Source organism: Helianthus annuus, chromosome 13, assembly GCF_002127325.2.
Source record: "Helianthus annuus cultivar XRQ/B chromosome 13, HanXRQr2.0-SUNRISE, whole genome shotgun sequence".
NCBI classification, from domain to species: domain Eukaryota; kingdom Viridiplantae; phylum Streptophyta; class Magnoliopsida; order Asterales; family Asteraceae; genus Helianthus; species Helianthus annuus.
In genome coordinates, this window is record NC_035445.2 from 172,784,452 (window position 1) to 172,856,136 (window position 71,685).

At 35.7% G+C, this 71,685-nt stretch overlaps 5 protein-coding genes, 1 long non-coding RNA gene and 1 other non-coding gene across 10 annotated transcripts; 2 read left to right on the plus strand and 5 right to left on the minus strand.

Annotated features, from left to right (window-relative positions):
* Positions 1-7,633: 7,633 nt before the first annotated feature.
* Positions 7,634-8,973, minus strand: LOC110863699. The gene is made up of 2 exons (XR_002549298.2): positions 8,830-8,973; positions 7,634-8,746 (listed from the first exon to the last, which is right to left on the minus strand). It is a non-coding gene; the product is annotated as an uncharacterized LOC110863699 (long non-coding RNA).
* Positions 8,974-9,606: 633 nt separating this feature from the next.
* Positions 9,607-12,360, minus strand: LOC110864513 (protein LTO1 homolog). The gene is made up of 2 exons (XM_022113598.2): positions 12,200-12,360; positions 9,607-10,204 (listed from the first exon to the last, which is right to left on the minus strand). Exon 2 carries the CDS (start codon positions 10,194-10,196, stop codon positions 9,774-9,776), a length of 423 nt encoding a protein of 140 aa, XP_021969290.1. The 5' UTR covers positions 10,197-10,204; positions 12,200-12,360; the 3' UTR covers positions 9,607-9,773.
* A 6,637-nt stretch (positions 12,361-18,997) lies between these two features.
* On the plus strand, positions 18,998-23,492 carry LOC110864512 (mitogen-activated protein kinase 4). Its single transcript, XM_022113597.2, has 6 exons — positions 18,998-19,274; positions 19,887-20,016; positions 20,473-20,610; positions 20,929-21,261; positions 22,151-22,334; positions 23,026-23,492. Exons 1-6 carry the CDS (start codon positions 19,111-19,113, stop codon positions 23,196-23,198), a joined length of 1,122 nt encoding a protein of 373 aa, XP_021969289.1. The 5' UTR covers positions 18,998-19,110; the 3' UTR covers positions 23,199-23,492.
* Positions 23,493-24,260: 768 nt separating this feature from the next.
* LOC110864511 (sphingoid long-chain bases kinase 2, mitochondrial) lies at positions 24,261-31,381 on the minus strand. The gene is made up of 12 exons (XM_022113596.2): positions 31,138-31,381; positions 30,993-31,069; positions 29,270-29,323; positions 29,130-29,189; positions 28,944-29,021; positions 28,802-28,848; positions 27,689-27,729; positions 27,500-27,584; positions 26,665-26,779; positions 26,465-26,587; positions 26,270-26,370; positions 24,261-24,873 (listed from the first exon to the last, which is right to left on the minus strand). Exons 1-12 carry the CDS (start codon positions 31,283-31,285, stop codon positions 24,744-24,746), a joined length of 1,059 nt encoding a protein of 352 aa, XP_021969288.1. The 5' UTR covers positions 31,286-31,381; the 3' UTR covers positions 24,261-24,743.
* A 5,377-nt stretch (positions 31,382-36,758) lies between these two features.
* On the minus strand, positions 36,759-36,905 carry LOC118486235. Its single transcript, XR_004878087.1, has one exon. It is a non-coding gene; the product is annotated as a small nucleolar RNA snoR145 (small nucleolar RNA).
* A 4,583-nt stretch (positions 36,906-41,488) lies between these two features.
* On the plus strand, positions 41,489-49,545 carry LOC110864509 (golgin candidate 4). 4 transcript variants are annotated; one of them, XM_022113592.2, is made up of 15 exons: positions 41,489-41,880; positions 42,658-42,756; positions 43,257-43,364; positions 43,585-43,710; positions 43,925-44,063; positions 44,137-44,201; positions 44,282-44,449; positions 44,540-44,617; positions 45,179-45,316; positions 45,396-45,692; positions 45,789-45,854; positions 46,420-46,622; positions 48,407-48,461; positions 48,564-48,752; positions 49,284-49,545. In XM_022113592.2, the coding sequence occupies exons 1-15, from the start codon at positions 41,680-41,682 to the stop codon at positions 49,371-49,373; spliced, it is 2,022 nt and encodes a 673-aa protein (XP_021969284.1). In that variant the 5' UTR covers positions 41,489-41,679; the 3' UTR covers positions 49,374-49,545. The 4 variants fall into 4 exon arrangements, with proteins under 4 accessions (XP_021969284.1, XP_021969283.1, XP_021969285.1 ...); XM_022113591.2 differs by having other exon boundaries at positions 41,491-41,880; positions 45,176-45,316; positions 49,284-49,537; XM_022113593.2 differs by having other exon boundaries at positions 41,491-41,880; positions 43,588-43,710; positions 45,176-45,316; positions 49,284-49,537.
* Positions 49,546-49,659: 114 nt separating this feature from the next.
* LOC110864510 (reticulon-like protein B5) lies at positions 49,660-51,416 on the minus strand. Its single transcript, XM_022113595.2, has 5 exons — positions 51,076-51,416; positions 50,463-50,643; positions 50,248-50,389; positions 50,070-50,139; positions 49,660-49,993 (listed from the first exon to the last, which is right to left on the minus strand). The coding sequence occupies exons 1-5, from the start codon at positions 51,317-51,319 to the stop codon at positions 49,830-49,832; spliced, it is 801 nt and encodes a 266-aa protein (XP_021969287.1). The 5' UTR covers positions 51,320-51,416; the 3' UTR covers positions 49,660-49,829.
* Positions 51,417-71,685: the final 20,269 nt, after the last annotated feature.

The window sequence follows — 71,685 nt, forward strand, 5'->3', positions numbered from 1 at the left end:
GACATAACAGAAAGTAAAGTGTTTTGAAAATACAATACAATCCGAGGGTGTTCGACATACTAAGCAAAAAGAACACCCGAAATGACAAGTACTAAAATAATAATAAAAACCACCAACGAACATCACCACCATCTCCTCGTCATCACCATTATCGTCTCTCGTGAAGGATGGGCCCGCACCACCATAACCAGGTGGGTTCCACGGTGGGAACTGTGGAGGGTGCTGAAAGTAGTCGGGATATGCATGGTGCATCTCCCCGAATAGGTATGAGAATCCGGCACTCACCCCCTGGTATAAGCAATGTTTTTAGAACCGGACCAGAGGTCGATCCGGTCGCCTTACGGGGTCAAAGGTTGGACCGGTCGGACCGGTTCGACCAGATTTAAGACCCCGATTACGTCATAAATTATATAAATTATATATATATAATATAGAAAAAAATAGATGGATGTAAAGAGTGGCGGACCCATAATTCTTTTTTCTAGCGGTGCATAAAATTTTTGAAGCTATTTAATGTATATAAATCATTTATAAGATACATTCAAATATCTCTTAACTGGTTATAAAAGAAGAAAAAAATTAAAAGGCTTTCACAAGATCCAAGGAAACTCATTTATAAGATGCATTTAATCTCCACCGTTCAAATAAATAAAATAACCAAAGTACAGCTATCAATGTGTCAATTGCTTTATGACTTTATGTATCCATCTTATCTTCTTTCTCTAAACCTGTTCATCTTTTTACAAGATTCAAAAGAAACTCACTTTGTTTATCATCTTTCTCGCAGACTATTCTCTCTAAACCTGTTCATCTTTCTACAAGATTCAAAGGAAACTCACTCTGTTCATCTTCTTTCTCGCAGACTAGAAGGTAGTTGCTGGAGCTCGCCCGGATCCCGGCCCAACCTCCAGATCCCGGCCAAACCGCCCGGATCCCGGCCAGACCTCCGGGTTGATGTTGAAACAGGTTAAATGCTAGAACCGGCCCGGTGATGCTTCCGGCTTCCGGCCGGACCGGTCCGACCAGCCGGCCCGGTCCGGGTTTAAAAACATTGGGTATAAGCTCTCCTGGCTATGCCTAAGCTGATCCTGCGTGGCCCTGAGCTGATCTTGACTAGCCCGGATCTGGTCCTGGCTAGTCCTAATCTGGTCGATGTACGTACCATGCTGCTCCTGCGTAACACGCATCTGCTGGAACTGCTGATAAAACTCAGGCCAATCCTGATGCTGGTGGTACTGCTGGTGCTGCGGCTCATGTGGCGGTGTCTGGTGTGGTGGTGGTGTGTGGCTGGTGCTGCTCCTGCATCTCTACATCCCCTTCCTCTTCCTCTGCTGGGAGTGGGGGCAACGGGTCCCAGACCTCGTTGTTGAGCCCCCTCAACCTATCCCCCCTATCAAGCTCCACAATCAACCCCATTGCCTTGAGTGACCTGATGTCAACATGAACCCCCTCGGTTATCAGAGTGAGACCCTGAAGCACCTCCTCAGTCATAAGGTGTTCGTTGTACGCAATTTCGGTCACATACTGACCGCCATGTATCTGACTGCTCGGAGTCCGCCCTGAGCACTTCACAAAGTATTCAGCCATTCGCGCCGCTAAGTTGATGGGTGCCTTCTCCACCAATGCATATAGAAAAATCAAATCTGGTGTTGGACAGTTACCAAGACTGTCCATGCGACCGAATATAGTGTGGCTAAACACATGGTGCATCACTCGCACCAGAGGGTCTCTAAGTCGTGAGGCCTTTGACATCCTCGGGTTGTATGGGTCCCTAACGGCATTTGCAGCCCAAAACGCATCCCGTGCTGTATCAGAAGGGAAGGTGAACTGCTCTGTGAAGACATTGGGATCATCCATGTCTTCTCTAGTGTAAATCCCGAGCCTCATACCCAAACGACCAACCGACCACCTATGCCACCGACCACATAATCTGAAAGCTATCCGCTCCTTGTGGCGGAATTTGGGTCGTCGAGCAGCAACCGACTTTTCGTAGGCATATGATGCAAAGAACTCTATGGTCAGCTCCAAGTAAACGGGTCGGTTGCAACCAACCAGATTTGTAAGTGGGCGACTCATCATGTTTTCTAAACGGTCATACTGATTGAGTTCTTGCATTACTTTCCAATCCAGCCATCTAGGGACTCCGAACTGCCCCCTCCGGGCCGAAAACGCATAAAATGGGGATAAAATAGGGGACTAAAATATGTGTAAATTAGCGAATATCAAATCTCCCCACACTTGAACCTTGCTTGTCCTCAAGCAAGCTAGACGCATTATGGGCCCGGAGGGGGCAGTTCGGAGTCCCTAGATGGCTGGATTGGGAAGTAATGCAAGAACTCAATCAGTATAACCGTTTAGAAAACATGATGAGTCGCCCACTTACAAATCTGGTCGGTTGCAAACGACCCGTTTACTTGGAGCTGACCATAGAGCTTTGCATCATATGCCTACGAAAAGCCGGTTGCTGCTCGACGACCCAAATTCCGCCACAAGGAGCGGATAGCTTTCAGATTATGTGGTCGATGGCACAGGTGGTCGGTTGGTCATTTGGGTAGGAGGCTCGGGATTTACACTAGAGAAGACATTGATGATCCCAATGTCTTCACAGAGCAGTTCACCTTCCCTTCTGATGCAGCACGGGATGCGTTTTGGGCTGCAAATGCCGTTGGGGACCCATACAACCCGAGGATGTCAAAGGCCTCACGACTTAGAGACCCTCTGGTGCGAGTGATGCACCATGTGTTTAGCCACACTATATTCGGTCGCATGGACAGTCTTGGTAACTGTCCAACACCAGATTTGATTTTTCTATATGCATTGGTGGAGAAGGCACCCATCAACTTAGCGGCGCGAATGGCTGAATACTTTGTGAAGTGCTCAGGGCGGACTCCGAGCAGTCAGATACATGGCGGTCAGTATGTGACCGAAATTACGTACAACGAACACCTTATGACTGAGGAGGTGCTTCAGGGTCTCACTCTGATAACCGAGGGGGTTCATGTTGACATCAGGTCACTCAAGGCAATGGGGTTGATTGTGGAGCTTGATAGGGGGGATAGGTTGAGGGGGCTCAACAACGAGGTCTGGGACCCGTTGCCCCCACTCCCAGCAGAGGAAGAGGAAGGGGATGTAGAGATGCAGGAGCAGCACCAGCCACACACACCACCACACCAGACACCGCCACATGAGCCGCAGCACCAGCAGTACCACCAGCATCAGGATTGGCCTGAGTTTTATCAGCAGTTCCAGCAGATGCGTGTTACGCAGGAGCAGCATGGTACGTACATCGACCAGATTAGGACTAGCCAGGACCAGATCCGGGCTAGTCAAGATCAGCTCAGGGCCACGTAGGATCAGCTTAGGCATAGCCAGGAGAGCCTTATACCAGGGGGTGAGTGCCGGATTCTCATACCTATTCGGGGAGATGCACCATGCATATCCCGACTATTTCAGCACCCTCCACAGTTCCCACCGTGGAACCCACCTGGTTATGGTGGTGCGGGCCCATCCTTCACGAGAGACGATGATGGTGATGACGAGTAGGAGATGGTGGTGATGTTCGTTGGTGGTTTTTATTATTATTTTAGTACTTGTTATTTCGGGTGTTCTTTTTGCTTAGTATGTCGAACACCCTCGGATTGTATTGTATTTTCAAAACACTTTACTTTCTTTTATGTCGTTATTTGGATTGGTAGTATTTATGTACATTATGGGTTATTTGTGTTTATTCTGTTACTGTTCTGTTTTGCTGTACCATATGACATACTTGCAGATTTTGGCTATCAAGTCTTTGACCGGAGCATATGACAGACACAGCTTTGGAAGTCTCGTTTCATCAGATATCATCTTTAGGGGAGTACTATTATCCTTTTTCTCTATATTTCGGGTTTCGCATTGGGGACAATGCGAAGTTCAAGTGTGGGGAGGGGGTTAACTTTGTTAACTTTGTTTGTCCTCATATATATATATATATATATATATATATAATCAGAAAATCAGAAAAATCATTCAAAAATACCTGTATTTTGTATATGTTTTAGTAAATAAACCGGTTGATTGTGTTTTAGAAAGCATCGGACTTGATAAAAACTCGACAAGCAAAATATTTTTGAAAAAGGAAACCGGAAAGCGTGACAAACAAAGAAAGACTTACATGATAGTTTTCACACTTTTACCCATTCCATCCGTTACGTGATCATATTTGAGCCTATTGTTATATATTTGTTCATTTCGGATATAGGAGTGAGCCATGTGTAATATAGAACTTGTCACTAGTATGCTTGTTAAAACCATGAACTTGTGGATTTGTGTAAAAGTGATAGAGGCACTTAGATTACCCCTTTGTTGCAAACCTTGTTCTTTGTGTTGTGCTCCCCGTTCACCTTATATTACCCTTTAGGATTAACCATGTCGAGCCTTCCCGTTTACCTTTGTTTACCCACATTATCGCCCACTTAGCCAAATTTAGCCTTTGTATATTTTAAACCCTTTTTAGTGTTGAAACTCGGACAAAATAATCGTTTAACTAGCGTTTGTTTCAGTTTGTATAGTTTGCTTAAAGAAAACAACAGAAAATAAAACACCCTAAAATAGGGTGAAGTTGATAAAATCGAGCAATTTTGAACATTTAAATGTTAAAATTTTGTTGATAAGCTCGATTGCGCAATAGTCGCCTTTTTAAGGCATTTGTATGTCTAGTTGTATACGTTGTTACTAGTTAAACGCTACTACCGAGTTTTAACCATTTTCGCCACTTTATATGTCTACTTCCATACCCTTCGCCCAAGCCTAACGTTACAACCCGTAAAGACCTCTTGATTTACACGTATTTGCATGTTCGTTGGTGGAGACGAGATCTTATGACAAGCTTATGATATTGCATGTTTCATTGACGAGGCATTGAGTGTTTGCACATACACATTATATGTATGTTTCATAAATAAAACCGAGTGTGTGTGAATATTGTGAGTCGCATGAAGATTAACATGTTGAGTCGATTACATGTGAAGTCACGGCTTTTTGGTTGTCGCTTTATAATTGCATATGCTTGTTGGGTTTGAGTCTTTTGATGTTGTCTTTCGACAAACCGGCTAACCGTTTATAGTAGTTTTCAATAAAATAGTGTGTAAATTATCGTTCTTGTTTGTTTCCGTCTTTTATTGCTTTTTAGTTCAGCTTGCTTGAGGACAAGCAAGGTTCAAGTGTGGGGAGATTTGATATTCGCTAATTTACACATATTTTAGTCCCCCATTTTATCCCCATTTTATGCGTTTTCGGCCGTAAAACCGTCATTCGGATACTTAATTATTTACATTTTTGTTTACAGGCCTAAAACAGCATACCAGACAAGATGATAGCGAAAACGAGGACTTTCCGGATAAAACGACGAAGCTGCGAACCTTCTGTTAGAAAAACTGACCTGGGCGTGTGGCATGGTCGTGCGACCTTATGCACGACCGTGCATATCCGATGATCCATGAAGACCGGCAGTGAACGAGGGTGCAACTCCGCATTGAAGGCCAACCCGAAAAGGCATGGTCGTGCCGTATGCGGAACGGGCGTGCGGATCCGACGATCAAACAAGACCTCGGAACTGAACGACCAAAGGACCAGGCGTGCAACCAGACCTCGGAAAGGAACGGCCGTGCCAATTGAAGAACGGCCGTGCGTGTCCGAAGACCAGTCAACGATCTGTGACGTCACGCAGTATGGTGGACCACCACCAATAATTGCTTAAAGTGCACGGTCGTGCGATTGGAAGAACGACCGTGCGACATCGAAAAAGCATAAAAACAGAACAGAACCATTCTATTAGTAACTCTGGAATTTTGGAGAGCTTTGCAGGCGATTTTGAGGCTCCGAAGGCTTCTGCTTTCACTTGGATTCAAGCCACATTGCCCGGTTTTGCTCATTTACTATCCGGATTCTTAATCTTGTGCTTGTTTATGGTTGGGTTTTCTAATCTTTCCATGTTTTTGTTAATCTTTCAAGCATTTAGATTAATATTTATGTATTATTGTAGCCTTTGGGCAAAAACACAACAATCCCTTGCTTGATTATAACCATTAGTATGTTAATCTATGTTTGTAATGAAATTTGGAAGTGTTTTCTATGATTATCTTTGATGATTAGTTTGCAACCTTGTTATTGATATTGATTTCTTGATTATAAGTAATTGTGTTGGATGATTGGTGCTTGGTTAGGTAAGATAGTTGAAAAATGAAGCTTATTTAATCATGTATTAGTAAACTTTTAATTTGGTTAACTAGCTTAACTTGGTTAAAATGTGGGCACCATGATACTCTAACGGGTTAGTGGTTTAATAAAATGTAATTATTGTTAATCAAGAAAGCTTGCCTTCACGGAAGGACTCTAACGGGTTAGATGGTGTTGTTATAAATTCTTGCCATGATTTGTTAGCTTAGTTAGTAGTTTCGGCCAAAATTGCTATCTTGGTGAATTCATGTGCAAGATTTGTAAAATGAACTCGGTTGTGATTTAATCTAGTTTATGCTTGTCTCGGTGGTTGCATTGTGTTTATCGGTGTTGCTTTCCTTGATTAAGTGAGGTTAGAAAACTCCTAACGGATGACTAACTTATTTTTAGGAGATTTTTGTAGACATTAATCAATTGCACGTTAAAGAACAATTTTAGGTGGTTAAAGTGTGTTTATCGTTTTAACTTTCCGAATGATTGTCATGTTAGGATTCCCGAAAGGGATACTAATTGTCTCAAAATGGAAAATTGACCGAATGCTTCTAATGCCAAAACTGACTTAGTTGACATGCTTTGGTTGTGTATTAAGCAAGGCTATTTATATACAATCTACTATGTTTTATAAGTATTTATTTAAAACCAAAACAACTTATGTTTTTACCGGTAATTTGGTGATAAAGGTCTAGTATTATTTCTCCGCCCATTTCCGTGGATCGATACTTGGTTCTTACCGATACTTTACTACATATATGACGGGGTACACTTACCCTTTCGTGTGTGTTTTGATGTAAGAGTAATAATCACTTTTATAAATTTAAAACCAATTCGTGTGTAATTTCATTGTAAAAATATGTACAGTCGCTCACGTACCATGTATATTAGGGTTTTTAAAGTTGGGAATCAGGATCTATCATTGAAGGATCGATCAAAGACACTCAAGGGCACTCGAAGTTCAAGCTTTTCACTTCTAATTCATCAAGATTCTCCATCCAATCATCGAATCAACCATGAATTCTGCATCTTTTCAAGTTTTTGCTGATTTTATGACCAAGATGAGCGGCTAAACTTTTGTGGGATATATTTGACATGGGTTAGGGTTTGTAAATTGTAATTGATAATCATTCGATAACCTCCGGAGTACTTAGTCGTTGGTTATCACAATTAGTTAATCAAAATTAACACCCATGTCTATGTAGGTAACGATTAAACACATAGTTGAAGTTAACTGTAAAACATGAAATCTGGAGGAACCATCTTTTCTCCTATTGATTTAAACCACAATTTTTATTTTTTAATTTAGATAATTCTGATAATCAAACAAACTGATTTTCCAATTATGTAATAGTTAATTAAACCTTAGCATCATAACACTTTCCACAATCCTCCTCTGGTTTGAAATCCGACTTACTCTAGCTACTAGTTTATTTCGGTTTTTGAGTATCACTAACGACAGACATCAGGAAACAGCCCGGATCACCAGCTAAGGCCCCTAAATGACCGTTCAGGGAAGCAGAGACAACCAGGAGGTTTGCCTAGAAGCAGCCACCCCTGAAAGAGTGCGTAATAGCTCACTGATCGAGCACTCTTGCGCCGAAGATGAACGGGGCTAAGCGATCTACCGAAGTTGTGGGATGTAAAAATACATCGGTAGGGGAGCGTTCCGCCTTAGAGTGAAGCAGCTGCAGGAAATAAGGGATTTATGGTCCTTTATAGATATAGAGAAGATATAGCATAGATATTTTGAATTCATCATTTATCACTTGGGGTAGGAACTATAGTATTTTATTGCTACAAGTGTGAATGATTGAAAATAATAAGACATGTATTTGGATATCCCTTGAACTCTGCAATATTTTGATTTGGCATCAATGATTGAAGGGAAGTTCCCGACACCCTTAGGGTAGTGGTTTTGGATGGTGGATTAGAGGTGGGTGACGTGACGCTAATGTGGAGGGTCATGGTGATTATAAGGTTCAGTGGCGTTGACCTATGAGTAGTGGCGGCTATGATGGTGTGCGGGGAGGACCTCCGCACAGGGCCCGGGATTTTGAGGGCACGTGTTGTTTTTAAAATCCGATATAGGCCCATTTACAAATATTTTTTATGGTTTAGAATTTAGCCCACTTGACATTAGGTTTATTGAGCCTATTACTAATTTGATTTAAGAAAAACAATAACAAAAGCACATTTTCTAAAGTTGGAAAAGGGTACATAAGTTCCAAATTTAATGATCTATCATACTAAACTACCTCCAAATCTAGTGCCTATTGAGTAAGTTTTGGTTAGACGTTCAAGTAGCCAAAAAAGATGTATATTAATTAGTACCTGAGAATGTAACACTAATCAGAGACTCAGACATCCTATAATAGCCAAACTTGATGATTTGTTTCATAATATTACACTTATGGAAAGGGGAAAAGCTTAACCTAGATGATTTGGAAAAAGAAAGAAGAAAACTTAACTCACAGCAGAATCCATTGATGAAGTCTAGCTTCTTCAAAATCGAACTGGCATACGCAGAGTGGATCATCTTCAAAACATCAAAATGCGGTTGGTTGGTTATTACTTACAGTGAGTGTTAAATTTTTTGAAACTATAACAAGATGTGGTTACCTCTTTCTTTTTCTTAATCGAGATGTTATAAAACAGCTTCTGTTCTGTTGGTTGGTGAATGAAATTGGGGAGTTTCTTTGAATGAAGAATATATCCGTTACAAAGGAAAGGTGCTTTTTTATTTTCAAATAAATATGACCGTTACAGAAGAAACGTTATTTGAAATTTCTTTTCAATAAAATAATTTATTTCTTAAAACTATGTATTTTTCTTATTAAGCAATTAATTACCGGGAATAATTTTTAAATAACCCTCCCTACTTCGTGCAATTTGCCATTAGAACTGAAGTCTTAAAAAAAATACAAATAACATAGAAAACTTTGTTTACATATAAATAGATATCAGTTTTTTTTATACATATATTTAAAAATATTGATAAATTAAAAAAAAAAAAAAAAAAAAAAAAAAAAAAAAAAACCCACATTTCTGAATACAATTTGAGAGGTTCTTACAATCATTCGATCCCCGGTTAAGAATTCATAAAACATAAATAATAAATAAAGTTTCATATCTTACCGACAACTACCACATTATGGGTTTCGGACAAGGGAGGATTTTGGTCGGGGCTTCAAACGTAATTTTTTATATGTATTGAGTCCGTTCCCCAATTTTTTTAACTTTCTACCCCTTATTTAAAAGTTCAAGATACGCTAATGGTTTTTGGGTATAGAAAAAGTCACGCATCTGTAATAAGATAAGGTAATGATTATATATGGAAGTTAAAAGATGTAATTTGAATAATGTTCACAAAGTTAAATAATATTTATTAGGCACAAATTTATGCGGTTCTCCACTTTTTCTACTAAAATTGGTTTTGTAACAACTAACAAAAATATAAAATAAAATTTTTTGTAACAAAAATTTATGCGGTTTCTACAAACAGCTCAACTCCTAATGCTATGCTATAACATAAAATAAAAATATAACAGTTGGTTTCGATGACCTCAAAACTGAATCTCATTAGGGTCCGAGGATTTTGGGTACCCGTTATACTCCAACTTCACATTCAGTGTTGCGCAAATAGCCCGAAACTTCAACCTTAATGACCCCATGATATCCGTTACAGACTCGATTTCCGGCTCCAAAATCGGATACTTAGACAACAACTCATCCATCTCTTTGATTTTCTTTTCAACTCTAGCTGAGTAGCAACTTGGCTCGACTCGAATCACAGCGTTCCAGACATCAATGCAGCCTCTGTAAAAGCCTAACTCTTCGCCGGTTGTGAACCCAGTTTTTAATCCAACTTCCCGTCCATCATCTTTTCCAGAAGCGAAGCCAGTTTCATAGCCTTCTTGAAAGCCTTCGTTTAAGTGGGTGTCTTCTAGATTTAGTGACTCGCCAAATATGTCGTCGGGAATATCCATATAGCCAACTATGAAGGGAATTAAGAAAAGAGAACCAAATGAGCAAAAACAGATTTGACACTAATCCAACTTTATTAATGATAATTGTAGAGGTGTCAAGACAAAACATGCAACTTTTTAAGTGTGGGTCAAAATGGGTTGGGCTAACCCACAAACACATTTTTGTCCATCTTACCAAACTGTATGCCCGGATATGATGGGTTAGCTCGAACGTGGTCAAACGCATATAGTTTTGAAAACAAAGCTAGAGTCAAATGGTACGAGTTGACCCGTTAACCGCCTTTTTGTACAATAATCAAACTACAACAAGAAAACACACAAAAACACTCTCCATAATTCTTAGTGTGGCTGTTACTTTAATTTGATTATCGGATTGTGATTCTGACTTTCAAGGCACAATAATCAATTTAAAAACACACATCCAAAGGCGGATCCAGGAACTTTTTCCAAAGGGTTCACTTTTTTAAATGTTCCAATTTCATATGTCCGAACATAAAAAAATTCGGGTCCGTTCGACAGTTCAGGTTGGGTGAGTTCCATCACATAATAAAGATACGATACAATAATGAAAAAAACATGGTCTTTACAAATAAAAAAACATATGGGACATCTAATATTTTTTATTTATTTATCATTTAATTTTTCGAGTATACAGTTATATATGTCGCTATGTATAATTATTATATTCATTAATTTTTTTTTTTTAAAAGGAAAAAGAACCGGTTTAAACTACGGGTGAATTCAATGGAGAGTTGCCGCGACAATGGCATATTTGGGAACAGAAGGTGATTAAAAGGGTGAAAGGATTGTGGTTTTTGTGCACCTTTCGAAGACAAGGGGTATCACTATTTATACACACATTCGAGTTTTGGTAAGTTCTTTGATTTGGGCGATTGTCTAAACTCGAATAGGCATGATTTACTACTTTGTTGTACTAAAGAAATTGGTATTGACTAATTTTCAGCATTTGAATCATATTTGTTGAAACATGAGCAACAGTCGTAACCAGGTTTCTGTCTTTCTCATTTAAGTATGCAGAAAACAATAGTGTGTAATGAACAGGCCTCCTCAAGTTTCAAAAGATCACAAAGTTACCAATCAACGATCATGAACCGAAACACACACAAACAAGCATCATTTTGTTGAAACTTCAAGGCTCAAAAACAAAGTTACTGAATTGAACATAATATTTATCTCACAATAGCAGATTCACACACATTAAACAGTAACATTATGAATCAAAGTATCAAAACTCATAGATTCAGCAATTAATTGAACAAAAAAAGCACAAGTTTTTAATAAAAACAAACATGAAAGAAATCAGCAATCAGTTCTTTCAATCTAAACCCTAGGTTTCCCAACCAGTTTGACACAGAATCAGATATTCATCAACGCAGAATCGGAGTATGTAATTACCAAACATCCCCTTGTTTATATTAAGGATTTGTGCCTTAAACTAGGGGTGGCAAATCACCCGAAACCCAACCTGAACCCAACATGAAAAAAAACAGGTCCAGGTTGACCTGTTTTAGAAAAAAATGATCGGGTTCAGGTTGACCCACATAAAAACGAGTTGACCCGTTAACCCGTTTAAGTATCTAAAAAATACTTTTATAAACTTTTTTTCCTGTTTTCCATTTTTCTGAAGGTACACTTGCAATTTCCAATCCATTTTCAAAAGTTTCCGAAAAAAAAAAAAAATCATATTACTCATTTTACAACCCAACAACCCGCTTATAACTTATAACTCGTCAACATGTAATTTATGACTCATTTAAAAAATGGGTTAAACAGGTTGTGACCCGAATTCATGTGTGTGCGGGTTAAGATTGAGATCTTTGACATGAATAATATTATGAGTTGGGTTCGGGTTGCACATTTCAACCCAACACGATTGACACCCCTCCCTTAAATACACAAGTCAAAACAAAATCACAATCCATACATGTATAGATATTAACAGGAATAAAACATACAGAGCATAAAACAAAATCAATCGATACCTGTTGTTGACTCTGAACGGATACTTGTTTATCGAATACTCTCAAGTCAAGTCTGAATAACAAGTATACTCTCAACTCAACACAGATATTTTGATTGTGGACCCAGTATTATTAGGTTTAATTTAGCTTGGGCTTGGGCTATCTAATTGGACTTGGGCTTTAATCAATGGTTTATTCGAGCACCCATAAAGAACACAAGATCGAAATCGGTTCAAATCCGAAATTGTAGAAACCGGTTTGGAAACCGATAAGAAAACCTGTCCATTTGTTTAATAAAATGTTGTTTTATTAGATTTTTAAAAAATTATAAAAAACAATTATTTTTATCCTAAAATCGTTCAGAAACTATAAAAAAAATACAAAATTCAAATTTTATTTTTTAATTTTTTTTGTCGTAAAAGCAATTAAAAAATGCACTCAAGAACCGGTTTGGAACCGAAACAAAACCAACCCAAAACGGGTCTTAAAAATCGGCCCAAAAAAATGGCCAAACCGGGGCAAAACCGAACTGAAACTGGTTTGGCCAAGAACCGGCCAATAAAACCAATTTGGGGCCGGTTTCGGTTCCTAAAAAACGATATGTTCATCTCTACTCTCTTAGTTTGTGAATAAAAGCCTTATATTTGCAATAATAAGCATGTGGGGTTAGCCTTAATGGGCCAACTTTAAATTGGGCATGCTAATATTGGGGTCATTTGGATCATGCATGGCACATTTGGTTTTGGTCCAATGAGGAAGGTATCTCTACAAGTCCCTCGGATAGCATATGATTAAATGTTAGCCACATTATGTTAGATTGATATAGTTTAGTGTTGACGATGAGTAACCCTACACAGGTTGTTAGTACTTTAACAAAACTGAGGTACAACATTATTACCTAAAATGCTAATAAATTATGCAAGACTGCTCATTGATTATAACATGATGTATTAGTCTAACATGAGCTAGCTAACACTACTCATGCTAGAATGAGGTGACTAGTAGAGATGTCCTTCTAGTTGGACCAAAACCCTTTTGGTCGTTGAAAAAACTATGCTCAATCTGGCGTGACCCCAACTAGGTGTGCTGCCCCTTGGACGCCACATGGGTCATCCCTTGGGCGCCGTCAAGGGGCCGGTTCACCCTTTGAACCCAGATGGATTAGGGGCTTCGCACCTTATAACCTTTTACCAGTAGTTTTTTTAAAATCAATTTGATGCCACTAAAATAACCAATAGTTAATTAATATGAAATAAGATAAGTAAATTTTTATTATCCTATAGTAATTTGACCTTGTAAAGAACTTTTCGGAATCCTTACTTGAGAGGTCGTAACAAATTTCTTTCTAATCGGAAGTAATAAAAGGAATATGTGATGTCCCGGTTAATAAAATTTTATTATTAGTTTTTTCTCCTAATGACTTACTTTTCATTGCTAGCAGGATTTGGGCCTTTATAAGTTGGTGGTGTAAGATCCCTCCCCTTATGGTGCTTTCGTTTTGGGACTTGCTTGAGATTCATGAGTTTGCTGGTATAAAGGGGCTGAAAAAAGACATCGTGAAATGTATTATAAGGGTGGGATGTTGGTGTATTTGGAGGGCTAGGAACGGACTGGTTTTCAACAACAATACGGCCAAGTTGGAAGATATCAAGTGCGAGATAAAGTCGATGGGGTTTTTATGGTTAAAAAGTAGAATGAAATCCTTCGTTGTTTCTTGGGATGAGTGGTGTAAATTTGTATTTATGTTTTTTTTTTTTTTTTGAACAACAACAAACAATCTTTATTCAATCAAACCGAAAAGAAAACAACACATAGCAAGATGCTATATGACGCAACTTTTCAAAGTCAAGTGTACAATCCAGAATTTTTAGACTACATCAAGGACAAAAAAAGAACACAATCTAGTGGGACTAATTATTCCATAAAAGTGAAATTCTTCCACTCGTTCCATGTTAACTCCGTGTTTTTTGCTCTAGTTCTTATCCAATCGAATGACTATTCTTTGATCTCATCCACAATCTTGTATTTATGTAATTGTTGTTTTCGGTTGGATGCCACCTTGTTTTGAGGTTCGTCTTGTGCTAATAAAGTTTTCCTTTTAAAAAATAAAAATGAGCCTGACTTTTATTAATGTAAAAACATCCCAGTTTAGTTTCATTAAATAAGGACCATGCTATTCACACACGGCCAAAATTATTTTCACACCTCAAAGCGCCCCGCTATGGCCAAAGAGGGGCGCTTTGGTGTAAAGTCAACAGACAAGGTCTGAACCGGTCAGACCTTGTCTGTTGCTTTACATCAAAGCGCCCCGCTTTGGCCTAAGCTGGGCGCTTTGGTTTTTTTTTTTTTTTTTTTTTTTTTTACATTTTGGGGCAAAGCGCCCCTCTTAGGTCAAAGCGCAGCGCTTAGGGTCTTTTTTTAATTTTTTAAAATTGTTTTTAATTCACAAACGCGTCGATAATAGCCTAAATTTTACGCTTTTTCCATTATACATCATTTTTTAATATATATGGACTATACTGCAAGTTTCGAATCAAATCGGTTACGTGTGATGTCGTATTCCATTATATCGTATCATTTTGATTTGAAAGCACAAGTACTCCTATGAGTAGTTTTATGTGTATCAGCCGCCTACCGTACATGTATATGACGTATTTTTTCATTAATTGTAGTATTATGATGTATATTGTCATTTTGGGTCGTACAAGTGCGTATTGAATCTGATTGGGTCGTGTCGGTGACATTCGGTTTTTAACGTGATGTAACGCATATATTGAACAAACACAGACGTACTTTTGGATTGTAAAAGAATTAACGTCAATATTATTAAACACATTTAACTTTTCGTTCAGTAGTGGAGAGTATGTATTTCGTATAGGAATTTTTGGGTATATACGTTTCCGACCCCCTAGTTTTATAGAAATTTTAGGTACGGTGACTTCCGCCCCCCAGTTAGAAATCTCAAGCTTCGCCACTAAAAGCACTTAACCATTATATAAACTTGAAGATTTCACTAAATAATGTTGGGATCTAATGCATTAAAAAGGTAGAGTAGCTTCAGCATCGACAAAATATTTTCCTGACAATGTCGTCGGGATAGGCCGTCGAAAAAAGTCGACTTGTCAGACAAAATTTCTTGTAGTGTCATTCATGGACCTCACCTCTACTATCTAGCTATCATCTTACTATATTAGTCAAATACTGCAAGTTTCGAATCAAATCGGTTACGTGTGATGTCGTATTCCATTATATCGTATCATTTTGATTTGAAAGCACAAGTACTCCTATGAGTAGTTTTATGTGTATCAGCCGCCTACCGGACATGTATATGACGTATTTTTTCATTAATTGTAGTATTATGATGTATATTGTCATTTTGGGTCGTACAAGTGCGTATTGAATCTGATTGGGTCGTGTCGGTGACATTCGGTTTTTAACGTGATGTAACGCATATATTGAACAAACACAGACGTACTTTTGGATTGTAAAAGAATTAACGTCAATATTATTAAACACATTTAACTTTTCGTTCAGTAGTGGAGAGTATGTATTTCGTATAGGAATTTTTGGGTATATACGTTTCCGACCCCCTAGTTTTATAGAAATTTTAGGTACGGTGACTTCCGCCCCCCAGTTAGAAATCTCAAGCTTCGCCACTAAAAGCACTTAACCATTATATAAACTTGAAGATTTCACTAAATAATGTTGGGATCTAATGCATTAAAAAGGTAGAGTAGCTTCAGCATCGACAAAATATTTTCCTGACAATGTCGTCGGGATAGGCCGTCGAAAAAAGTCGACTTGTCAGACAAAATTTCTTGTAGTGTCATTCATGGACCTCACCTCTACTATCTAGCTATCATCTTACTATATTAGTCAAATACTGCAAGTTTCGAATCAAATCGGTTACGTGTGATGTCGTATTCCATTATATCGTATCATTTTGATTTGAAAGCACAAGTACTCCTATGAGTAGTTTTATGTGTATCAGCCGCCTACCGGACATGTATATGACGTATTTTTTCATTAATTGTAGTATTATGATGTATATTGTCATTTTGGGTCGTACAAGTGCGTATTGAATCTGATTGGGTCGTGTCGGTGACATTCGGTTTTTAACGTGATGTAACGCATATATTGAACAAACACAGACGTACTTTTGGATTGTAAAAGAATTAACGTCAATATTATTAAACACATTTAACTTTTCGTTCAGTAGTGGAGAGTATGTATTTCGTATAGGAATTTTTGGGTATATACGTTTACCACTTCACCAAGTGTCTAACCATTGCCAACCCTTTTCAACATAGTTTAAACACTTATGACTGAATAACGTGGCACACTCTCATTGGTTAATTTTGAAGTTTACCACTTTCAAATGTCTAACCACTCCCTACACCCTAATGTATACTATATTTCATTGTGGCAAGTGGTATTGTGGAGCCCACAAGAACTGCTAAATTTATACTATAGCACGGATGGGACTAGTCAAAGAGTTGGAAAGGGTTGTACATGACAGTGAGATGCCTCAACAAATTAAATATTGAGATGAGACTTCACCTTTAGATATATGTGCACAAACAAATTAAATATTGTAAAATTTGGACCAAAAATGTAAAATTTGAACTTAAACGTAGACCAGTCACCAGTCAAAAATACGCCCAAAATGTAAAAAAAAAAAAAAAAAAAAAAAAAAAAAAAAAAAAAACCAAAGCGCCCAGCTTAGGCCAAAGCGGGGCGTTTTGAAAAAAAAAAATAAAACCAAAGCGCCCAGCTTAGGCCAAAGCGGGGCGCTTTGATGTAAAGTCAACAGACAAGGACTGAACCTGTCAGACCTTGTCTGTTGACTTTACACCAAAGCGCCCCTCTTTGGCCATAGCGGGGCGCTTTGAGGTGTTTAAATAGACCAAGAGTGTGTGCGAATAGATCAGACCTTAAATAATACAAGGTAGGTGTGGATAGAGGACATCGATAAATTATCAAAGAAGTCAACAAACAAAATCATTTTTATATACACCAACCATGACGGTTTAACTACGCACACGTACGATATTTTATATAAAAAACACGGTTGTATAATTGAAATAGTTTGCTTATAAAGTTTGAGAAATCTAACAACTCCTCTTATATTAATCCAAAGACTTGTTCTTAGTTTGGAAACGACATCGTCTAAGAAAAGTTGGCTCCTTTTCCCACAAACATAAGCTAAGCCTTTTGAAACTTTTGACTTCAATATTGAAGATGGAAGTTCTCACCTCACATTCAAAAGCTATAATAATTGCCCCTAGAAAAAATGTCATGTTCTTCAAACAAAACTATGGTCTAGACTTACCACCACCTAGCCGCCAAAATTTACTTTGTAAAAAATGAGTTTTTGAAAAAGGATAGAGAGTTGAAATTCTTAATATCTCATGATTTCTTTTTACAAAAATAATAAAAATTACATCGGTGATTCTTGTGGTATATCACTTTTACGTTTTTGGTCTTTAACTATGAGAAGTTACGGATTTAATCCTTATTGTTTGTCAACTCGTAACACATACGGTTCTTGACATTAACAGACGTCAAACATTTAGGTCAATTTTTTATGAAATACTAAAATACCTTTTCGACTAAAAAGGAAAAAATAAAATAAAAACATAATGGTTGGACCCACTAAGCATAAAAACAAAGAAAAAAAACCAACCCCTCCCCTCCTCTTCTTTGCCATGAACTTGCCACCCTTCTTCTCTTCAACGTATCCCTTTCTTCAATGGATTCCAAACAAAAACATAAATTATTGAAGGCTTAATTGTCTTCTCCGCTAGGTAAAACCAGTTCCTCTCATTCCTCTAGCTAATTTCTTACCTAGAAGGGTAAAATCAGGATGAAAAGGAATGGGAGAAGCAAGGTTAATAAAAAATTAACGGTGATCAGTGTATTTATAGAAATGACTCCGCCAAAAAATTTTAATGGTTTAGTTGGAACCAAGCTACCAATTATCGTCATCTTCACATAGTCCAATCAAAACAATACCGGTTAAGTTAATTGTGATTTTTCATACTTAGTAACCAAAATAATAAAACCAACACACCATATTGACCATCGGCATCATATAACTATTGTAAAAAAAAAAAAAAATTAATATGTTAAAAGAATTATGACAACGCGATTAGGTGTCTCTTGTGTTTTTTTAATATATGTAAAAAAAAGTTTTTTTTTAATATATGTTATAAGAAATTTTATATTGGTTTAATCTTGCTAATCTCTTTGCATTTTCCTTTTTCCTCTTTCGTTTTGCATATTTATCGCATCTTCAATCCAACCTAAAAACCCCTTAGAATTCATTATTAAATTCGGTATTAATACTGTTATTTACCGAAAAATACCGGTACCGATACCGTTTTTTACTGATACCGAAATTCACAAAATCTATTACCGGTACCGTTTATGATCGATACGGTAACGGTATTTTGGTAAAAAAAAATCTCATCCCTTATGGCAAGGGTCGGACTAGATTTGTTAAACTCGATAGGTAAACCTTTTTCTTCTTATACCGGATTTTCAAACAAAAAATCACAGATTATACTCCACACAAACACCATAACAATAAGTGTTGAGAAGGTGAATTTAGGAAACAAATAATAATATAATTCTTGAATGAATCTAAGAAAGTAGGAAAAAGACATATCCATGTAATGTAATCCATAAAGTTACTATTTTTAACAGTTGAAGAAAATCAATCATCCACATTTTAACAACAGGTGTGAAGTCTGAGACCACACACATTCAAGAAAAACATATATAAATAAAAAGGTAAAATCTTTCACGGGTTTTACACGTTGTTCCAGTTCGAAAGTCTCTCTCTACATAAACCCTCTAGTCAAACAAAAACATATCCACACCTCAAATCTAGGTTTTATCCAGAGAGAGAAAGTAGAGAGAGAGAAGCTATGGAGACGAATAATACAGGGGGGGATCAGGGTAATATTAAAGGAGTGGCTACACATGGTGGTCGTTATGTTCAGTATAATGTGTACGGTAATCTTTTTGAGGTTTCTAGGAAGTATGTTCCTCCGATCCGGCCGGTTGGTCGAGGAGCTTACGGTATTGTATGGTAAGAAACAACAACCCCAACCCAACCCAACCCAATCTTTTTATTATCTTGTGATTGGTGTTTTGATCTGTTTTTTCTTTGGGGTAACAAGTGATTTCTGGAATTAGTGTAAAAGATCACAAGGGTGGGTCTTATTGTGATCTAATGATTGATCTAGTTAGTTCGGTCTTGATTGAGCTACCTCATAATTGTTTTGTGATTGCTGACTGACTGGTTTGTTGAGATTCATAGGATAATTTTGTTTCGTGTGTTTGGGCCGGAAATGCTGAATTTGGTATTGTAAATTGTGATGAATTTGTTAATTTAGATGTGGTCTAGTCTAGGGATGGAATGGCATTGAAAATTTTTTACTTTCAATTATATTGATGATTCTATGGTTCTCAGGTGTAGTAGTGATTATTCTTCTCATTGAATCGTCGAGATGTTTGGATCATAGTTCTTTGTGTTTTGTCCCATGAGTGTGCCTTTGAAACTTTGAGGTAGAATTTGTTGGATTTAGGGTTTGGTTGGATGTGCGTTTTGTATGCGAGTCAAGTGACTACTTACATGCTTCTCTCATTATGATAAATTGATAATATTTTGACCTAAATAATTTTTTTTGGCTTGCTCTAGTGCGGCGACGAATGCAGAGACACGTGAAGAAGTTGCCATCAAGAAAATTGGGAATGCATTTGATAACAGGATAGATGCCAAAAGGACTCTAAGAGAGATTAAGCTTCTTAGACACATGGATCATGAAAATGTGAGTTTCGTTTAATCAATTTTCTCTAGTTGGTTGACTTTGTATAAAATGTTGATTCAACTCTCGTGTCGTGTGTGCATAATAGCATCTAAAAACATATGCCAATTTTAGAAAATAAACTAAATGATATATTGGTGTGGAATTGTTTATCTGTCATACTATACATGTTTTATGTTTATGTGCGCATGAGAATTATCAGTCATTTTCCGCATGTCTCTGAAAAGCGCAACAAATACGTTTTTGATAAGTTTTAAGTTAAAGTTTGTTTAAGATTTTGAATAGTCAAACAATACAACTTTCATGTAACATAGAGATCGGTCAACTATAAAAGTTGATTGATATTTCAAAGATAACTTTAATTTATTATGTTGTTATCGTGCCTTTGATCCTCTGAATTATTATGATTTTGATGCATGGTGTTGTGGTCGGTTTTGCGATGAACCTCAACTTTCACAGGTGATTGCAATCAAAGATATAATACGGCCTCCACAAAAGGAAAACTTCAATGATGTTTACATTGTTTATGAGTTAATGGACACCGATCTTCATCAGATTATACGTTCTAACCAACCTCTGGCTGATGATCACTGTCGGGTTTGACTTCATTCTCTTAACCTAAATTTCTCATATCTTTCGAGTTCGTCTCAACGATTTAATTTCTTCAAAACTCAAAATTCTTCTTAATCATCATTCTTGAGAAATAGAAGAAAAAAACACACGTGCATACCACAGTTTGCAAAATTTGAGTCGTATTGGACAATCGAGTATGTTTGTTTAAAACCGCTCATTGTTGCATAGTGTAGTGTCTCTTTTGATTCTATGTAGTATTTTCTTTACTAAATTGGCCCGTAAATGGGCGAAAATTACCATCTATTACTTAGTTTCTATGATGGGACCTTTGATTCTATGCAGTATTTTCTTTACCAAATACTACGAGGACTCAAATATGTTCATTCGGCACACGTCTTGCATCGTGATCTAAAACCAAGCAACTTGCTTCTCAACGCAAACTGCGACCTAAAAATCGGGGATTTTGGGCTCGCAAGAACAACTTCTGAAACAGACTTCATGACTGAATATGTTGTTACTCGCTGGTACCGAGCCCCTGAGTTGCTCTTAAATTGTTCAGAGTACACCGCAGCTATCGACATCTGGTCTGTTGGTTGCATTCTTGGTGAAATCATGACTCGACAACCACTTTTTCCAGGCAAAGATTATGTTCATCAGCTCAGACTTATCACGGAGGTAACTGTTTCTTGTTGCGTTTAGCATTTCAACATGATTTATTTAGGGGTGTGTACAAATTGATCCAAACTGACGAAAATAACACATCTAATTGTGTTGGAACTAGGGACGGGATTGGTACAGTACCCGTACTCGTACCGAAAAGACAGGTATTGAATTTGAACAAAACTTGGTACCAAAACCGTACCGAATATATTGGAACGGTACAGGTATTTCGGTACAGTACCAACTTTGGTACCACTTTGTTTTTATTTTAGTTTTTGAGCACTCGTACAGGTACTAAATAGGTAAAATCGGCACGAATACCGATATAGTACGAGTACTAATACGATACGGGTTCCAAATAGGTAAAATCAATACGAGTACCATAATACGAAATAAAACATACTATAAAAAAGCTTTTAAGGTTCTATATAAAAGTCGGTACTAGTACCTCTTCTTACCTGTACCGATATCGAAAGTACCGCATACGGAAATCAATAAAACTGGGTACAACACATGTACCGGATATGGAAAATTGATACAGGTACGGGTACGAGTACGGGTACGGGTATTTGGGATAAAATGCCCATCACTAGTTGGAACCGACAAAACACGGTTTTGTTTTTGGTTCCATTGGTTTAGAAGATCGGGTTCTGGCTTTGATCCAGAAACAGTTAAATTTAAAAAAAATGGGAAAAATAATAATCAAGACTAAAAGTTTGCAGCCTTGAAGACTTTATATGAGAAACGATGATTTTGTAGGAAAATATAAATGCTCTTACAGTAACACTTTACATGCTTCTAAAAAATTTGGTTATTTTGACCCTAAATAGTCAGAATCAGATTTTTGCCGATGGATTATTAAAATGCGGTTTGACCTTCTGTTTGTTACTGTTAATTTGTTTAGCTCATAGGCTCACCAGACGATGCAAGTCTTGGATTTCTTAGAAGTGATAACGCAAGAAGATACGTTAGACAACTTCCTCAGTATCCAAGGCAACAATTCGCTGCTAGATTTCCTAATACATCTCCTGGAGCTGTAGATTTACTGGAAAAAATGCTCGTATTTGACCCAAATAGGCGTATTACAGGTATCGTGTTTTAAGTGTTATTTTTTAACCGCAAATTTGTTCTTTTTATGACTTGTGAGGTCTAAAGAAGCTATTTTTAAACTTCAAAATTGATGTCAGTAAACTTTAGTATTTACCGTAAGTCAGGTGCGACTCGGTATATACATGTGCGTTGAAAAAAATAAAAATTATATGTATATTATATCAAATGACAAAAACCTAAAATCCAGCTATTTAAAAAAAATAAAAATTGCAGCTATTTAATGGCGCATAGCGACAGACCTAAAATGCAGCTATTTAAAAAAAATAAAAATTATATGTATATTATATCAAAATACCCTGGTATATACGGTATTTTACATGTATATTTAACAAAAACCTAAAATCCAGCTATTTTAAAGCTATATTTAATCGCTATTTATATTTGAAAAAATAAATTGAAATCCTGCTATATATGGCTACATACCCTGTAGCGACCTTTGACCTCTATGCTACGCTATTCGCTATGGCGACCGCTATTGACAACTGTTGATCTGTTGAATATGTCGTTCGTTGCTAGATGTGGTACTTGTTTTGCACCTTGCTTGAAACCGGTTACTAAAATCTGAGTTTGTCCTATATTTTTACTCTCAGTGAATTTGATCTCTCTGCATAATATACGTATAAATATAATTAAGATAATCATGAATTTACTTTTTTTGTTGAACTGCAGTTGAGGAGGCGCTGAGTCACCCATACTTAGCACCCCTACACGAGATCAACGAGGAGCCAGTGTGCCCTCAGCCTTTTAATTTCGACTTCGAGCAGCCATCATGCACCGAAGAACATATCAAAGAGTTGATATGGAGGGAGTCTGTTAAATTCAATCCAGACCCCGCTCATTGAGGAGGTATGTATGTGTGTGTAGTTGATGTATACGATTTAGAGATTGTGACATGATCCTAGAATTTCCTCCTATTATGTTCTTTCAATACAAAATAAAGGCAAAGGGCATATTGGGTTTTTTACTTGCATCTTTTGTGACATTTCTTTTCTTGTAATATTCAAATGGTCTTTCAAGAGAATTTACCATCGCTGCTTCTGTTCTCGAGTTTAACTGCCAGTTACTTGTTGGTTTACTTCTCATATTTGTAAACGCTACTTGGTTGATTTATTCGTTTGTTACTACTTTTTGTTGCCTATAAATGAACATGCTGGATCAGCAAATTCACAGTCATCTTCAAGTGTAAGAGTATGTGAAATGTATACTTGTAATGAAGTAAGACCATGATAATCCCCTTTGGTAGTTTCAACAACAATTGAGTGGTCGATTACGCAAACTTCAACATAAAACCAAGAGCCACACCGAGCGGTGGGTCTCAAGGCTAGCTTTGACGGATGAATCTATACTCGCTGAGTTATCCGTTCTCAAAGCACCTTGTGTACTTCATATTGCAAATTGACCAGAAAAGCTTGAAGGGGTTGTGGTTAGAATGGTGATTGGTTTACAACTTAATGAGATATTAAAAGATGTCAACTCTATGGCCATGATTATTTTGCTAATGATATCATGTTGTGGAAGAAAAATTCAAACTAATCTATTGGTAGATTTGACAAACTTGATATAAAATTAAGAGTAAACTTCCGTTTTGCTCCCTGTGGTTTGGTCACTTTAACGGTTTTGCTCCAAACCTTTAAAAATAGCCATTTTACTCCCTGATGTTCCGGTTTTTTTGCCAGTTTGCTCCCAGCCTCTAACTCCATTCAAATTGTTTGTTTTTCCATTTTGCTCCCCGCAGGGAGCAAACTGGCAACAAAACCAAAATATCAGGGAGTAAAATGGCTATTTTTAAAGGTTTGGGGCAAAACCGTTAAAGTGACCAAACCACAGGGAGCAAAACGGAAGTTTACTCTAAAATTAAACATCCAAGCGATTGTAACGAAAAGATACATTTATAAAAAGAAAACTATCAGAAAGGATGAGTTGAACTGTGATAAAACATAGTAAACTAAAACCATACAGAAACAAGATTGAATGTTCGATATTACACTCTGAATTTCCACATATATAAACATAGTTTGACGATATATAAAGAGACCCGCCCACTCAACATAATACAAAAGCGGATCCACCGTAATGAAAATTTTGGATGACCAGATCTGTATGTAGAGTAGAGCGCAAAATGGGTTGCAGCCGCCCATGTTATTGCTAAGTCTTCCTTCATCAGCTGGAGCATTTATTATTGTTGCATTTTTACAGATATCAAAATACAAATCAAACATACATACATAGTTTATTAAACTCCACGAAAAAAATAAATACTTCTAGCCTAGGAAACAATTTTACCAGTTCCGGTTGAGATTGCTAGCTAATCAACAAAGTCCTCTTTCATCTGACCAAAAATGATGAAAAAAATTAAGGGATATCGTCATATCGAAATACTTTCGGTTTCAGCAAATCATGCTGATGACAGAGGGTAGAATAGAGAATTTTCTTGGAAGAAATCCCAGATGCTCTCCGTCAGATTGAACAAAAATGCTGTTGCTGCCCACAACCTCCTCCACTTCGATCGAGAATGCACTGCGATTTATGCAAACACCAATTATAACGATAATTCACCCTCCAACCGCGTATCATGTACTACATACGCATCATGAAAATCACAACAATTCACTCTCTAATGTCCAATGAATATTTCAATATTTTCATACCATGGGCAAAAAGAATGACTAAAAAGAAAGCGAGGTCGTAAGTGTGTTATTAATGCATAAAGCTTCCTAATTGTTTTATCACATGAAATTTAATTAACAGTGTGATAACTGATAACATTGTTTTTATAATCATAACAAACACAAATAGTTATTTTTACAGAAAGTGTGTGTGGATCAAACATGTTGAACCCAATAAAACATAAACAGTTTTGACTCGCTGATAAACTGCCCACCCATCTTGATACCTCTAGTAGTAACCGGCTGTAAACAAACCAAATGTTCAGCAAATAGTCCGTGAACCGTTCGGCGGGAAGTTCGTTTATGTTCATTTGTTTAAGAGTTAATTGCTCGGATGGTCCCTGTGGTTTCACATTTTTTCACGTTTAGTCCCCACATTTTGAAAATAGCATGTATGCTCCCTATGGTTTGTCATTTTGTTACTCGGATAGTCCCCCAACATTTACTCTGGGGACTATCCGAGTAACAAAATGACAAACCATAGGGAGCATACCTGCTATTTTCAAACTATCTGACATCTTCTCAGGGACTATCCGAGTAACAAAATGACAAACCATAGGGAGCATACCTGCTATTTTCAAAAGGTGGGGACTAAACATGAAAAAAGTTGAAACCACAGAGACCATCCGAGCAATTAACTCTTTGTTTAATTAATGAACAAACACAAACAAGAAATTTCGTTCGATTAACAGGACCTTGATAGAGGCTGCCAGAACCATGCTAAATTAACGAACATGAACAAAGGTCTCGTTCGTTCGACTGCGTTCGTGAACGTTTGGTAATATGTTTGTTTATGTTCGTTTTGTGGTTGTACTAGACTACTTGTGTCTTGATTGTATTATTTCGTGGTTGTATTGACTACTTGTGCCTAACGTTTAATATTAACAATCTTTTTTTAATTTTCATGATAAATGTTCGTTTGTGTTCGTGAACAGTGTTCACGAACTGTTCGAGAACAACTGAATTTTCTTAACAAACGAACACGAACATAAACTTCGGTTTGTCATGTGTTCACAAACTGTTCGTGAACAACTTTTTTCCTTAATAAACGAACACGAACATGGCCTTGTTCGTGTTCGTCCGATTCCTTTACAACCCTAAGTAGCCCTATCGCCATTACAGTTACAGGTATATTAATGCCATTACATGAGTCCGTGACATTTCTTCTATTTTATCTCTATGGATGGGTATTTTAAACTAACAATAATGCGCAATCAATGATGCTTTGATTTTGAAAGAGAAGATACCTCCTTGACAATACATTATTAACTGACAGATGTGTTCCGTTGTACAGCCTATGTAGTTTCAGAATAAAGTCGTACCATTTGAAATCCTGAAGTGTCACCACCTGAAAGGAGAAAGATAAGCAAAATTTACTGCATAGTTAAGGTTATTCCAGATTTGACGAGCAACTTTTTTCAAAAGTATTAAGGTTATTGCACCTCAAAGTTTCCATTTGAAGGGTGGGCATTGGGAGTGATCCTCATTCCACCGCCAAAGAATTGTGCATTTCCGATGCACAGAGCAGTTACTTTGGGATATAGCTCCCACTCGCCGTCATTGACCTAAAACAAACCATAGCATGGTTGTTTATAAGACCAAGAACAAGAATACATATTAATTAAGTATAGAAAGTGCTCACTCTAATCTTTAAATCATGGTTTTGATGCCCAAAAAATGCTTGCAATGCACCGATAACATAACACAGGTTCCCAAATCTTTTGTATTTAGATGCATGATAGCCTGCTTTTGCACTCCTGAAATGTTACATAACAACATTTTTTTTAAAAAAGCCTTCCCTCAGTTCTTTGACTTCTGATATTATTAATGTGGCATTTTTTATGATTAGAGTAAATTTCTGTTTTCGTCCCTGAAGTTTGTCAATTTTAACTAATTTAGTCCAAAAATCTAATTTATAACATATCCAGCCCTGAAGTTTGCATTTCTTAACGCTTTTCATCCCTAAGGGTGCTTTTTCATTTAATTCTTAGGGATAAAAAACGTTAAGAAATGCAAACCTTAAGGATGAAAAGCGTTAAGAAATGCAAACCTTAGAGATGAAAAACGTTAAGAAATGCAAACCTTAGGGATGGTTTTGTTATAAATTAGATTTTTGGACTAAACTAGTTAAAATGGACAAACCTTAGGGACGAAAACAGAAATTTACTCTTATGATTATAAAAACGATATTATTACAAAGATAATATATTTTCTCTTAAATAATGATTTAGAATGCTTTTACGCATTTGAATACACTTTGAATGACTTCTGAAACTACTAATATGGCAATTTATGATTATGAAAACTATATTATTACAAATACAAACATGATTAAGTTTCTCTTAATAAAGTTACTTAGGAGCTTCTTACGCATTTGAATACACTTCAGATTACTTTCAACCAAAGTTGACTTTTTTATGTTAATCCTTTAAATTAACTCATTTGACAAGCTAGTGACAAAGCATAACCCCACTTACAGATGAATATCGGCGACATTTATGAAGTAATGCAAATCTCCACCTTCTTTAGTGATTACTCCTACATCAATTCGCGACCTAGACCCTGCAAGGGGCTTCCATTTGAACAATCAGGAAAAAATGTATATGGTGGCAACAATTTACACCCTCCAAAAAGCAATTAGTAGTTCCAGAAAAGGAAATCACAACCTTTGACTAAGCGTTCAATGGCGTCAACAGGATCGTTCGACCTAGAAAAGCAGGATTAAAAGTTGTTCAAGAATATATAATAATTTGTGTTATATACACTCACTATGAAATAATTGGTGAATAACACAGATAACTCTTTTATCTTATTATTGAGATGGTGTTGTATAAAAGTAGGGCTGACAATTTTACACGAATACACGACACGAAACTACACGAAGTTAACAGGTATCGTGTATGGCCTTAACAGGTATCGTGTACCAAACAGGTAGACACGAGATTACCTGTTAATTTTCGTGTATAAACAGGTTAAATACCTGTTTACCTGTTAATACCCGTTAGTACACGATAACAAAATTAAATTAAATAAAACTCATCAGCCATGTGCGTGTGGGTTCCTTAATTCCTTTCTATTTTCATTCCTCATTCAATTCAAAAAAAAAAACCCTAAACTCCCTCTGTAACTCTCAAATAGCATGTCGTGTTCGTGTTTTTGTCCGTGTTAACAGGTAATTTTCGTGAATAACAGTCGTGTTAACAGGTATTAACAGGTAATTTTCGTGTATATCGTGTCGTGTTCGTGTTCGTGTTTGAAAAAAAGGACACGATAAGTTGTCGTGTTCGTGTATGGGATTTCGTGTATCGTGTCTTATCGTGTCGTGTCTTATCGTGTACGGGTGTACGGGTATACACGATATGCCAGCCCTATATAAAAGTATGTTTATCTTTTGTTGTGTTGAGTAAATCATATATTCATTGTGAAAAATGTATAGATCCAACATAAATTACACTAAAATGCTAAATACTGTAGAGAATGTTTGTGGCATGCCCTTTAGTTAAACTCTTATTTATGTGAAGTTTGAACAGATGTAAAGGTTTACTTATAATAATGTTTAGTCTTTTGTTGTCTTTAGTAAATCATATACATAATGTGAAATAATGAGTAGATCCAACGTAAATTACGCCTTAGGATACTTGGGTGTCACAGCCATGCCAACCATACTAAATACAGTAAAATAACCCTAACTACACAAGGTACATCTTTTATCTTATATGTGAGATGGTGATTGAGGTAAAAATCAACTAACTGAAGAAACAAGTGGAAGAATTACTAACCAGCCAAAAGTTCTTGCGAAATCAGACCCGGTTCCCAAGGGTATTAACTACAAATTCATAGGAGATTAGGTGCCTCCCGTTGATTAATAATATTCGGAAAATTAGAACGTGCGGATAAAATGAGTTCTGTGCGATCACTTACACCAAGGGATGTTGTACGGGGAACCTTTGAATCATGTTTAGAAACTGGTTTTCCACCCCAGAAGAATCCATTAACAACCTGACATTCAAGGGCCTCAGTGTGTAAGTATACTTCAGAGTAAAACCACTAAACTGTTAACTGTCAACAAAGATATATATATATATACCATGCTGAAAAGAGTTTTACCTCGTGAAGAGTCCCATCGCCCCCAACTGCCACAACTGCATCAGCACCCTCACGTATGGCCTACCAACATGTGGTCCTTTGTAATTCTGAATAATTTGAAATGGATGAATTTAGTGCATATAAAGGCGCAACAGGCCTACCTCTCTTGTTATGTCTATCGCATGAGATGGGCCTTCGGTCAAAGATTCGCTTATCTGTTGAAAAATGAATAGAATTCAACACATTTTACAAAGAAAGGATTATTGAAGAATAATAATTTATTGCATGCTCTAACTCTTGTAAATTCTTTTTTTTTTTTTCTATCCCGTCATTCGCTCAGGTTTCAACTTTCAGATATCATTTTTCATAATGTGGGAAGCATGCAAATGTTAGTTTTGAAATAATTACAAGTTTACAACTTACAAGTAAAGCTTATTTGCTAACATTAAATCCCGGAGCATTTTTGGCTAAAGTACACTCCATGAAAACTGGATATGTGCATTTGTTGCTAATTCTATATTCCATATATGACTCGTCTTCAGATCCTAGATAACTCTCTAAGGCTGTTAATAATTAATCAGTTAGGCGTCACCCTCCATAAGTCGAGTAAAATCACCTAAACATCTATTCTTAAAAAACAAGAACATGTTTGTCCATATGAAAGTGAAACTAACTTTTTTCCAAGAAAACACAGCCACTAAAATACAGTTTTTATGTCGAGAAACATTCTGGCGGTCTATAACTACAAACTGGGTGGGTTGGTGGAAGTTCAGAGCAGACCAAAGAAATGATTTCCATTTGCATAACTGATCATACATTGATCCAGTCACCTAGTTTAGCAGATCATAGTCAAAAAGACCCACAAAACCAGATTATCACATTGTAAATTAAGCTTCTTCCCCCTGATACCATTTCTCATGATTACCTCAGAGCAAAGTTTCGCAAAACCATACAACTGAACCTTTCATAAATAATAAACTTTGAATGTATCACAATGCAGTAAACATCATCTCCCATTGTATTTATTACCATGTAACATGTGTCATTTTCAGCAACGTAGATAGCCAAACAATAACAATGTTCCAACTTTCATAATCACTTGTTGCACATACTTGATACATTTTAGTGATTTCACCGGGTGATAGACATTTAAACATGCCCTTACATATAACTATATGCATCCCAATTCCCAATAACACACTCCTATAGTGCTTGTTAATAAGTACTCACTCTATAGCCTGAATTCTCCGAGAAAAGTTCTATTATTCATCCACTTACTTTGGCGAAACCGAGTCTGAAACCTACTACTTCCTACCTGGAGACAACAATATAACTCCTGAAAACAACTAAACCTTTGTTTCTTTCTGCTTCCTTTATCGTCAAGTCTAACAATTCAGCATCCCTCAAGTAAAATGGCTTCTTAACATCTAAGTTTAAGTAGTTAATGCGGTAAAATATCGGATATCGGTAATTTTAATATCATGCTCAATTTATATATATAGCAATTTAAGACTAACAATTCAGTATACTCTCCTACCATTAACAAATTAACCTTTTGCAGCTTGCAAAACACTGACAATTGTAGCAAGTAAGAAGTCACTAAGACTTAAAACACTAACAGCTAACAATTAAGACTTAAAACATTATAGCAGCAATAAGAAGAACGAGGAATGGTAGAACTAAGAAGAAAGGTACGGCATCGAATAAACCGGTGCTATATTGGTCCAATATCGCCGGTAAATCTCACCAGGGGACTGATAACCGATATATCGGGATATTATAGTCTACATATTTAGATAAATGAGCTGCTGTTCCTAATAATGCAATGAGTTACTAAAAAGAAACCTAATAATAATATGTGAAAAATAAAAGTGTGAGTCTCACATTACAATCAGTGCCGAGGCGAAACCTAAGATAGGGGAGCAGCTTCTTCCATTCTCTTCCGGTGCGACCATTAGCACCTTCACAGACAGATCATTGATTAATGATAATATAGATTGATTAAGATGTAGAAAAGAATTAGAAAAACCTCGAGGATTGACGATGAAGACGAGGTCACGGCGGCGAGAGTTGGAGGAGGAGGAAGAGGAAGAGGTGAGATCGTGAGCTAAGGGTTGTTCCGCTCGTAGAAACGAGGGTTTCGCCATTGATACCATCGCCATCGTCAGATAAACCATCACCCACTTTTACAGTTGTTCTTTCTTGATGTGTGTGCCAGTTATGATTTATCAACACTAGTATTAGTGTGGGTTAATTTTGGTTTTGTTGGATCCAAATTTGGTGTCTAGGAAAAACCATCCCCAGACGATGCCCTTTTTTAACAGCTGATGATTTTTCACTTTACATTTCCACGTGTATTTTTTCTACTTGTTTTGGTGTTTGCTGTGGACCTCCCCGCATATGACCCTCATCTCTCTCTCCTCTCAAGTAATATAAAAGGGTGAATGGTGAGTGATAGATATTTGAGTGGTGGAGGACTAGAACTAACGTTCTGTTCTCGAGTTAACTTAACGAGGGATAAGATAAGAAAAGAAAGCAAACGTGAGAAAGGAAAGGACGAGAAAGGGAAAAAAAAAGATGATTTTCCCACCGTTTCCTCCCAAATCGAAAGGAAAGAAAAATTAAAGAATTTAGCCTAGTTTTCCTGTAATTTCCTTTCTTTTCCTTCCTTAAATGAAACTCGGGAACACGACATGTTTTATTTTCCTTCCTTAAATGAAACTCCGGAACACAAAATATTTTTACTTTCTTTCTGTTTTCTTTCCTTTCCTTCCGTTAGTAAACTCTGGAACACAGTGTAAAAGACGGAATACATTTGTGATGAGAAGTTGGGTGGGCAATGATGAGTATAACACAGTCTTACTATTACTACAAGTTTTTGTTAACATGATTACATGAATTTTTCAAGTGATGACAATACGCTTGTGAGGAATTTCATAACTAAAGTGGCAATTATATGAAACCTTCAAAAAAAGGTCCTCATAATATTATATTGTTGTTGGAAGGTTCTAATATTTGAACATTGATAGTAAATTTTTCAAAGATGCCTTGAAGAGAAACGTGAGTAACGATCTTCTTCTTTCAAGTTTACCATTGGACATGACCATTCAATGTAGTGTGATTGTGTTTTGCATGTAAATAATCGTTCATCATTGACACGGGCCAACTAAAGAAGACCTCCCTTACATACCTTGTGTTAGATACTATAAAATTTTTTGGGTACATTAGCTGTGTGACAAGGGATAACCCCCGTTGACACTTAACGCTCGAACGGTAGTGTAAATTTTGGAAAAAAAATTGACGTTTTCGATTTCGTTACTCTTTTTTTGAAACGTTGCCCCTATAAGGATTTTCTGGATCCCCGCCTGCAGGTAAGTGTGCTCGGTTTCGATAATCCAATGATGGGTGACCTCTAAGGAAGTCTCCACCTAGGTAACTGATAACAAAGTTGTGAGCTTCTGGTAAACAAAGTGGATAACATTTGTTGGTACAAGGGATAGTTATCGTAGTAATTGGTAACAGAGCCACTCTATGGTGAGGCTAACCTCATCGGAGATAACGAGTCATCAGGGTGTTTGAGACAACTTGGGTGAATCTCATGTCTCTAATTAAGATGGTGGGCAAACATCATCGATGTTGATGAGTGTATAAGGGGTTGAATGTTTCACCCGGTGCAACTTTAACTATAAGGGATAGTTATAGCCGATACAAACATATTACTCCATAAGCACAAGTTGTAAGCCTGCAATTGAATCCTCTTGCGCGATACGTTAGTGATTACTCTGGTCTTTTATGAGATAATTTTAGTCTTAACTTTTAATTCTCGCTTTAAGCCGACTAATCTAGCATCTTGCATTCTTTGGTTCCGTAATCAACACTTGTTACTTTGAATTTGTTAGTTATACAATGTTAGTTTGTTGAATGTCAAGAAAACTTGATTGATTATTTTAATTAGTTATTAACTTTGTTAGTGTCAGTGATGAGAGTTTATATTAAAAAGTTCATAACAAGGGATTCAATTTTTTAATTCACTTTGAGCTCTAAAAAACATTGAGCCGCCCTTGCATGCTTAAACAAGACTTATAGTCAAACCAAATGCCAAAAATTTCACCAAAACTATTTCTCCAACCGCGAGTCAACATTCAATCATGTGTCACTTAGAGTGCCATAGACCCATCCTTTAGGCTAAAGTTATCAACTTCTTAAATCATCTTCATAACCGTCAATCCTAACATTGATGTGATCTTTAACTTGGCAAGCAACAGTCTTAATTTCAAGACTCAATAAACACCCCCTAGACCAATGATTTCCAAATATTCATTACTGAAGATATTTTCTGTCACCTTTCCTTTTTGGATATATTTTTCTAACGATATCCCCCATTTGTTGTCAGAGTGTCGCATATACACTTAGAGTATCGCAATCGCATATACGGCGCCCTATATAGAGAGTGTCACAGTGCTGCATGGCTACACATCTTCAATATTCGATCTTCATGTCACTGCGACATTGTGAGTGTTGCAGTGAGTGTCGCCACAATGAAGACATCAACTCTTCAAGTCATGTATCCCAAAATCTTCACATCGATATACAACAATCTATAAAACCCATCAGAAGATATGATTGTGACTTTAGTAAAATAGTAGACACCAACGTATTTGGTGGGTGTAATGATGATTAGGAGTGTGCAATAACCGAACCGTTAATTGAAACCGAACCGAAAACCAATAAAACCGAACCGAAATTAACCAAAACCAAACTCACGAAAGTCGGTTAACGGATATTTTTTTACCATCGGTTAACCGAAATTAACCGAACCGAATCATTTATTTTTTAGTAAACTGCTATTTTAGTCCCTATGGTTTGGGCAGTTTTGTCATTTTAGTCCAAATCTCAAACTTTTTAAATCTGGGTCCATGTGGTTTGCATTTTGTTGCTATTTTAGTCCAAATTTCAAAAACTCTCATTTTTTACTGTTACAACATGACTATTTTGTCTTTTTGTGCAGGGGCAGTTTTTGTCCAAACCACAAAAAGACAAAAATGAGAGTTTTTGAATAAGAACTTGAACAAAACTACCCATGCACAAAAAGATAAAATAGGCATGTTGGAACAGTAAAAAATGTGAGTTTTTTAAATTTGGACTAAAATGGCAACAAAATGCAAACCACAAGGACCCAGATTTAAAATGGTAATCCACCCGCCCGTAGGCACGACGGTGAAATTACCGGTAAATTCGGTTTGGCTCAAGCATCCAACCCAGGTTTCCATGGGTCTCCTATCACTGCCCACCAGTGCCTCACTCTGCACCAAGTGGGAGTCGAACTTGCATCTCTCAAGAGAAATGTAAGCCCTCCACCACTTGATCTAGAGATCATTGGCAAATGTTACTTTGTAGTTTCATAAATATAAGTTACTCACTTCAAAAAAACACATTTTTCAACGTCAGTAAAGTATCATTCTAATAATCATTAACATAAGTTACTCACTTCAAAAACACATTTGTTCAACGTCAGTAAATTATCCTCTAAATAATTTCACCATTTTCATTCTAATAATCATTAATATAAGTTACTTCAAAAACACATTTTTCAACGTCAGTAAAGTATCAAGCAAGGTTGTATAAACCAACCCTATTTTAAGTAGATTGTTCTACAAGAAATTTATGTGCATTCATTTACTAGATGAATTAAGAATCTAATTTGTTCAAAGTACATGAACGTTTGGTCTTTTGCTTGTTTTTTATTCATTCATTTATGTTCCATTCATGTAGGTGTATGGTACATGGATGATGGAACAACTATAGGAGACATTGTTTAAGTAGCTAAGTCTTTGTATATCATCAGGTCTCAGGGACCATGTAAAAGGTTTAAACTTAATATTAAGAAAACTGAGGTAGTTTGGTCGTCATGCAATGGGCTAAAGGTGAAGGAAGGTTTGTTTCCTAGCGGGATTAGGAGGCCGGTGTTAGGTCTGAAACTCTTTAGGAGGGGGGTGTTAGGCGGGTTCGCCAATAAGAACACCACCCCTAGTCCCCTCCAAAACACAAATATACTTTGGTGAGTGCTCCATATACTAAAGTTGTCTAGGGGTTGGGAGAAAAGCTTAAAAGCTATCTTGTGTCACAAAGTGGTGTTATATCGTCTACGCAACCCTCATGTTAAAGATTTTCCAACAGTTATCCCTGTTGAATAGCTATGCCAGCACATGTCATCAATGAAGAACCGGGTAATCCTTAAATACTGTTTGATGATCCATTTTGTTTTCTATTGATAAGCTTTACCTAGTTTGCTAAAAGGTTTGTTAGAAAACTTTGGGAAGCATGTAGTGATGATCCATTTTGTTCTGTTGGTAAGCTTTACCTAGTTTGCTATAAGGGGACTGGGGGCGGTGCCCTTTTGTCCGTGATAGAGCTTCTTCCACACGTGGTGGGAACAAACAACCCACTGCCGCTCATGTTTTCAACGAGTGATAGAAAATGTCTGTGATGTTTTCCACGCGTTACGGCTTGTGAGTGATGGAACATGTGAGGGGGTGTGAGGGTTCATTGTGGTGTTGTGAGTGATGATCATTGCCACTAAAAAACATTGTGAGTGCTGGAAAATGATTGATGATATGACAGAACTTAATTGGGTGTTGTGAGTCATGACCACCCCCACCCCCCTAAGGTTTGTTAGGTAACACTTTGGGAAGCATGTAGTCCAAAGCAAAGAGTTACTGATTTTTAAATACAAACATGACTTAGTTAAGGATGTCCTATGAAATATGCTTAAGCGGGTAGAAATCTCCACCAAATGTGGTCTTCGGCTAACAAATGTTCTTATGTTGGATTAGGGTGTGGACCTTACTAGAGTATTAAGGGTCAAAAAATAAATTGTTCCATGACTAGTTGTGCTAAATAATTGCAATAGGAAAGAAAAAAGGAAGGCTTGCATGGTCAGACTCTATTATGGATTTCTAATCACATTCTCCATGACCCTCCTATCTCTTCCTTCTCTAAGCTCTAGTTAGGGAAGATGGAGAAGAGACGAGAAGAAAATATTACCAACTATTACAAAACAGCTCATGATTTTCATATTGATCTATTAGCAACCATTACAACTCGCCCTTTTATGCTTTTGATTCACAAGTTATTGGTTTCTAACCACCTTTTTACTTGCAATTCTCATGTAACCTTTGTACCTTAATTAAAAAAGTTATGTTTGTTCATAAACTATCTTAAAACATGAATTCTAGCGACCACGACGTTATGCATTTGCTTCTGTGTTTATTTTCGAACATGCCGTACATTCCACAATTTATTTTTATATGTATTTCTAGTATGAACTTTCAGACAGTTTCCTGTGAAATCATAATGAACCAGGCCATCAACATTATCTATGGTCGCAAGTTGGGTGGACGTTTGTCATTGCATTACTTAACATAGTTTAACGAAATTAACAAAATAACATTTCGAAATCAAATCCTAAATGAAAGCTTAATGAACAACACCTCATTTCATTTAGTCCGAGGCCGTTTACAACTCTAACAACTTGAATCAACAAAGAGTGGTTCATTCATTTGTAGATTATTAAATCACCGTAACCAAATTTTAGAATCAATACGATAATCTGTAAAACAAAAACACCTACAGCGTTTGTAAACAAGTTATTAAAATATTGCCGAGATTTCAAGACAAGACAAAACAAAACAATCTGCACATCCTACGATTCGGCAAAATAAATATCCGAAGGTAAAAATAAAGTGTTAGAGAGGACTCGTTTAGAGTTAATCAACCTCCCTGCTGGGACCTTCGTTATAATAAATAAAAACAACAATACAAAATGTGTGAACGACCAGATCTGGAAAAAATAAAACCGAACCGGACATGAAATGAATCCGGCTCGACGATCTGTATTCAACTAATTCAATATTCGAAGGCAAACTTGGCCGAAAGCGCATTCAAAGGCACTCCCTCCATAGGTCCTTCGTTTATTAATAAAATAGACATGAATTTGCTCAGTGAATACGAACCAGATTGAGAAAAAAGTGAATCATCTTGCGAAAAGGATCCGCAGTCATCGACAACTTTCCTCGTTTCTCTTCATCGCAAAAATTATTTAGAAACTTACCACAGTACGAGTAAAGAACCCTGAAGGAGGAGATCTGATTGATTCGATGTGTGTAGTGTGAGATATATAGGGTTTAAGAATGCCCTAAAACCTAAAGTATCTAGTTGGGCTAAGCCCAATACGTTTCATGTTTTCTATGGCCAACCCAGATTAACGTCACCGTTTGTATAATCTACTTAGTTCAGTCTCAAAATCATTTAACTATGATTAGAAATAAAAATCTCAAAATGTACCAAATTTGTATATAGGGGTAGCCCAAAGGCTTAAAACTACTCATGTTTGACTTGGTTAAAAGCTCGAACAGGCAGAGCCTTGAAAAGCCCGAGCTTAATATACAACTCGTTTAGTTATCGAGCCCAAGCTCGAGCCTGAAATATAAAGTTTGCTTGTTTAGGCTCGCGAGCCTAAACGAGACCAAACAAAATTTTAGTTTTGAGTAAACTTCCGTTTTGCTCTCTGTGGTTTGGTCATTTTAACGGTTTTGCTCCAATAGTTTAAAAATAGCCATTTTACTCCCTGATCTTTCGAGTTTGTCGCCATTTTGCTCCCTAATCTTTCGAGTTTGTCGCCAGTTTCCTCCCTGATGGAGTTAGAGGCTGGGAGCAAAATGAAGATAAGTTAGAAAAGGCAGGGAGGAAAATGGTTGTTTTTAAACTATTAGAGCAAAACAGTTAAAATGACCAAACCACAAGGAGCAAAACGGAAGTTTACTCTTTAGTTTTTTATATATCTACATTATAGTGATAATGATGATTATAGCCCAATCGTATAAAACCCAACTCGTTTGCAACTTAAGCCGATATGATTTAAACTAATAATATTGACGAGTCAAGCTTTGGCTCATCTAAGCGATATCAAATCCGAGCTCGAGCTATGAGTTTTTCTCGCGAGCCGAGCTCGAGGTCGAATGAGTAGACTTGAACTGAGCAAAGCTCGAACTTGATAAAAAAAACATGACAGGCCAAGCTTGAGCCTAGTCGGGCCCGGCCCGGATCATTTAAACCCCTGTTTATATATATAAAAAAGGGGTTAACTTATTCTACAAAGACTCCTAATTATAAGAAGTGTAAGAAGGATTTATAGAGTGACAAGTGTCCAATAACCTAAAACCTAAACCCACTACACCACCACCCAAAACCTAAACACCCACCCCCACCCTCTCACCCAACCCCCCCCCCCCCTACCGCTCAAACGTTTGAAAAGTTAATACTCTAGAAGGTGATTTTAAACTATTAGTACCTAAGTACGCAACCCATGGGACTAACTATGTAATAAACTCTTTTTATTTATGATGACAAAGATAAGAAGTTAATAACATGTGATTTACAATGCTTGTGATCATATGTTCCCATAATGGTAATATGCAATAAGATGCACAAATGGTGTTAAGACAATCAAATATCAAACCAATGAATCACGGATTGTTACACATGTCAACATTACCAAGATATGCATCAAACACAAAGATACAACAGTGGAAGCGTCATAGTTGAGGGCATAGGCAAACCATACTTAGCACATATCACCCATAGGAGACTGATGTCTTTTGTAGATTGATAAAAGGCAAGTTCAAGTCAACTTTTAAGTACGATGAAGTATTAAGTAATTAAATTTAAGATTGAAGAATGAGATATGGTGATTGATACAAATATTGCTTGTAAGCCTTATAAAAAAATAAAACTTTTTTATAAAAGTTAAAAAGATCATAAAACAAAGTCTTGCAAACTTAAATGAAAATTATTATGACATAAATACTCACATAAATATCTGAGACTTTAAACAATTTTGCAAAACCAAAATTTGTTATAGGTAATTAAAGTTATTATAAAGAGTGTAATCTATTAGTCAATGATAGTGGAAGGATATTTTCGCATTAAGTAATTTAAATAAAAACAAGTTAAAGATAAATGATTTAAGCATATAAGAAAGTGGTTAACAATGGGAGAAAATGAGACAAAAGAAGTGTCTATTTTGCAAGTAAAACAATGTTTTAGATGGACTGAATGACGACGACAAATGTCTGGCTACCGAACAACTCTCTCACTAGCATTGTTGTAGAAATCGAGCCTAGGCGGAAATTAATCGTTCATCGGAGACCTACCGCCAAGATTTGACAAAATCGGTCAAACTAGGCGGTCAAAGTCAAACTTGGTCAAACTCGCCTAAAATCGGTCAACAATCGTCAAAATTTGCCGAAAAACGGTCAAAATTGACCAATTAGATCAAGTAAAACGACTTCTTACCTCAAAAATCGGATGATACTCATGATTTCGAACCAAATCGGGACCAATTAGGTCAGTTAAAATGACTTCTTACCTTGAAAATCGGATGATACTCATGATTGCGAACCAAATCGGATGAAACTCCATGAAGGAGTTTATACGTCTTATGAAAGAAAAGATGAGGGGAGAAAAAAGCGCTGCATATGAACGAATGGGATGATTAGGTTTATTTAAGTTTGGGTACCACCTTTCATCTTCTCACTAGTTTATATTTGGTCCCTAAACTTGTGAATTTCTACATAAAAAAAGTATTAAAGTAACATTATATATGTATAAATTTGGAAAACTATACATACAAATCCCAATCCGATTAATCCTTATTAATCCCGATTAATCTATAGGCGGTACCTCACCGCCAGACTAGCGCCTTCTACAACATTGCTCATTAGCCATGTAATCAATTGAATGGACCTTCACTAAACACATAAACTAGTAATCATGAAAACACAAATTCACAAACTGTTTTTTATTGATTATCGAACACATGGTTTACAAACAATTCAAGATCTCCAAACACACTATTTCTCTCTCTCTCTAACTATATGTTCTCCAGGCGTCTAACCTAAGCCATAATGCAATAGGTGTTTATATACCACATGTATCACAGACTGAGCTAAGTCAAAGCCCATCACTAAACTCGTGAATACTCTAGTAATACATGTGGGTTTAAAGTTACCCATACGACGTTAAACACATTATACAATGTTAACCCCCCTATACCTCACCGCCAGACTAGCGCCTTCTACAACATTGCTCATTAGCCATGTAATCAATTGAATGGACCTTCACTAAACACATAAACTAGTAATCCTCCAAACACGAATTCACAAACTGGTTTTTTATTGATTATCGAACACATGGTTTACAAACAATTCAAGATCTCCAAACACACTAGTTCTCTCTCTCTAACTATGTGTTCTCCAAGCGTCTAACCTAAGCCATAATTCACTAGGTGTTTTTATATACCACATGTATCACATACTGAGCTAAGTCAAAGCCCATTACTAAACTCGTGAATACTCTAGTAATACATGTGGGTTTAGTGTTGCCCATACGACGTTAAACACACTATACAATGTTAATCCCCCTATTGATAATCGTTTAAATGTTTACAAGATATCCAAATACCGAATTATGATGATAACATGCACCAACAGACGTGACAATTATAAATTTGTTAAGTTGGTTTTTAAGACATTATTTTATTTAATTGGGCATTAACCTTGACTTTTTAATACCACCTGTTTTTTTATTATTAATTAACATATTGTATTTTTATCATTCTTACAATCCAGTCACACTAGGGTCTATTTGGTATAAAGTAATTGAATGCACAATGAAATGGAATGGATGAGGTATTAAAATGGACAAATGAATGAAATAGATCATTACCATTCAGTTGGTTATCATGCGGGAATCGAATGGATCATTACTTTGTATTGTTTGGTAGACATAAAAAGACAAAAGAACTAAATTAAATTGGCGGTGAGTGGAAGTGGTGTGTGATGCTAGTGGGTGGTAGTGGTGGTGGCAGCGGTGGTGGTGGGTGACGGGGATGGTATCTCCTCCATTCACCTTTAAAAAAAAACAAAGATGGTGAATGAAATGAATTTAAGGTGTTTTAGTCACAGGGAACAAATGGAGGAGATAATGGATAATTTTATTACATTGATTAACCAAACACTTTTTTTTACATCCCTTCGTAGTTCGTATTCCGACTTTCACTCCTATATGCCAATCGCTACCTAAATATTTGAAAGTTTTAGAAATCAATGATACCTTACCTAAATATTTCAAATATTTAGAAATCAATGATAAAAAACAATATGGATTTATTTAAAAATAAATAATTAAATGTATATTAAATTCATTTGGTCAATGAATAATAACTATCTTTCATTAAAAGAATAAGTATCACGTATCCCTTAATTTTGTTTTACCATGGTGTGCAACGTTATGTTTTATTTACATATATGAAAAGATTATTTGTGAATTGTGATCAAGTAACGTAAATGTGGTTATTCATCATCCTGACCTGAGTCTGTAAAACAAACAAACAGTGATCATTACCAGATCTACCGACGCCCGTTTGATATCAGAAGAATCCGATCTCCACATCTCCCTGCCTGCACACCCTCTCACCGACTGACTATCTTCCCGATTATTCTTCACTTCCGCCATGATGTGGAGCACGACTCTTGCCAATTTGAAAGAAAACCTAAACAAAATCGCCTTAGATGTTCACGACGACGATGATGACGGAGATCATTACCACAGGCCATCCGATCTCTCCGATTCCGATCGGAGATTCTCTCTCAATCACCGCCCTTCCGCTTCACCACTCGCCAACGGTCTCGATTCCACTTATTCTTCTTCAGAGGTAATCACGATTATTGTTGATCTGTTGCTGTGTTAGTTATGTTTGTTTAGCTAATCTGGAGTTGGTTAATTGCTGATTTAGTTCGAATTTGGTTACTGTGAATTGTAATTTTGAAAATGTTCAGTTAGGGTTTTTGAGAGGTTAGGTATAGGCATTGTGGTGAATGGAAGATTAAGGAGGGATTTGGATAGGGCAAACTTAGCATTTGTGCGATTCTATGTGTTTAGAGCATTTTGTTAGTTGATCATGCTTTATTTTTTGTAGAATAAGTGAGATATAAAGTAAGGTTTAGAATTGCCCTTTTTGAACCATATTATGATTTATGTGTGTTGTGTTTTTTTTTTTTTTTTTTTTTGAAATGTATTGCAGCTTTACATGATGATAGTGTATCACCTAATGAGAATGTTAGTTGTGTTAAGGTCATTAATCTTGCAAAATAAAATTGAGTGATTTGGACCGTCACGACTGTTTGAACCCGAAATTACTTGGATTTTGTAAAATATAATTTACTGAATCCCTTGTTTAAGTGAGGGGTTTACTTAAGGCATTCGAAGATGATTCATCATACATGTGAGGAAGATACAACTAGATTACTAGAAGTGATCTTTATGCATCCTTGCATCTTGCAATAGTCTTTTTTCCTGGGTCCTAAATCAGTTCTAGTACATAACACATTTTACTGCTTCATGTGTCTTGGGAATTCTGACTTACGTCTCTGAAAAATTGAATATTTGCGATAGCCTCACCATTTCTTTTTTCAACTATGTTGTTCTGCAGATCGAACAATACAAAGCAGAGATCAAGAGGCTTCAGGAATCCGAGGCACAGATCAAGGCACTATCAGTTAATTATGCAGCATTACTAAAAGAAAGAGAGGTACCAATTTGTCTTCTTGTATCATTTGGTTTCTTCATGGCTAATAGTACATTAATCAGCTTTGTAACCAGTTCTTATACAATGTTTCGATGTACATTTGGCACAGTTAGTTGTGCATGTTTATACTAACTGATTACTGTTGTTCAAAACTGAATTGCTTAGGTGGTATTTCCTTTTGTTAGGAGGCTTGTTTAGGTGGTAGTTCACTTTTTGTTTAGGTGTTAAATATCATTTTGTTTTGAGGTTGAATTTTCGTTTAATGTCTTCAGGTTTCGTTCTTCGTTAGTCTTTTTAAGCGTTCAGGAAAAAAATAGTTTCTTTAAATAAGTTTTAGGCCTGTAAAGGGTGGCTTAATGAATATATTTTCAGTGTTTGTCCATTCACATGACTTAATATTTTATGCCATAAGCACACATTTTTAGGATGTGCTTTGCTTTTCACCTCTTTATATATATGAAATTCTTGTGCTTCATATATTGATCCTATGTTTTCATATGCAGGACCGTATATCTAGATTGAATGATGAAAATAGTTCATTGAAGAAAAACCTTGATGCGTCTAGAAGCGAGATTTTGAAAACGTCAGCTAGTAGCTCGTCTGGATACAAGGTAGGCTGGCAGCTAAATAGTTACGTAATTTTTCACCTGTTTAGGAATGCAATACATCTGTGATCATGCTTGTGGGTTTTGAATTATACAACTACCTGTTCACTCAGCTTTGCAAACACGGTTCATCCTTGTTATGTGCGTGTTTGGTTTGTTTCTTCTACATTTTATAGTGTGGATTTTAGCTCCTTATACTTTTTGATAATAAAAATTTACTCAACAGCAGAAAAATCGGTCGTTTGGAAAGAGAATGCAGAATGGTGTCACATTGAAAGAAGATGCACACTCATTACAGCCCTCCATGATCCAAAATAAAACAGGGAGTTCTAGCACTGAAAGCAGTGAAAAGGTAACATCTCGTTGTGCACATTATATGAATTATTTCTCATGATTTAATTGTTCAGCTATGATAGTAAAGTCTTTTACCGATGTAAATATTAATTAAGATGGTTATACATTATAGGAATTTGATCCCTTATTTGTTCCTTCCTCTCCTAGTTTCATGATGTGCTTTTTAGTACATAATGAATGAATTTGACGACAGATGTATGAATAACTTCTAGGAGCTATCTGATTTACTGGAGGAAAAAAACAATTCTCTAGCAACGCTGCAAGCAACACATGAGCAACAATTAAAGCAGTTACAAGATGAACTTGACAAAGAACGTGGAAAGTCGGCAAGCTTGCAATTCAGGTTCCAAGGTGTGTATAGAATTGACTTGTGATTACGTTATCCATGTAGTGAGATTTTTCTGATGCTAAAGTTTGTTTTTAGAGGAACAGAAGTTGAACCGATCTTTCTATGAGGAACGGGATTCCTTAAAGGCAGATAAAGAAAATGTAAGCTTTACATTTGTTTTATTGCATTTTAAAGATCCATAATTTCTTTCTGTGTGGCATGACTTTTTATTTTTCTGCAGATGTTAGCGGAGATGAGTAAAATACGAGATGAGCTGAGCAGAAAAATATCTGAAATAAGACATTTGCAGCTGGAGTTGAATAAAAAGGAAAATACAGAAGCAAATGATGCTGCAGAGTCTCTTAAAAGAGTAGTAGCATCGTTGGAAAAAGAGAACAGCGATCTTAAGGTTAAATCTCTGCAATTCTGTATAAGAGGATGAATGCTCTCTTGTTGAATATAGCACAAGTGTGGTTTTTTACAATTTGTTTTCTTATAGATGGAGAAAAATGAACTGAAGGTTGCTTTGGAAGTTGCTAGTAAATCTTTGTCCTCAAATTCAAATGGTGTACATGAGGTTAGTTTCTTGTAGCTATAAAACCATGGTGCAAAAATATCTAATTTTAGAGTAAAATGCCATTTTCGTTCCTGAGGTTTGGCTAGTTTTGCGACTTTCAACCAAATGTTTGTTTTTCCGCATTCAGATCCAAAAGATTTGAAATCTTGCCATTTTCATCCGGCTCGTTAACTCCATTCATTTGCTAACTTAAAGGGCAATTCGGTCTTTTTTACTTTATTTTAAAAAGACTGAATACCCCTGAAAAAGATCGAATTGCTCTTTAAGTTAACAAAAAAGACGGAAATACCCATGACTGAACGGAGAAAAATAGATGGAGTTAACGAACCGGATCAAAATGGCAAGATTTCACACTTTTTGGATCCAGCTACTGAAAAACAAACCTTTGGATGAAAGTCGCAAAATTGGCCAACCCCAGGGACGAAAATGGCATTTTACTCTAATTTTTATTCTTAAAGTTTTGTGCATATGTATTCCCCTTCTATCTTCTATTTTTATGACGCTGTGTTTTTTTTTCTTCTTTCTGTGTTGTATATGCAAAACACAATTTGTGTGCAGCAGGCATCTGGAAGTTTTGTTGGCAAAGAAGAAATGGAGGCATCTCTTCAGAAAATGGAGAAAGATTTGAAGGAGACAGCTCAGCAAAGGGACAAGGCACTACAGCAACTGAATCGTCTTAAACAGCATTTATTGGAGAAGGTTTAAAAACATGTTTTGGTTGTATTTTGTTTTATTTCTATGCACAGTAGGCATTTGTAAATTTACACATTTTGTTTAGGAGTCTGAAGATTCTGAAAAGATGGACGAAGACAGCAAGATCATTGAAGGGCTACGAGAAGATAACGAAATATTAAAAGCTCAAATAAGACATCTGGAGAAATCTCTGAATCAGGCAATTGCTGGTCAAGAAGAGGTTAGGTTGACAAACAACACCGAACTGCAGAAGGCCAAAGAAACCATTGATGATTTGAACAAAAAAGTGGCTAGTCTTAGAAGCACTGTAGATGTGAAAAATGTTGAACTTTTAAATCTTCAAACTGCCCTTGGTCAGTATTATGCTGAAATAGAAGCTAAGGTATCTTTTTTTGTCTTCAAGATATCATTATATCTGAGTAGATGCTGAAAGCAGCTTAGGTTACGTTAAATTAATTTGAATTTTATATATGACCAGGAACATTTGGAAAGGGAATTGGCTTCTGCAAGAGAAGAATCTGTTAAACTTTCCGAGAGATTGAAGGTTTGTTTTTTTTTTTGAACAAACTCTTCTAGGTGCTTTCTCAGTAATGTGTTGCTGGACTTGTATTCTGAATTCTATATGCTTCAGTTAAATTGCTGCTTTCTTGCTATATGTTTCAGTAAATAACTGTTTGGAGAAAATATTGGTTAGAGTTAAATGCCATTTTAGTCCCTGTGGTTTGTGCCATTTTGCCAGTTTAGTCCAAAGGTTTCATTTTTAACCTGTGGGTCCAAAAATGTTTCACAGTTGCCATTTTAGTCCACTTGGTTAACTTCATCCATTTTTCTGTTAACGAGAAGGCCAATTTGGTCATTTTGTATTTAATTCTGTTAGCTAAAAGGGCAATTCAGCCATATAAAATGACCGAATTGGCCTTCTCGTTAACAGAAAAAATGGATGAAGTTAACCCAGTGGACTAAAATGGCAACTGTGAAACCTTTTTGGACCCACAGGTTAAAAATGAAACCTTTGGACTAAACTGGCAAAATGGCTCAAACTACAAGGACTAAAATGGCATTTAACTCTATTGGTTAAATATCAAATACATTTTTTACATCTTCACCAGGAGGCATTTCAAGAAGCGGAGACAGCAAAGAAGGAAAAGGAGGAATGTATGGAGAAACTTTCACAGACTGAAAGACTATTAGCAGAAGGTAAAGGGAGAGTAATGAAGTTAGAGGAAGACAACAATAAACTTCGTCGTGCTCTAGAGCAAAGCATGACTAGACTTAATAGAATGTCCATGGACTCTGATTTTTCTGTTGACAGGTCAGTTTTTATAGTTATATATCTTTATATCGACAGGCTAGTTATTCTATCGCCTACCGTGGAAATTCGATCATTAAATTGCTTTACATGAGCTCTAAGAATTGTGACCTTTTGGTGCATGTAGAGGGGGCAATGTTGACCCAAAGCCTCAAAAATGGGTCAATTTGGGTTGCTTTTAAAATTATATGGGTTGGTTTGGGTAAGATATTTTAACTAAATGGGTCACAATGGGTCACTTGAAATTCCATCTTGTTATTTTTGGGTCAAAGCGGGTCGACAACATTAAATAAATGGGTCGATGTGGGTTAGTGTCTTAAAGAAATGGGGCATGTTTCGGATCGGAATGGGTTTCGAGCCGGCACAAGTATTCGCACGAGACGGGTTACGGCACGAGACGGGTTTAGGGTCGGGACGAGTTTCTTACCGTTTCGACCCGTAGCATTTCGAATCAAAACATTTCGACGCGAACCGTTTCGACGCTTACCCTTTCGACCCATACCGTTTCGAATCGAACCGTTTCAACCAGTACCATTTCGACGCGAACCGTTTCGACGCTTACCCTTTCGACCCGTACCGTTTCGACCCGTACCGTTTCGAATCGAACCGTTTCGACCAGTACCGTTTCGACGCGAACCGTTTCGACCCGTACCGTTTCGACACGAACCGTTTCGACGCGAACCGTTTCGACGCGAACCGTTTCGACCCGAACCATTTCGACCCGAACCGTTTCGACCCGTACCGTTTCAACCAGTACCGTTTCGAATCAAACCGTTTGGACGTTCAATACTGTCACCGTCTCACAGGAACAAAAATACATGCATTCAAGATAATGAATTTACGGACCTGCACAACAAATTCTATACATATCAAGTCAAATTCAAGCATTATCCTTTTCAATGCATATGAATCTTCCTAATCCTAACCAACCAGTAAATGAGAATCAATTCCTAGCAACCAAATATCAAATGCACATGCAAAAAACTTTAATTCAGAGAGTACCATCAACCTTAACTTATATTGAGAATCATATAACAAAAATTTGAAAACATACAACATTAATTCGAGGCACAAATTGCCCCTTGATATACAATCACTTTTTTTTAATTAAAAAAAATCATTTTTTTAACCAACCCGACCCGAACCGACCCGAAACCCGTTCCGACCCGAACCCGTTTTGACCCGAACCCGTTTTGACCCGAACCCATTTCGACCCGAACCAAAACAACCCTTTTTTTAATTGACCCGTTTTGACCCGAACCCATTTCGACCCAAACCCGTTTTGACCCGACCCGACCCGACCCGACCCGACCCAACCCGTTTGCCAGGTCTAGGTGCATGTACTATGAGACGGGGAATGCATATGTTGGTATTCATCTTTTATATGCGATGGCATGATAGTTTTGTCATGAAGCATCTTATGTTCAAATCGCCCAACATAGTCAATCTAATCATTTGAGTTTGTTGAAGGGAAATAGGTTCTACTTGCTCTTGAAATTACAGGGTATTTGATATCTTAGACATGGGCCTGATTCCTGAAACAACAATTAACTTGACTTTAAACAGCAAGCTTAAAATCCTAAGGCGAAGATAATGGATTATTGATATACTTATTGTGTGTTTTTTGATGTTTGTATTGATACTGGCATACTGCATTCTATTATGATTTTTGCTTTCAGATCAACTTATTCAAATTTCAAATAAGCGGCGTAGTTGGAGCATTGTGTGTTATTGATAGGCTTGTTAATAATTACTTTTTGCATGTTAATGACTATCAACATTTGCAGGCGTATTGTGATCAAATTGTTGGTGACTTACTTCCAGAGGAATCACAGTAAAGAGGTGAGACTTGTTTCATGTGGAAAACTTTTGTTTCCAGGCCATCGCAAATATAAAAAATTAAAAGAAAATAGGAACCCATTAACCAAATACATGTGGTCTTAGGTTCTGGACCTTATGGTACGCATGCTAGGATTCTCTGAAGAAGAAAAACAGAGAATTGGCGTTGCTCAGCAAGGAGCCGGTAAAGGTGTTGTTCGTGGTGTTTTTGGTCTACCAGGTCGTCTAGTAGGCGGCATTATAGGAGGAACCCCCACTACAGATAATCTGCCAAATGCTGCATTAGATAATCAGGTAAGTCAGTTCATCCCAAAATTTATATGTTTTTTTGTTACATATATTTAATAGGATAAATTACAAGTTTTGTCCTTTATCTTAATACCACTTATCAGGCTGTATCATTTTTAACGAATTTTGACAAGTTTTGCCGTTTACAAGGAATTTTATTGCACGTTTTGTCCTTTAGGCTTAACTCAGTTAGATTTTCTTGTTAAAGCTTGTCACCCAAGGGTATTTTAGTCTTTTTACCCATTTATTTCAAGAGTCAACACTAAAATATTTTGTTTTGTTCTTTTAAATAATATTAAATAAATGGGTAAAAAGACTAAAATACCCTTGGGTGACAAGCTTTAACAAGAAAATCTAACTGAGTTAAGCCTAAAGGACAAAAAGTGCAACAAAATTCCTGGTAAAGGGCAAAACTTGTCAAAATTCGTTAAAAAGGACACCGCCTGATAAGTGGTATTAAAATAAAAGACAACTTGTAATTTTTCCTATTTAATATGATTATGGAACTCAAACATTGTTTTGTATTGAACGTTGCAGTCGTTTGCGGATATGTGGGTTGATTTTCTTTTAAAAGAGGGTGAAGAAAGGGAAAAGAGAGAATCTTCAGAAAACATTGATACCAAGTAATTAGCAAGGGTTTTGGTTTGCCTATAGTTATGTTCAATTTATTCTTTTTCCATATACAAGTTGTAATCGTGTGTTGATATTGTTGGAAAAGAAAGTTTTAACTAATAAGCTCTCCATACACTATGCCGCGTTGAACGTCTTAATACTAAACATTTTTATTTAGATGTCAAAACACTTTACTTGAAGAGTTGTGTAATATGCGAAAAACCCAAGACCACCACCTATTCGGACGCCTGTTCCATTTACAAAAAGGTCTCGAAACTTTTGCGATAAGATTTTCAAGCTATTGGTAAAAACATACTGAAAAAGTCACATTCGATAAAACCAAACATGAGTTGATAAGCTGGTACATCAGAATCACACAACTTGAAAGCTACACAACACAAATACAACTACTCACCGACGCTCGTACTTGATGTTAACCTAACCAAACAAAGCCAAGCCAGAACCAGAGTTCTACCCCTTCTTTTCTTTCAGTCCACGCGGTATTTTACTCACAACCTTGGCATCGAACACTGCGTATTGTTTCTTGATCTCAATCATCGCTTTCTCTGCAAATGCATCAATTTGGTTCTCGTACTTCTCATACAGAACGGGAATTGTGTGTAGAAGCACAAAGCCTGTTTCCAACAATAACATTTTAGCTCTTATATAACTAAAAGAATAAACTATGAATAACGCTGATTACGTCCTTACTTATGTAGAACAATGTCAAGAAATTGCACCAACTCCCCACTATGGACAGAACCCACAGTCCAAGAACCACCTGCCAACACAAGCCCCATGGTGACAAAAGAAGCGGATAATATAAGTTAAAAAGAGTGGTTTTGAGATAAAGTAAACGCAAGGAGGAGAAGAATCATGTAAAACATACAACAAGAAACTTCTTTAAATCCCTTCCAGATGCAATGTTCCGTAGTGAGTCAAGAGCCCGATTAATTTCATTCCTTAATGCAGCAGCAATTTGAAGATATTTGTCTTCAGGAATTCGAACTTCAGGGATGCGTGGAGGGGACCTGTAAATAGACCAGTCAGTCAGATAGTCAACGGTCTCAGTGTTTAGATCTAGTCAACTGATATAAAGCTTACTTGTTAATGAACTTAGAAGCATTGGACCATAGGAAGAGAACTGCAAACGCAAGTATCAAAATGTGGCAAACCAAAGTAAGCAGATGGTACTCAAGCAGTTCAAAAAACACCCACACCGCAGTTGCTCCACCCAGTACACTGGCTGATATCTTCTTGTTCCTCCACAAGAACACATCAGCAGCTGCATACATAAGACAAGTGTGTCAAAGAACCCTGAGCATTTTACGTAAACATCATGCGATGATACATGAAGAAAGATTCTTGCAGAATCCCCCTTAGTACCTATATAAAAATACTGACAGAAAATCATGAACTTGTGCAAATAACAGTTAAAGCATAACTGTATCTTAATCATTCAAGCACCACAACAAGAGGAATATAATATAAGTACTTAATTAAGTGAACCTGAGTAGAAACTTATATATTGAGTAACTAATTAAGTTCAGTAGCTTTCTCAAATTGCCTAAAAACTAGCAATAAACCACTGAACTAAATTATTATAACTCTGAATTCTGAAACTATAAATCCGAATATTTTTCATGTAACTAATTAAGCACAAGGATATATACTTACTAAATTAAATGAAGATGAAAGTGAATATTGAGAAACTTACATTTTCCACCACCAAAAACCTTGTGAACAGGTTTCTCTCGGCCAAACAAGCGGTAGATCTTGGACTTCATAGAAGACGGAGAAGGAGCATCATGATGCTTCTTCTTCAAGTCATCATCGTGCTTCTTCTTCTCCGATTCAGAATCCGACGCCGAAGAATCGTCGCGGTGAATCTTCTCCGTAACCTTATCCATGAAGGAATCGCCTCCTCCTCGTGGCTCGATTTCGTCGGTGTGCTCCGCCATATAAACCCTAACAGTACTTGATTGTGTTTGTTGCTGATTGATGGAATGGAAGTATGACTGTGTGAAGATAACTTTTCCCCAAATTGGTAACAGGTGGTCGCGTGAGGATTGGTTTATATACGTCTACTAGCCTCACTATCCGAGCCTCGGCCTCGGACAAGATTCAAAATTTACGTTTTCTATATGGAATATTGGATTTTAATAATGCCGACTATTCCTAACTTCAAAGATAACAATTGTCAGTCTCAACTATTGATATATTGTTATCAATGAGCCTTGTCTAACAAAACTCTAACGTCATTAGTCTGTGGAGTCCAACTTTTGCCAGAAAAAGGTTTCTAAATATCCGATCTAAGATTACAAAGAGGTTTGGGACGAAAATGTTAAATTTTCAGGCCAAAAAGTTGACTTTTCCGGCAAAAAAAAAGTTTTTCGGCGACTTCAATAATTTGGGCTTTTACTAGAAAAAAGGTTCCTAAATGTTCGTAGTAAGATTACAGATAGGTTTGGGAGGAAAAGGTTGAGTTTTCCGGTCAAAAATTATTTTCCGATAACCGGAGACTAACGGCGTTAGTGTTCTGTTAGTTAGGGTCCATTGGAGGCCAATATGTTAATAGTTGGGACTGCCAGTGATTATTTTTTAAGTTGGGACTGTTAGCGACCAACAACGAATAGTTGACATTATTAAAATCCAATATTCCTTTCTAGATTAATGAGAAAAATACTAAAACCGAATGAGTTAAAGATCAAATACAGACCAGTTGTAAGAAGGGTATTAAACGGACTCTAATTGACCTTGTTCAACTGGTATTGGAAGCGTCTCATCGAACTCTACGATGTGAGATTTTAGGGTTTTTTTTTAGCTTGTAGATTTTATTTACATCATTGTGTCTTTTTATTTATCATTGGGGTTAGATATAATTGAAAGTTTTTTTTTTTTTTTTTTTTTTTTTTTTTTTTTTTTTTTTTTTTTTTGCTAGGAAGGCTAGGAAGTAATCTTGACCAGCAATTGATTTAATCAAGAGCTAAGATTAAATGAGTGAAATTGAAGAAGAGAAAAGAGGCGCGTGGGTTTGTGTAAGGGCATTCTAGTCAATCCATAACAATAGTTTATCTCTTCTCCAATTCCCCTCATTTTTTAAACGTTAATAATTTTTTTCATACGCCATTATTTTTTTTATAAAAATTGCACAAAAAATGAGCGTTTTATATCTTTAAAAAGAGTATACCATTGCTATAATTTCGAAAACCCAGCTGCATAAAACGCAATGAAAAAAAAAACGTAAAAAATGACTTTTTTTAAACGCAATGCACAAAAACACAAAGAAATGTCTTATTTCTAAAACGCAATGGCTAGAAAACACAAAGAAATGTCTTATTTCTAAAATGCAATAGCCTAAAAACACAAAAGAAAATGTACTTTTAAAACGCAGTGGACTAAAAACACATTTTTTATGTGTTTTTACCTAAAACGCAATGCACAAAAAACATAAAGAAATGTCTTATTTCTAAAACGCAATGGCGAGAAAACACTTGAAAATGTCTTTTTTCTAAAATGCAATGAATTGAAAACACATAAAAATGTGTTTTACCTAAAACGCAATGGACTAAAAACGCTTCAAAAATGTGTTTTTCTAAAACGCAATGGCCAGAAAACACATAAAAATGTCTTAGGAGGTGTTTGTTTTTTCTTCAAACATCTTCAAGGGAGCCGATGTCTGCAGGCGCGCAGATGTTACCCTTGAAGACTGTTTGTATTTTTTTTATTTAAACAGATCTAAACTCAGCTTTTTTCATCTTAAAAATAAGCTATGGACCCCTTTTTTAAAATATCTTCACAAAAACCCTAATATACTCCTCCCTCATATAGGCTTAAAACATTAGCCCCTCTTCTCCGGCGACCTCCCTCTTCCCCTCGCCGTCCGGCGACCAATTTCCGGCGACCTCCCTTTTCCGGCGACCAGTTTTGGTAGTTTTTTACAGCAAATTGAAGTTGTTTTTGTGAAGTTTTTTGACACAAATTGAAGCTGTTTTGCTGTAATTTTTGGCAGTTTTTTGATAGCAAATTGAGGCTGTTTTTGTGCAGTTTTTTTTACACAAATTGAAGTTGTTTTGCTGTAATTTTTAGCAGTTTTTTGACAGCAAATTGAGGCTGTTTTTGTGCAGTTTTTTTTTACACAAATTGAAGTTGTTTTGCTGTAATTTTTGGCAGTTTTTTGACAAGAAATTGGAGCTGTTTTTGTGCAGATTTTTTATTCAAATTGAAGTTGTCTAGTGAGATAAGTTCGACAGTTATATGTTTTCAGTTTATGCAGACAATATCAACTTATAAAAACAAACAGTCTCAGCTTGCAGAGCTTCAGACCACATCTTCAGTTGCAGACATAAAAACAGATAAAATCAGATTGTAGACAGTTTATGTCTGCAAAAACAAACATCACCTTATTTCTAAAATGCAATTGCCTAAACACACAAAAGAAAGTGTTCTCTATAAAACGCAATGAACTGAAAACACATAAAAATGTGTTTTTACCTAAAACGCAATGACTAAAAACACTTCAAAAATGTGTTTTTATAAAACGCAATGGCCATAAAACATATAAAAATGTCTTATTTTTAAAATGCAATAGCCTAAAAACACATAAAAATATCTTATTTCTAAAACGCAATGACTGAACCAGGAAGTAGGAGATCAAATATGATACATGAATTATCAAGTGCAGCCTTGCGTATATTCCTCATCTAGATTGTTCTCGCTGGATTAGATAAACGAATTTGACATTTAATTGAATAGCATATAATATAGTTTGGGTAGTTTAATAATTTTTATATATGCATTAATTACTTTAGCGATTCTTATATATTATAGTCTTTCTTAGTTTCTTATACAGAATAATATTAAGTTTTTTTTTTTTGAACGGCCAACAAACTCAATCCCGAGCATTCTTGGAGCACCCACTGGACAAACGGAGTACTCCGAGAGTAACCCGAGTCCACCACCAATTCCAGGGAAAACCCGGTAACCCACCCGCCCGTAGGCACGTCGGTGAAATTACCGGTAAAACCCGTTTGGCTCAAGAATCCAACCCAGGTTTCCCTGGGTCTCCTATCATTGCCCACCAATGCCTCACTCTGCACCAAATGAGATTCGAACCTGCATCTCTCAAGAGAAATACAAGCCCTTCACCACTTAATCTATAGATGATTGGCATATTAAGTTTTATTTAAGTAGGGTCATTTCACATTGTTAAATATAATTTAGATGTCATGGCTAAAAAGTAAACACATGTTACTTTAAACAAGTAAAAAAGGCACATCGTCTTAAATATATTAAGCTAAAGGATAATATCATATATTTATAAAATATTATAATTTTGTTATAATCCATATCATACATTAAACCTTTTTAAAAGAAACATGTAATCTGTATCATACATTAAACCTTTTTAAAAGAAATATGTGATAGTTTCTAACTTTAGATGGATATATATAAAAACCAACTTCAAAAGTTAATATCATAAATTAATATCTATCTAAATCCAAACATTAACATAAAACAAATTGCTGTTAGTGCTTTTAAATTTCAATATTTTTTTCTTTGCTTGTTTCGTGTCAACGGAAAAGAGGACGGTGGGTGTGTTTATAGCTATGACGTCTATATGTGTTTATAACGTGTCATGATCTTGACCATTGAAATTTGGAAGAAATCAATATTTATTTTCTTTTTCTTTTTCTTTATGGACGGTTGATTAATGAGTAGGCAGTCTTAGTTGGTGGGTCCACACTCCACGTTAATAAAGTATTAAATTTATGCTACAAATTGATTTATCTAACCTTCTTTGAACGACATCGGTTGATTTATCTAACGTGATCAGTTTAGTTTGTTATTTTTTGAAAGGGTGTTGCTAAATGCACTCCCTTTTTACTAAACGTACCTCCTCCCTAAACTTTCACATTAATACTATTCAATCCTTTTTTGCTTTTATAATATGTTTTTCGGTCTTTTTGTTATCTTATTTCTGTTATTACTATTAGTTGTATTCTGAAACGTTTTTTAACTTAAAGCGAAAAGTGGTTTCTTATTAAAAAAAAACAAATGTTTTAAATTGAAGTAAGTCAATTTAATTTAATTTAATTTGTTTTGCTTGATGTGTCCGTTTTAGTTTCAATTCTAAGACACTAATTGAACTCTTAGTTTAAAAAAATTATTATACTACCTACTTATTTATTTATTCATTAACACACATGGTTTAATAAATAGATATAAGCTAGTTATGTAAATGTTTTCTTTTGAAGAAAGGAAAAATACTTTCTATTTTTAATATATAGAATTGTTAATCATTTTATAAAAATATTTTAAATATAATAATAGTATTATTAAAATAAAAGAGGTAAGACAACTAAATTATGAAATAAAAGAATAAAATACTAGTCAAAAAGTGTCTTTAAAACCAAGATTCGTTTTATTTAGAGAAAAAAGTTATAATTTTAATATTTAAAAATAATTGTTATGAAAAAAGAAAGATTAATAATAAAAACCTTATTATTGTAACATCCCATAATTTATAAGATAGGATGCTCTAATATTTGAAAGTATTATATAATTAGTTAAGGTAATTGTATTAAAACCTAAAGAAAGTTTATAAAATATGGAATGGGTTATAAGGGTTGATAAACCTAACTTGAGGGATTGGTAGTGTAACATTTAGAATTATATGACATAAAAATTAAAAACCCAGTATTACTGGGAATTGTGGGTCGCGACCAGGAAGCAAGAACAAGGGGGAAACCCTAACCTCATCAATTAACATCAAAATTCAGCAAGATTGTGAAGAATTCCAGCCATAAATCGAATACTTGTGCTTAATTATTCTCTAATCCAAGTGTGTTAAGCATAAGGTAAGATAGAATTTCATATTTTGATGTATGTTGATGAACTAGGGTTTATACCAATTCGTGAATCAGTATGAAATTAGATTGCATGTGAGTTAGAATCATCATGTAGAAGGTGTATTGTGCTTGAATTTGATTTACTAAAGATTTTGGGAAAAACCCACTTGTTCTAGTATGATAATGAGTAGGTAATTGATTAGTTGAGTAAATCTTCAAGTAAAATTGTATGAATGATAGAATATTGGTAGATTATATTGTGTAGAATGAATATTTGAACATGAGTGGTTGATTAGGTGAAAGATGATGTATTCTAGTGAATTTATGCATAAGATACTTGTACATAAGGCTTGATAAGTAGTACGCATGTTAGGTGTTTGATGAAATGCCTCAATGATAATCTAAGTAGCCTTGAATAAATCATGAGTGAATGGAATTGTATGATGAAATTAATGTATTGTCAATTGTTATATGAGTAGCATTGATACTTGAAACTATGGTTATGAATGTAAGGGCTATGATCTAAATAAGAATGATTACGTGTAGGAACGAAAGAAGAAGGAGCTAGTTCCGGATCACAAACAAAGGCTCAAGATCGAGGTAAGTTCGTTACTTACATTTTCAGTTGTGAGTTTAATTATTTGTGTCCCTTGATGATTTGATATACAATTTAAGGTGTTTGTTTCAAATAAGAATGTGAAAGTAAGAATCCGTAGTGAACCATAGTGATTGGGTCGGTTCGGGTCCGAATGGAAGGGAATTTAATGGAAGTTTTCTCCTTAATCCGTACTAAACGGGTTATTGGAAATGAATGAGAGTTAGTATGCTTATTCAACTAGAATGAATTGGAATGTAATAAGAATGATTGGTAAGTTATTTTGTAAATCTGTGAACATGTATTGTGATAGGATGAAAATGCCATGTGTACTACACTAATATATTTTGTTGTATGATTGTAGGCAAAGCACAAGTATAGTTGTCGTTGCGTCGCTCGGAAAGGAACACACCTTGATCACCCGTGATGCGCTTCCGCCTCTTTTGTAGTAACTTTAAAAGTTAAAAAGTTTTTGTAATGTCTAGTTGTGTTGAAGTCTTTAAACTATAACTAGTTGTTTGCAAATATTTAGTACTTAAAACTTGATGTTTGAAATGGTAGTTTGAAATGCTATGTTCTTTTTGATGTTTTATGGAAAGTGTCGTCATTCGAGTATTTTGATAAACTATAAACAGGGAAATTGTTCAAGTTATGAACGGGTCATGCCCAAATTTAAAATTTAGCGATTTGGTTATGTGTCGTTTTATAAATTTCAAGTATGAAATTAGAAGGGGTGTTTCAATTATTTTGTTAGTACAAAAAACATTTTTTTAACCTTTAGGGAAAAATACATTTTAAATATAATGGTTTGTATAGGGGTGAAACATGACAAGTTTTTAAAAAGATATTTTTAGAAAGGAGGTATGAAAAGTAAAAATGGGGGTGTATTTAGCCAACCCTTTTTGAAATTGTAATTAGAGTATGGATGAGAGCTTTTGGAAACAAAATGAATCCAACTATGAACACCCATACCCCATAATTGCCTACTTATCTACTCTCTTCGATTAAGATTTCTTTAAATTTCTATCCTTCTATTTTTTCAAATGTACAATTTGTTATACTTATTTATACTATATAATAAAAGAATCCACTAGTGAGACACCTGTAATTATATTAGGCCAAGTCTTATGGATAACTATTATTTTAGTGTAATCATTAATTACAGATAACCCTCATGCTAAACATTATTTTATTTAATATCTTATGGATAATTATTATTTAGTTTAATTTTTTCTAATTAATTATAAATAATCTCCTAATAAATATTATTTTGTTTAATCTCTCCTACTTATCTATAGATAATTATTATTTAGTTTAAATTTAATGTATACTTCTCATCTATAATATTATTTATTTGATTTTCTAAATCATATGACAGACGCCTACTTTTTATTTGTAATATACAAATTTACTCTTATTCTTTTCGATGATGTAATTATATCTAATAAACTTTAAACTTTTACTATAGTATATATAATGCTAGACATATAATCGGAAAACATTTTGAATGCATCAATAACTTAAGACATAATATAATTGTATGTATTATATGCACTTTTTAATAAAACAATACCAAACAAAATTATAAATATAAAATCAATGATTTTACTACTAATAACAAAGTCTTAATTTTTTAAATAATATAAATATGTAGCTAAAAACATATGACATTATAATATAGTTAACCCATATATCATCACACAACCTCCCAACTATTCAATCATATTTTTTTCTATTTTATATTAGTTAATAAATAAAAATTAATATTAAATCTTATCCTATTTTAAATGTTGAATATAATACTTCTATTTTTCTAATAAAATCTTATCCTTAAACTAATTTTTAATTTAAGATATTTTAAATAACGAAATTATTTATCACCAAAACCAAACTTTGTAGTTTGTATTAATATATTATTAATTTTATTTTCATTATTAAGTAAAAATTATATCGATTTATTACATAAGTTTTAAACAAATTGTAACGGGTCAAAACCTTTTAAAACCTTTCCAAATCAGAATATTGGTTTACTTAACCTTTATCCAATGAGTCCTTACACTCAGATAGGTATAAACCACATTCTAATCAATCTACGCTTAATCTAACGAACCGATCTTATTCTTTAGTAACGAGTCGTGTCTAAGGAACTAACCTATGACCTGTATACATTCTAACAGATAACTAAATTTGTTCACTCTGGACTATAGAACCCCTCTGTTATTCGAGCTTGAGTTTTGATATTTTGACTTTACGGCTTTTACTATACTAAAACCATTACCGGTTGGAAGCTAACTAAAAGGTAAATACTTTTAACTTATTTTCTTTTTAAAACTTGGGGTATGGCGAATACGCCACTTGGAGCGGGTATTACATAAATGAGTCGCCTATGATTGCTCATAAATGTAAGAACCCAATTTAATCTGTTATATTTGATAACTGAAACAATTGGGGGTTATTGGTGTCGTGTCCGGGCGTCCCGACTCATGAACTATTATTTCCATACAGAATAATGTGTCGGGGTAGGCATACTGACTGTAAGACATGTTATTCAACTTTTGTGTGTACCTTAATCATTATAGCACTGAAAATGACCAGCTTTGATATCTGGTTCCCATTGTATGACAAATATGTAAATCTGGTGACAAGACAAAATCCCAAGAAGTATTAAATGATTATCTACGGGTTTTCACTATGTATAAAATCATTTTTTTGAAAAACTATTTTCAAAATGATCCAGTTAATTGTATTTAGCAACGAAAGCTGACGTATTTCCAAAAGATTGAATTGCAGGTACCGAACCTTGATATTAGGCTGGGATTTGCAACTCCTAGCTTAAGGCCTATGATGTCTAAGTTTCGTTTTATCTCGATCCCGCATGTGGGCCTTTATCTGAATACTTGAACAACTTGTATTTTATTTATTCAGACACTTTGAATGTTATGAATATTTTTACTATAAATACTTCCGCTGCATTATTATTAAATTGTGATACTGTTATCCAATTGTCACGACCCATCCGGTCCCACCGAAAATCGGGGTGTGACACCAAGGAGGACTTTGGCGCGGTGTCGCCGCTCAATAAGTTGAAGGGATGATGTTTGGCACCTTCCATGCTGATTTGGCATGTGGAGCTAATGGACTACGCACACTCTAATAGAATATCATATGATACAATGTGAAATAATAACGTAATATGATATAATACGATACAATATGATAGATATGATATAATCAAATATGGTATTTTATCAACTTGTAAAACATTACATCTAATAGAATTGACATATATTAATTTCATTAACTCCATCTAATAGAATTGGCATATATTAATTTCATTAACTCCATCTAATAGAATTGTATTGTATATACTAATACGACTATGCGGTATGGTTTGGTTAGTCCCCAAAGAGACTACCCACTACGTAGGCGTCACCTTACAAAGGGTGGAGGACCATCCCCTTGGGGACTACTCAAGGGTGTGGAAGACTATCCAAAGACGACCCAACCCATAATAAAAACCAATATAATATTAATATATTAATAAAGGGGAGAGAGAGAAGTCAGAGGGGGGCCCACATCATTGCCTTGTCTCCAGCGGCTTGGAGGAGACGTCGGTGCCGCGACGACCCGGGGAGGGGCGGTGTGCGACGTGGAGGACGGACCGGGACGGGGAGGGGACGACCCCCATACCCCATGGTCTAAAAGGAAATGTGTGAATAGTATATTATACCAATGTTTCACCAACCAACTCCTCTCTTCAAATGAGAGACAGTTATGGTTACTTTTCATTTATAGAACTAGTGGAATTGCCCCGCGCTTCGCAGCGGAATTTCGTTCAGTATTTTTTAGGCTCGTTATGATACCGGCATTCACTATAGCTATCAAAAGAGAAAACCCAATAAATATGTCTTGATTTGCCAAAAAAATATTAACACGTATTTAACATCAATGGAAATCTCTGGCACATATCAAAACTAACAATCATAAAAACAAATACCTGCATAGTACCAGTGTTGTACAATTGTACAACCACACTGGTTCTTTCGTTTTGTATGTTGTAAAAACAAATTTATATATGAAAAGAAAGATAGATGATGTTTTGGCCTAGTGGTTAAGAGGGAGGTGAGAATCTTTGGTTCTCTTAGAGGTCCTGGGTTCAAGTCAAGGCAAGAGGATTTTAATACTAACTTAGTAACTACTAACCTAATTAGTAATATTCTAACCGTACACCGTTAAAAAATACACGAAGAGAAAGGAACTTCCATATGCAGGAAATTAAAGCCCACACTTTTTGACTTTGTGATTCACTAACTCATCATATGGCCTAAGTTTATTAATTGGGGGATGTGAAGCATGACATGCTTGAATGTGGCTGGTTGAACTACTATTGGTGACACTGTAGATAAGACTCTACTTGAAATGTTATATATAGTAATAGTAATTACTTTTTTTTTTCTTTTGTGTTGATCCTTGTCATCGTTTTAATATCATTAGCATCTAAAGCTACAAAAACAACAAGCATACCCAGTAAATTCCTCAAATAACAAGGTAATGGTAGAGTCTGGGGAGGGTGGAATATAGGCAAACCTTACCTCGATCCCTAGGGACAGAGATGTCGCTTCCAGATAGACTCTCGGCACTAGTAACAAGAATAGACACGACCAAACAACAACAACAACAGCTATTACTATTATTATTATTATTATTATTATTATTATTATTATTATTATTATTATTAAAACACGTCAAAGTGGTAATCTTCAGCGTATTGGGTCAAAACACTACGTTACCATTTTTCTTCTATTTTTATATTATATTTCGTTTTTTATTAGTCTTTACTGTTTGGTTCCTACGCACATTTCCCGCCGCAACATGAATTATGTTTTATAAACGATTTACGTTTATACCTCTAAACGTTAATATATTTATCATAAGAAAGTTCAATAATAATTCTTTTTCTACAAGCTATTTACGTCTCGAACCCGACTTTAATAAATCCTTAAAGTTTAATAAAGTTAATTATTTTTTAACAAATATTTGTTCTTTTGTCTTTTTTTTAAGTTTAGATCTTTTTTTTTTAATTATTTTACTTGTTATTTGTTTAACTTATTATAATTAAATCTAACTATGTTATTTAATTGTGTTGATGTCCATGGTATTATAGACTAGTGTCATCTTGGGGTGGGATAAGACTAAGGGACCATGAGGTTCTGGGTTCGATTCCCACAAAGGGTTTTTCCCAGATTTATCGAGGTTCCTCTTGAATTGATGTATAAGCATTATTGTCTAGTGGAGATGGATATGATCGGGTGGTTCCACTAGTGGCACAATGATACTCTAGTGGTCCGTTAGTGATCCAAATTTGCCGTTAAAAAATTGTGTTGCTTTTTATTTTACCATCATTTACATTAAAGCATACATGGTCTAATTAAACTATCAATATTACAGGCAACAAATTTAATTATTTTTTAACTTATCTTATTATAGCTAAAGCTAACTCTTAAGTCTAGGCATGCTTACTTAATCATGTTGATTACTTAGTTTTACTGTGCTTTAGATTAAAGTCTGCATGATCTATAATAACTCATACATATATTATGTAACAAAGACATCATCGCTAGCATCCTCGTACTAACCCGTCGAGCAGCGCAGGATCCGTACTAGTTGGCATTAGTGGTGTTCAAAAAACTCGCGCCTCGCAGCTCGCTCGAAATTTTTTTTTGAAAAAAGCTCGACTCGAAATTGGCTCGGTTGTAAAGGAGCCAACTCGGCTCGGTTTGTAAATGAGCCGAGCTCGAGTGTGGCTTGGCTTGGCTCGGCTCGTGAGCTCGTGAGCCGACTCGATAAGGTTTATATCCTTTATTTTTTTGTCCCACATTGCTCAGAAGACAAAAACTAAGGGGGTATCTCCCCTATAAAAGAAAGTAAAGACACTGTCAAAGTTAGCTAACTATTTATACTTGCATATTTAGCCATTTCGTTAAATTAAATTGCAATTATGGTCCCTAATCTATGAAGAGATTCATTTTTCGGGCTTTTTAAGTACTAAATTTTGCGGTTCTTTGTTAGTTCAATTTAGATCGAGCCGAGCCAAGCTAGCTCGAATTTTAATCAAGTCGAGCTCGAGCCTCAAATCTCAGCTCGATTTGAAATTCGAGCTCGAGCCGAGCCAGCTTGATTTGAGTTTGAGCCGAGCTCGAGCTGGGTCGAGCTCGGTTCGACTCGGCTCGTTTACAGCCCTAGTTGGCATATATTAATTCCATTAATTTTGGATAGATTACAACTAACGAGAAATGATCATGTATAAGACAGAAGTAATTTTGTCTTTTCTCGAATAAGAGTAAATTACAAAAATCGTCCTTTATGTATGTTACTTATTGCAAAGTGTGTCCTTTGTCTTAAATAATTACAGAACGTACTCGATGTTTGAAAACCCTTGCAAGTTATGTCCTTTAGCCCCAACTCAGTTAATTTTTGTGGTTAAATCTGATCAAATGGACCCCGCATGAGAGTATTTTTGTGGTTAAATCTGACCAAATGGACCCACATGAGAGTAAAATGACCAAAATACCCTCATATGGGGTCCGTTTGGTCAGATTTAACCACAAAAAATTAACTGAGTTAGGGCTAAAGGACATAACTTGCAAGGGTTTGCAAACATCGAGTACGTTTTCTGTAATTATTGAAGATAAAGGACACAGTTTGCAATAAGTAACATATATAAATGACGATTTTTGTAATTTACTCCTCAAATAAACTAATTTTCCCGTTGATTTTTTAACGGCTATAACTTTTTTATACGTTAATATTTTTTTAACTATTCCATATGAACGAGCATTTCATTCTTTTTAATTTGAGCAGCCTATTGCTATAGTTTTCTTAAAAAAAATTACAGGATTTTGAATATCCATTACGTGATTTTGAATACCAAGTACATGACTAGTGATTTTTGAATAACCATTACGTGATTACACATTCGATTTGTTATAAACTAATGTTATTACAATTATACTTATTATTTTTTTTATAACTAATGTTATTACAATTATGCTTGACACTCAGTGGGGTTTTACATAAATACTATAATAAAATCACGAAATGAGTATTCAAATTCACGTAGTCACATAATAATACATAGTCAAATATACGTAACCATTTAGTGGAGTTTCACATAAAATACTACAATGAAATCACGTAATAGGTATTCAAAATAACGTAATGGGTATTCAAAATCCTGTAATTTTTTTTTAAAGAAAACTATAGCAATAGGCTGCTCGAATTAAAGAGAATGAAATGCTCGTTGTTAATACGGTATAACTTTAAAAAAAATATTAACGTATGAAAAAGTTACAGCCGTTTGAAAATCAAGAAGGAAATAGTTCAAGTGAGAAAAGACGAGAATATATTTTCTCTATTTGTTTTTAAATTGTTTGAAACTCATATTTACCAAAATATCACCGTCTAATTTTGAGCTATTGATCTTAGGGAATCAATGGATAAGTTTGTCGCTATGCTTGGTACGTTTACATTGTCTTGTATTTGATTCTCAACCTACAACCAATGAGTTATTGTCTTGTGTGGTGTAGTAGTTGGTAATTCATACACATCACAATAGTTTGAATTAGCATTTGAACTAAAATAGCAGGTACAAAAAAATGGTTCGTTAAGTGAAGAAACACCAAACTAATCTAGTGATTAGTTTGTGTTATGCGCCTCAACAAATAAGGTTAATCTTCTTAATCCTTTCCAAGTTGTAGCCGTGATCTTTCTCCTGCAAAACACTAAACACCCTGTTAAGCTCGTTAAGAGGAGGGGAATTGTAACGCCTCACTTTTTCGCAACCTTCCATTTTTAGAAAGATTGTATCGCATTTCAATTTTCGGAAACTCGTTTCCTTAGTAATCGTATCTAATTTCGAACTATTGTAAATCCGAGACTTTGATTGTACTAAAATTAATCTTTTGTGTGAAATAAACATCGTTTATACATGTTTAAACCTTGATACATACATTCATTTGATACATGATTTATAAATCTCATAAACGTAAGTTTAACTCGTAAACAATTATCGTATATTCGTAATCCTTGAATTTCCATACATTCCAACGCTTGATTATCCAATTACAAGACTAAGTTATATGTTTTTCACTTGATTATACCTAACTATAAACCATACATACTTCTTACATTTGATGTGTTATACACACCTATTTTATCACACTTTTCGCTTAATTAGAACATGTTATTTATACATTTTGGACCTTGTTACAAGTTAGATACTTAATAAACATCATGTAACACATTAATAGACAACAAATACCTCTTACAATGTAAAAAAAATAAAAAATAAAAGAATTATAGGCTGCCATAATTTTGATCACAGCTTATTGGCTGAGTTTAGTGGCTTTGTTTAATGCTTAACTCCCACCTAAAACTCTTAAATGCACACCTAACTCAAACCCTAATTACTCCCCTATATAAACCACCTTTCCCCAACCTTTTTTTATCACTTTTACAAGCTCAAAACACTCTCTAAAACACACCTAACTCAGCTGAGTTTCAGCATGTTCCAACAGAAAGTTTCAGCCTTCTAAGTGAGTTTTAACTCACTTCTTCTTCTATTTTCTTCTTGTTCTTTCTTCTAAAACACTTGGATAACCTCTAGGAAGGTTTTCACAAGTTTTCTTGGGCAAACTAAGGTGAAACCTCACCATTTTGAGGTCCAAAGTGCACTTTAAATTCTGCTCGTTCTTATCTCTTTGTATGTTCATGTTTTGATAGAAAACTTGGTGGAATCTTGTTCCCACCAAGCTCATAACTTGTTGGTGCACTACGTCTTGTATTGAGTCTAGGAGTGTATAGGTTAGAACGTGACATGAAATCCTAGAAACATGTGTTAGAAAGGTTTCGCTTATATGTCATTAGTCTAGGTTTCGCTTATGTGTCATTGAGAAAGGTTTCGCTTATGTGTCCTTGGCTAGTTTCGCTCATGTGTCAATGTGAAGGTTTCGCTCATACGGACATGTATGAATGAGCGAAACCTGTGAGCCTATAAATAGGGTCATAAAAGCGAAACCATATAGGGAATAGTTGTATGTGTTTTCTTCCGGTGAGCCACGAAGTGCTGCCGAAGTGCTGTCAGAGTCTGTAAACGTTATCAAGATCAATACAACAGCAATTAATAGTGAATCCGGCTGAAATCGCACCAAATCATTAGTTTCCGCCTCTTGATTTGGATAGGAATTCTTCTGATCGACTCATTCAGGGCCGAACACGATCCTACATAACTTAGTCTATGGTTGTGGGTTTGTGTTAGGGTGATTTCCATCAAAGTTTTGGGTTTAAACACCCATTTAAATTCTGTTTATACATGGTTATGAAAACAAGCATAAGACATCATCTTCCATATGATGAACTTATGACTTTTGAAGTGTGAACAAATGGAAGCTTTGGCTTTCCAAACTAAGTTCCACTCCTTCATTTGAACCTTCTGAACACTCTTATGACATGTTAGAATAGATTTATTTTCTTGTTATTCATGACCCTCCAACCATCTTCATGATGGTATGTGTAGTGGTGAATCATATAATGAGGTTTTAACCTCCATGCTTGACATACATGATGCTACATGATAATACATGATTGGACTTAGTTTTAGGATGTTATTATTACCATATAAACTATACGTATCTATATAAAACATGGCTGAATTTATGATGACAATTGAGTCATGATTATTCGTCATAAACTTAGGCTAAGATATCTAACATTCTAAGTCACTTGTTATGATTCCAATGGGCAATTTGGGACCTATGAAACCACTTGATATGGTGTCATAAACGAGCTCTTAGAACTAGACATTATTTTGGTATGCATACTTTTTATACTTAATTTCTAAATCTTGAATCTCATCACTTCCTACACATCATGTAACCTTACCTTTTAATCATTATTCTTCAACAACTCATCACTCACGGATAATCGGAAAGCATGTGCAATATTGTGAGTATACTTGACCCTTTTTACTGTTTTCACACTTTTTGGGTGTAACATGTTTATATATACAAAACACACTTAACATATATATATATTCTTATGCAATTATACCAACAAAAAATCCAATACATGCTTACTATTTGTTATGCTTGATTCGTGTTTTCTGGGTGATTCTTATGTGATAAACTTGTCATTAACTTCGATCAAACCTCCCTTAACATGTATAGCGCTATAGGAGTAACGCACCACCCATATTCTTGAGGTCATGTTAAGTCATTCATTCATACTTGCGATAATCTTTGGTTTGACTTGTTTGTTCACATGCCAGTTTATACGTTAATCTTGATAACTAGGTTTGTCATGTGGATTGTTCCTTATCATTTTTATACTTATATTCTAGTACACCAAACTTGTATACTCGCCAATACTTTTGTATTGAACTATGCTTTTAAAATATGTTGCAGGTTTATGATGATGTTGATGATGCACGGAACTTAGTAGGATGCCTAGAAACGCATTTAAACTTTAATACTTGTAGCGTTTCGACTTGTTGTATTTTATTTCAAAAAATGTAATTGATACTTTTAACAATGAAATGAAATCTATTCTTAAATATTTGTCACATGTTAGTGTTATGTGTAATGAGCAATCTCCTTTTTGTCTCACTCCGATGTTTCCGCCATCGGTTGGGGTGTGACAGGAATAGGGGGTTCTCCTCTTAACCACTCTCCGGCGTGAGAATAAGTATACGTTTTGAGGAAATAAGTGTCTGATTAAGGGTGAGAGAGCAGAGAACAGAATGAATAACCTGTAGGTGAAGGCACCTATTTATAGCCGGGGTAGTGAAGAAGGAGATGAGCTGATGGGCCTCGGGCCTAGAGTCGACAAGAAGGAATATCCTTCATGTCCCCTTTGCTGCAACCGTTAGTGCTTTTGGGTGAGGACGGAGTTGGCGCACATTGAATGGATCCACGTGTCCTGAGCGTTGTCCTTGTTGTCTCCCTGCCATCAGCGGCTGAGTGGCTGAGTGGAGATTGTGGAGCAGATGTCGGCGCACGCTGATTGGTGCCACGTATGCGTCATTGTGTACTCTCCTGTCTCCTGTACGATTGTTAATCGTGGAGCACGATCGAATACGGCCTGTTGGACGCTCATTGGTCCACTGCTCTGCCACTCGTACCTTTAGTACTTGCCCAAAGATGACATGCGCTTCTGTCTTCCGCGCGACCCATGTGGGAGTCCCATGTAGCCGGCGCGAGGTCCGGGAAGTGATGGCCTTTATCCAGGGAGCTAAGTATGAAATATGGGTTTGTCTTTGCTTTGACCTCGCACACGACCTAGGTTTCACCTAATTAGTCGGTGCGGGGTTGGGAAAGATGCTAGATTAGTAAAATAGGTGTATGGTCCTACACGTGACCTGATTGGTCAGCGCTGGTTTTTGGGACCATACCCCTTCATTAAGCGGTGGCAAACAAGACGGGAATTAAAGCGTAAAATATGGATAAGCATCTCGTTCAGTATCGAAAGTATGGGGAAAATGGGTATCGCTATCAAAGATACTAATACCGGTACTTAAAAAGAGGAAAATGGATACCGGTATCAATACCAAATATACCTGGTACGGTACCGGGTACCAAATGCTTATCTCTAGTGTAAAATAGATAATTTAAAAACGTAAATGTGGTCTCATTTGAAGAAAATTTTTACTTACATTTAATCTAGAGAATTATAATACGATCTCATTTCCATTGATGAAGAATTGTTTATATTTATGGCCTATTAATCTAGTGATATCACGTGTTCATTTTCATCAAAGTGATACGGGTTCAGATCTTTTGAAGTAGGCGATAAATAAACTTTAAGAGCAGATTATAGGTATGTGTCTTCACCGTAAAAAGTTATATATATCAGTGTTTTACTATAAATAGACTACCATCTCTATTTAAATAAAAAGTTGAGCACGTATAAAAGTTTCATTATCTAGCAACACATTTAGGACTATAATGCATCATACATTTAGACTATAATGCATCATAAATGTAAAGTATTTTAAGTATTTTTTATTTTAAGTGATATTCATGTGAAATAGCAATGTAGTTTATATGTTTGTTTGTAGTAATATATGGATAAATATTATACCCAGATAATAAAATAACATGATATAATCTCAAATAAGGGTATTAAGTATTTATAGTAGTATATATCGATAAATACTATACCCAGTTAATGAAATATCATGATATAAAGTATTTTAAGTATTTTTTATTTTAAGTGATATTCATGTGAAATAGCAATGTAGTTTATATGTTTGTTTGTAGTAATATATGGATAAATATTATACCCAGATAATAAAATAACATGATATAATCTCAAATAAGGGTATTAAGTATTTATAGTAGTATATATGGATAAATACTATACCTAGTTAATGAAATATCATGATATAACCTCAAATAAGAGTATTAAGTCTTTGTAGTAATATATGTTGTGTATGGTTTATTATCCTCAACGGAAGTCATCGGTCTTTTGTTTAGAAATACATAAAATGAAGGTATAAATACATGAAATGGTTCAATTCAATTAATATGAAATACATGAACCGTAAGTATAAAAGCTAGAAATGTATGTAAACATAAATGGTTTGGTTTTGTTCGATTAATTTGGTTAAACGAGGGTACAAAAAAAGATAACCATTTTTTGGTTGATTAGTTTTCGGTTAATCGGTTTTTAGTTAATTCAGTTTTTGGTTCATCTTGGTCCAGTTTCGTTTGTTTTTTGTTCGGTTTTGATTAACGACCTAGTTATTTATTGCTCACCCCATACACTATTAATCACGTAACATATCAATTTTTTAATTAGAAACCTATAGCGATACTACACTCAAATTAAAAGAGAACAAGATACTCGTTTTTATGGTGTATTTAAAAAAAAAGTTAATTAACGTACGAAAAAGTTATGACTATTTAAAAATCATAGGGGTAGTTAGTTTCTTTTATAAGGAAATAGAGTGTAACTAATAATTATTTATCTATAATTTTGTTAAAGACAAAGAAATTAAAATTTAACTATGATAAGGGGATTAAAGCGTAAATTTTACTTAAAAGACTAATTTACCCTCATTTTAGGTTGTACTTGCGCTTGTCTCATTCATATTTTCAGGCAACAAAAGATAAGATGATAAACAATGATTTAAAACATTTATAACACTATGATTATCCATTTGTAAGAAAACATAAACAAAAAATACAAGTACCCTGTGTTTAAGAATGACAATCTTTAACGAGAAGTGATTGCTAAACCTTTGGTGTAACGGACAAGAACGGATGCTTTCATCCTTGTGTTGGATATTTATGTCCGATTCGATAAGTCAACGCTGTCGACCGGGTCTTTACCCGTAAGAGTTACACCGTGGTCAACAAACTAAAATCCACTTAACTAATTTAACTGGTAATTACGAATGATGCGCGGGTATTGAACTGAGAGACGGGTTCGTAAATCGGGTGGGACAAGAATACTCTTGCGTCGCCACTTGGCGAGCACCTAGATTTACACCAATGACTTTTCATGCAAAATCTCTCTCCAACACTTGGCATGCACCTACATTTCGGCCAATGAGAATTCATGCAATATTCTCCATGTCCTATTTAAATCGGTTTGGGTCTTGCATTAGCATAGGAAGATTGCAAAAAACTCTCTCAACTCACACACCCAAACCGGCCACTACCGCCCGGCGCCGCCGCTCTCTGCCGGTCGCCGCCGCCGGCCACCACCGCCGAGACCCGACTCACATTCGCGTATCTCTCGTTCGTGTAACTAGCATTCGTTCGTTGAACCTCGGTGTCTCAACCAGTTATTCACTAACGGAAGGTATATCTAAACCCCCTTATGGTTGATATTCTATTTCGTGTTTGCATGTTGGTGATCTTGTTCCATTACGGGTATTCCTTGGTATAAAAGTGTTCATGTTAATTTTGTTACACACGCTTCCGTTGCTTAAAAATGTATATATAGTTTTAACTAGTTAAAGTTTATTTTGAATGACATATATATATACATGTATTTTTATTTGTCAAAAATGTTTTGACTAATCTTTGTAATGAAATAAACACATAAATAATATGAACCGGGTTCATGAAACAAAGAAGAAAAATTATACCTCGGATCTCCTTCAGTGGTATCAGAGCCGATGCTCACCACATGCAAATCGAAACCGGTCTTTTTGTTTTTTCCACCGGAGTAATAAATCACAAACTTTAAAAGTCTAAAGTTTTTGATTTATTTTTATCTTTGGGCTATATATATATTTTTGGTCATATTTTAATTATTAAATATTTGGTTGACCAAAAATTGCCCAAACATACTTTTGTTATGTTGAATATGTAAATCGGGCCCGACCTCGTGATTGTGTATATATTTGGTTTTGTTCATGGTTTTGGCCCGTTCTGCGGCTCAAAGTTGTAATAGATTAGTTTATAGTTTTGGTCCGCTTTGTGGTTCAAAGTTTTAATAGATAAGGTTCTTTGTCTTTGTTATATTTACTTGTTAAATATTGTCGATGCGAAGACCCGAAGCAAACCCGAAGCAAAACCGAATGCCAAGAGGAGTCTTGGAGTTAGTGGCAGTCGCTCAAGACAACAAGATGCACTCAAGTCCATCCTTGTGGTTGTTTTGTGTTTTGTGACCGTGACCCCTTTGATCTTGCTACTTGGCTCTAGCAAGATCATATTCATGCCCATATGATTTACATATTCATTTTTGCTATTATGGTTGCCTTTTGATAAATGTTGTCACACTTCAACCTAATACCCAAACGCATTCTTTAAAAGTTTAAAAAAAAAGAAATCGGAAAAAGCAAGTTCTAGCAACTTGGATATTTTTTATAACC

What these genes read in the sequence shown, in the direction of transcription:
- LOC110864513 (XM_022113598.2), bottom strand. Translation starts at nt 10,196, where the DNA reads ATGGATATTCCCGACGACATATTTGGCGAGTCACTAAATCTAGAAGAC.
- LOC110864512 (XM_022113597.2), top strand. Translation starts at nt 19,111, where the DNA reads ATGGAGACGAATAATACAGGGGGGGATCAGGGTAATATTAAAGGAGTG. An exon ending in GGAGCTTACGGTATTGTATG is followed by an intron (nt 19,275 to 19,886) that starts GTAAGAAACAAC and finishes GGCTTGCTCTAG; the next exon opens with TGCGGCGACGAATGCAGAGA. An exon ending in CCCAAATAGGCGTATTACAG is followed by an intron (nt 22,335 to 23,025) that starts GTATCGTGTTTT and finishes GTTGAACTGCAG; the next exon opens with TTGAGGAGGCGCTGAGTCAC.
- LOC110864511 (XM_022113596.2), bottom strand. Translation starts at nt 31,285, where the DNA reads ATGGTTTATCTGACGATGGCGATGGTATCAATGGCGAAACCCTCGTTT. An exon ending in TTCGCAAGAACTTTTGGCTG is followed by an intron (nt 27,730 to 28,801) that starts GTTAGTAATTCT and finishes CTGCTTTTCTAG; the next exon opens with GTCGAACGATCCTGTTGACG. An exon ending in AATGTCGCCGATATTCATCT is followed by an intron (nt 26,780 to 27,499) that starts GTAAGTGGGGTT and finishes GTAACATTTCAG; the next exon opens with GAGTGCAAAAGCAGGCTATC.
- LOC110864509 (XM_022113591.2), top strand. Translation starts at nt 41,680, where the DNA reads ATGATGTGGAGCACGACTCTTGCCAATTTGAAAGAAAACCTAAACAAA. An exon ending in GTAGCTCGTCTGGATACAAG is followed by an intron (nt 43,365 to 43,584) that starts GTAGGCTGGCAG and finishes TTTACTCAACAG; the next exon opens with CAGAAAAATCGGTCGTTTGG. An exon ending in AGAGGAATCACAGTAAAGAG is followed by an intron (nt 48,462 to 48,563) that starts GTGAGACTTGTT and finishes ATGTGGTCTTAG; the next exon opens with GTTCTGGACCTTATGGTACG.
- LOC110864510 (XM_022113595.2), bottom strand. Translation starts at nt 51,319, where the DNA reads ATGGCGGAGCACACCGACGAAATCGAGCCACGAGGAGGAGGCGATTCC. An exon ending in GCTTCTAAGTTCATTAACAA is followed by an intron (nt 50,390 to 50,462) that starts GTAAGCTTTATA and finishes GTCTATTTACAG; the next exon opens with GTCCCCTCCACGCATCCCTG. An exon ending in CTTGACATTGTTCTACATAA is followed by an intron (nt 49,994 to 50,069) that starts GTAAGGACGTAA and finishes TGTTGGAAACAG; the next exon opens with GCTTTGTGCTTCTACACACA.